Below are 71,502 nucleotides of genomic sequence, written 5' to 3'. Positions count from 1 at the left end.
GGAAAAGTGGAGGACGTGTGTCCCCCACTTGCACGACGTGTCAACCTGATAAGAAATTTAGGCCCACAAGACAGAGAGGGAGCAGTTCTCGCGTTTTCCCGATACAGTGATCGTTGCTATCGTCAGCAATGATGTCACTTTGGCAAGAGAAAATTTTGACTATGAAGCTTCTTAAGAATGGCGACAGCAAAAAATTATTGATTATTTCGAGAGCCTTTGATCAAATACAAGTTTTTGCCCAAATGCTCGGGGGCTACTTTGGAAAAAAGAAAGATTCGAGTATAACAAAATAGAAATGTCGAGAGCCTATGACCAAATGCAAGCATTTGTTCATAGACTCGGGGGCTACTCCCATCGGGAGCGCTGGTCGCGCACCCGATAGATATGAAAAATTCGAGAAAGAATGGACATATAAAGACATGAGGCATTAAAGTGTTGAGCCTACAACCAAGCACTAGTCCTTGGCTGTAGCCTCGGGGGCTACTCCCATCGGGAACGCTGCTCGCGTGCCCGATGAAATTATAAAACAAAGAGAAGAAGAAATAAAGAAAGAGAGCGAAGAAAAAAGGAAGAAGTGAGCATATTTCGAGTTATACAAATAACTCTACATATACTCCCATCGGAAAGGAAAAATAAGTCATCCGTTGACTCAATAAAATGTGCTATTCCAACACCCGAAAAAGCACTCGACAATATATTCTCAGAGCACCAAAGTAGCGAATAAACTCTGAATGCCGCAAAACTTTGCGAAGGTAAGACCCCAGATCCATTCTGAGCGGTGTGGTGCCGTCTCTGACGTCGGTTTGCTACTTTTTTCCGTATCGACAGATACAAAGAAAAATCCTAATGGACGCGTTAGGTACCCGATAAAATATGACTGGGACTCGACAGAATGGTAAGACCTTAAGCGGCACCTGTCGAAGTTTACACCAGTATCCCGGGATCATGTCCAGGGACGTGATCTTGAAGTAGGTTTTTGCGGATTGCCACTAGAGCAGTTAACTAGTACCTGATCCGTCAGATGAACTAGCCCCAACTACCGTTATCCCTGTACAATATATAATTGCATATTCAAAGATATGTGATAAATTCGGTAGATAAACTGAATGATTAAAGTTGGAGATTTTCCTTGATTCTTCGATTCAAGCAAAATCTCGGGGGCTACTGACATAGGCATCCCCAATGGGCCTGCCGAAGATGGTACCCAGGGTTTACTGAAGGCCCATGACTCGAAGAATAAGAAGATTCGAAAGCCCAAGATGCTAGTAAGGAAAGCTAGAGTTGTATTAGGAAGTATAACTTGTAATCTTGCGGGACGGGTTAGAAACCCTCCCAGACTCTGTAACTTGTGTATTACGAATCCCTCGGCTCCGCGTCCTATATAAGGGGGAGTCGAGGGACGAAGAGTGGATCGAATCTATTGTCAACACAACCCTAGTTTCTTAATCATCGAGCACTTTTCGGCTGAAACCTTCGAGATCTACTTGCCCTCTCCATCCAACGAAACCCTAGTCTACAATACGTAGGCATTGACAAGTTAATACCTTGTCAACAAGTAATTTGAGACAAGTCATACCATAATCATGAATCAATCAATAAAATCTTGGGACCATGCACATTAAACTAAGAATGACAACTATGCTCTCATAAGAAGGTGCATATAGCAAGAAAGTGGAGACTCAACATGGAAGTAAAAGAAAGTCTCTCTTTGAGAGGCAGGTGGGATTACTCATGTGCTAAAGCTTTTCATTTTGAAATCATAGAGATATTGAAAAATGTAATTTGAGAAATGCACTCAAGTCAACGGTAGTGAAAAATATTTCATGCAATTGGAATTCTTATAAAACTGCTTGTCTCATGCACAATATACTAATAGTACTCACACCTCGGCCTATCTAGTTCGTGTTCCCAAAGATTATCACCGTACGCATATGTTTCTACCAAGTGTCACAAAGGGATACCTCCTTGCTTCCTGTACAAAGGCTCTAGGAGACAATTCCACTTATGATATCTCAACTTGGGAATAACTCAACCAGAACATCCATACCGGGAAAACAAAGGCAACAGACATGGCATACCTCTTTTTTAATGCTTTAAGCATTCAACAACAATATTATCTCGCATGAGATTGAGGCGTTTTAGTCCAGCTGAAACTTCCATCATGTAAGCATGGCTTTCATTAGCGGCCCAATGTTCTTCTCTAACAATTATGCATAAAGCAACTCATGGAAAATTTACCACATTTACTTCAGCCAAGATGAGTATGCATAGCAACTCACATGATAACCAACAAAAGGATATGATGAAGAAGTCCTGTTGTGGGTATACTTTATGGGTATATCAACGGCATGGCCTAGATCCGGCAAGCCCGGGTGGCCCACAGATGGTGATGTGGCATGTGGCCCATCGGGCGGCCCAGTTGCTGTAGATCCTGAAGGATGAAGTCCAGTCCAGGAGCAGGAAGCCGGATCCCAACCGACCTACGAAGGAGGCCGGGTCCGTGAAGGCCCATGAAGTATCCGGATCTAGCACGTCCTAGAAGGAAGGCGGATCCTTGACGTACACGGCAAGATATTGTACCGTAGTTAGGCAACTTGTATTCCGGCTAGGACTCTCCGTGTAAACCCTAGATCCGAGCGCCTTTATAAGCCGGATCCCGGGAGCCCTAGAGGCACAACCACAACTCATTGTAACAACGCGCAAGCGCCCAGATAATTCCAGACAAGCAGCAGTAGGCCCTGTCCTCGTGCAGGTGTTCCGAAGCTGGGTAACTCGCGTACCACCGTCCCGTGTGCACTCCGCCCTATGGCCCCTACTTCTTCTCCCCCTCGTGAGGATCCCTCCTCCGGGGTACCGTCGAATAGGCAACGATAGTTGGCGCCCACCGTGGGGCCTGCGGCGTCTGGAGGCCGGAACCGGGAGGGTTCCGCCATGGGAAGCTACGACGACACGATCGCGGTGGGGCGTGTTCTTTACGCCGGAAACTTTCCGTTCGTCCCTCCGGACGAGTGCTGGATTCCGGCTAAGACCGACCCCGTCAAGCTCTCCATCGTCCCAATCGGCGGCATCCACATCTTCATCGGCGAAACCGTCGATTCCGACGGGAACGCCCTGGTAAGTAACGCTGACGCGACCGCCGCTGAGTAGGACGCAGTCGCGAAGATCCGATCTGAGAAGCAGGAACTTCCTAAGGAAGATTCCGCCTTAGATCTAGAAAAATCAAAGCCCACCCAATCCGCCCCTGAGCAGGAAATAACGGTGGAAGACCAATGCAGATCCGCCTGGGTCTCCCAGGTGTTAGAAAAGCAAAGGTGTCACTTCGTGCACTTCATAGCCCATACCGCAGGAGCCGCCCCTCAAGAAGTCGGAGCTGGACCCGTGCAGGTCGTGGCCCCGGAAAACGGCGATGCTCCAGATCAGCAGGAGGCTGTCGGAGAAAGCGACGCCCCGGGTGAAGAATCGATCCTGGGTAACCTGAGCCCAACCTCCGACGACGCATCCTCCATGGACACCGAAGAGTTTGATCGCAAGTTGAAGGAACTCGGAGGCGATGAGCAAGCCGAAGTAGATTCCGCCCAGCCAAAGCAGGTTCTTGCAACCTTAGCATCGTTGGATCAGCAGGAATCGGGCAACGAGCACGCCACCTCCGACCCACAGCCATCCTATATCGGATCTCCGTTATCACAGGAACGACCATATAGGGAAGTCCTATCCCCAGAAGAACTGGTCGAGTAGGCAGGCATGGATGCAATCGCACACTCGGCGATCCTCAACAAACCCATAACTCCTGAGGAAGCTGCAGATCTGGAGGCCCTAGAAGCTACGAGACTGGAGATGCTGGCAACAGCTCAGAAATTTGCCAGAACCACAGCAGCAATGCTGGACGAAAGGAAAGAAGCCGCACAATTCGTGGAAGGTTTCCAACAGCGCGAACATGAGGTTGACCAACAACTCGTAAAAGTCAAGGAGCTCCAACATCACTGGAGAGACAAGGTCACCGAGCTTCAGCAGGAGGTCGATCAAATCAGGCGGGAGGCTATACCCCCTCGCAAGATCACTTTCGCAACCCCCACTGAGCAACAGGCACTTGCAACCCCAAAGGACAACATGAAAAAGGCTGCGGAGATCTTGAAAAAGAAGGACGAGGAGATTGACATCGACTATGTTCGCACGCTCGTTGCCTCAGCAATGAAGCAGCAGAGTAAGGCCGATACTTCGCGCAGGTTGGAATCCAATCCGGATCACTGTGTATCTACCGCGCAGAAGGACGCCCGCGTCAATCGCCACCCTGATGATGAATCGCGCACCGGATCCACGGAGCGTAGAAGAAAAACAAGGGAGCACCCAAATCCGATCCCCGTACCATCAAAGACACCTCCGTCAGATCCGAATAAGGGGAAGGATGCAATGTACGCTGGTAGGAACAAGTACCGGAACCCGTCACCTCCGCCTAACGGGTACCCGCGTCCCCCACCTCCTCGCCGCCGCAGTCCAGTCGGAAACACCAGGCCCCATGGGGCCGGTGGAATCAACATCCGCGACAACATGCCGCCGCCAAGGTCCAGGGAGCGTACGCCGGAGCCACGTCGGAACCAGAACAACGATCGTGAGCCGGAGCCCAGAAGGAGCCGGAACAACGATCGTGATCCTGAGCCCAGGGGGAGCCGGAATCCGGAACGTGATCCGGAGCCTCGCCGGAGCCGGAACGACGGAGGAGACTATCACCAAGGTGAAGGTAGCCACCGAAGCCGGAGCGAGCCACGGGAAGACCGCCGGGATTCAGAGGGCGGAAGCAAAAAATCTTACAGGCCCCCTCGCAGATCCCCCTCACCACCACCCAGTGGCGGAGGCGGAGGCGGAGGCGGAGGCCGGAGATCCCGCTCCCGCTCAAAAACCCCGGGCGGCGGCCCACGTGATGCCCGAGAACGCCTCAACGAGTACAGATCTGACTACATCGGCCCGAAGTGCTTTGGCAGGATGATTCGAGAGGAACCAAAGCCAAGGATGAACCTCAAGCTACCCGGAAACCTGAAGAACTATGATGGCACGGAAAGGCCGGATACCTGGATTGAGGATTACTATAATGCAGTAACCTTCGCCGGAGGAACCCCTAATATTGCCTGCCGCATGCTTCAGTTGTACCTTGTAGGTCCAGCCCGGATCTGGCTCAGCGACTTCGAGAAGAACTCCATCTTTTGCTGGTTTGACCTGAAGAACGCCTTCGAGAAACACTTCAGGGGCACCTACAAGAGACCTGCCACAACAAGCGACCTACAGGCATGTATCCAGAAGAAGGGTGAAACATCGAGGAATTTCCTCACCCGATGGTTGGCATGCAGAAACGAGTGCGAGAACGTCGATAACCGCACAGCAATGCACGCCTTCATTGGTGGCTTGCAAAGAGGAGGACTACTGCGGCACAAGCTAACCTGCTTGGTCAACGCAAATAAACTGACTTTGGATGACATGATCACCATCGCCAGTGATCATACTGCCGCCGATGACGACGCAGGCAGAGATCTAGCAGCTACAACAATCCCCATGCACCAGCGAAAGAAGAACCATGACAACGGTAGCAGCAGCGGCACCAAGCGGAAAAACCCCCTGATGACCAAAAGAGTGGCGGATCCGACTTGATCGCCATGGCCTTCCAGCGCGGAGGCCAAGGAGGCGGAAGAGGACGCGGCAGCGGAGGCGGAACTGGAAGGGGCCAGCAGCGTGGCGATGAGGTCACTGCTGCCGGAACCCGCGTCCCCCAAACTTATGAAGAGTACAGAGACATGCCTTGCCTGGCCCATCTGGATCCGATTACAGGGAAGTCCACTCACACAAACCGCAACTGCAAGTGGGTCAATGATCTCAAATCTGACCCGGAAGCAGGATAAAAGCGAGCCCGGAAGCACCGCCCACGCGGAAAAGGAGGCAAGGGCAAGAACAAGGACAAGGATGAAGACAGTTCCAAGGCGATGGACGAGGATGACGCTTCGCCGGATCCCAAAGCCGGATCCGCAGCTAAACCCAACCCCTTCGATAAAAAGAGTGCGGGCGCATACCACACCTTCCTTGGAACTCCAACAGTCCGTGCAAGCAAATCAGCTCTCCGGATCCTGAACGCCACAGTTCCCGCTGTGCCGCAGTATGTCAGGTGGTCGGAAACTCCGTGTACGTTTGATAGGCAGGATCATCCTACTGTCATTCCGAAAGAGTGCTATGCCTTGGTCGTAAGTCCCCGCATCGATGGGTATGACTTCTCCAAGTGCCTCATGGATGGCGGAGCCAGCCTGAACATCATGTACCTGGAAACTCTGGAGCGGATGAACCTTACCAAGGAACAGCTAAAGCACAGCACAACTGAATTTCATGGTGTGGTTCCGGGTAAAAAGGCAAATTCCTTGGGCAGCGTCAGACTCCCCGTGGCCTTCGGCGATGCAAATAATTTCCGCCAAGAGATGATCACGTTTGAGGTCATGCCCTTCAAAAGCTCCTACCACGTCATTTTTGGCAGGCCCACCTACCACAAGTTTCACACAAGAGCGTGCTACATCTACAACAAACTCAAGATTCCGGGTCCCAAAGGTATGATTACCGTATCCGGAGACTACAAGAAGGCTCATGAATGCGAGTTGGGCGAAGCCGCCTTCGCAGAGTCTGTGATATCTGGAGAGGAGCTGCAAGGCTACAGAGCCACGGTGGATCCGACTGAGATGCAGACCACCAAGAAGCAGATCTCCGAACAGAAGACCTCGTTCACGTCCGCGATAGAAACCAAGAAGCACGACCTCATCGTAGGAGACGCCTCCAAACAGGTTTCAGTCGGAGCCAACATGGACCCCAAATAGGAAGACGCGCTCGTCGAGTTCCTCCGCGCTAACATGGATATCTTCACATGGCAACCTTCTGACATGTCCGGAGTACCTAGGGAACTCGCCGAGCACTACCTCAACATAAATCCGGGGGCTAAACCGGTGAAGCAAGCTATGCGACGCTTTGGAGATAAGAAGCGCCGCGCCATAGGAATGGAACTAGCTAAGTTACTAGAGGCAGGTTTTGTAATAGAAGTTATCCATACTGATTGGGTCGCAAATCCCGTCCTTGTACCCAAAAAGAACACTGAAATACTAAGAATGTGCATCGATTACTCCGGCTTGAACAAGCATTGTCCGAAGGATCCGTTCCCCTTGCCGCGCATTGACCAAGTCATTGATTCGACGGCGGGGGCGGAACTTCTGTGTTTTCTTGACGCATATTCCGGGTATCATCAGATCCGGATGAAGGAGTCTGACCAAAAGGCGACTTCGTTCATCACCCCTTTTGGCACTTACTGCTATGTCACCATGCCCTTTGGTTTGAAAAATGCAGGTGCCACCTACCAACGTACGATGCAGCGGTGCCTGAAGGACCAAATTGGCCGGAACGTGCACGCCTACGTCGACGACATCGCGGTCATGACCCGGAAAGGATCCGACTTGATCAGCGACCTCACAGAAACCTTCGAAAATCTCCGTCGGTACAAGATGATGTTGAATCCGCTGAAGTGCGTCTTTGGCGTGCCAGCCGGAAAAATCCTTGGCTTCATAGTCTCTCATAGAGGCATTGAGGTTAACCCGGAAAAAATCAAGGCAATCCTGTGTATAAAACGGTCAACTTGTCTCAAAGATGTGCAACGACTAACTGGTTGCGTCGCAGCAATCAGTAGGTTTGTTAGCCGTCTTGGCGAGAAGGCGCTACCTTTGTACAAGCTGCTGAAGAAAACAGACAAATTCGTCTGGGACGACGCAGCAGACGCAGCACTTCAGGGGTTGAAGGAAATACTTACCTCCCCACCTATCCTGGCGGCTCCAGTAGAGTCAGAGCCAATGCTCCTTTACCTGGCAGCTACCAACAAAGTCATCAGTCTCGTCATCGTGGTGGAGCGAAAGGAAGAAGGTCATGAGTATGACGTCCAAAGACCAGTCTATTACATTAGCGAGGTACTGACGGAGTCAAAGCAAAGATACCCTCACTTTCAGAAGCTAGCTTATGGAGTGTTCCTAGGCAGCCGGAAGCTGAGACACTACTTCCAAGAGCACCCAGTAACAGTCGTGAGCAAGGCTCCGCTGTCGACGATTCTCAACAACGCTGACGCAATAGGACGCAACAGCAAAATGGGGCATCGAGTTATCCGCCTTTGACATCGCTTACAAGCCTAGGACTGCGGTTAAATCCCAAGTCTTGGCAGATTTCGTTGCAGATTGGACAGAAGCTCCGGATGCAAATCTGGAGCCGGAACCAGAAACATGGGTCATGCTCTTCGATGGATCCAAGCAGCACCAAGGCTCAGGAGCCGGAGTCACCCTGAAGTCCCCTACCGGAGAAGAACTGCAGTACGTTCTGCAGATTCACTTCGAAGCTACAAACAATATGGCGGAATACGAGGCTCTACTACACGGTCTGCGCATCGCTAAGGAAATTGGGATCAAGCACATCATATGCTGCGGAGATTCCGACCTGGTGGCACAACAAGTAGCCGGAACCTGGAACGCCAGAAACTCCGTCATGGTGGCTTACAGAGACGAAGTTGACGAAATCGCCAAATGCTTTCTCGGATACGAAGTCAAGTACGTCAGGAGAGACGATAACGCAGCGGCAGACATGCTATCCAAGCTCGGATCCGGCAGGAAACCAATTCCGCCTGGCATTTTCCTGGAGTACCTACGGATACCCTCAGTTAAGGGCGCTAACCCGGAAAACCCAGAGGTGGCAGTATCTCCGGCAAAGGAAGTGATGGCTATCATTCCGGCTTGGACGCAGCCTTTCCTGGACTACCTCATTGATCAGAAGTTGCCAGAGGACGAGGTTCTCGCACGACAGATCATCAGACGACCAAGATCCTACACAATATTCGATGGACAGCTCTACAAACGAAGTGTAACTGGAGTTTTTCTCAAATACGTCTCCAATCAAGACGGCATTGAAATTCTTAGAGAGATCCACGCAGGGGATTGCGGGCATCACGCCGCTCCCAGATCCCTCGTTGCTAAAGCTTTTCGGCTCGGATTTTACTAGCTCACAGCTAAAGAAGATGCGGATAAGTTGGTGAAAACCTGCCGAGGTTGTCAGTACTATGCTACTCAACCAAATGCTCCAGCCCAAGAGCTGAAGACCATCCCTATCACCTGGCCGTTCGCGGTCTGGGGGCTCGATATGGTTGTTAAGTTAAAGAAATCATCTCCTGGCGGTTTTGAGTACCTCCTGGTCGCTATTGATAAATTCAGTAAATGGATCGAGGCAAAGCTAGTGAGAAAAGCCGACGGTGCTACGGCACTCAAATTTGTCTGCAGCCTCGTGACGAGATTCGGCATCCCGCACAACATAATCACAGATAATGGCACCAACTTCGCCCAAGGAGAATTGAAGGATTACTGCCATGACGTTGGGATCCGACTAGACCTGGCATCAGTGGCTCATCCACAGTCCAATGGTAAGGTCGAAAGAGCCAATGGACTCCTCTTATCCGGAATAAAACCACGCCTTGAAGAACCGTTGCGCCGTGCAGCCGGAGCTTGGGCTGAGGAGTTAGACTCCGTCCTGTGGAGTTTACGAACTACCCCCAACAGGTCAACATGATTCACTTCGTTCTTCCTGGTATACGGATCCGAAGCTGTGCTCCCCTCCGACATCATCCATGATTCACCGCGAGTCTCCGCCTATGATGAAGAAACTGCTGACGAGGCCAGACAGCTATCTGTGGACCTGATCGAAGAAGCTCGGAACTTAGCAGACCAACGCTCCACCATTTACCAGCAGAAGCTCCGACGCTATCATAGCCGTCGAGTCCGGAATCGCTCGTTCATGGCCGGAGACCTGGTTCTCCGCCTTCGCCAGGTGAAAGATCACAAGTTGCAATCTCCATGGGAAGGACCCTTCGTCGTTAGCAAAGTGCTTCACAACGGATCGTACTACCTTGTCGATTTCCGAGAGCTAAAGGATAGACCTGCTAATTGGCGCCGGAAACACAAGAGGGAAGATCCGGATGACATCTACGACGAAACAGAACGTCCTTGGAACATTGCACAGCTACGTCCTTTCCACACTTAGCATAGATTTACATACTTTGTAACAGTCATACATGATCAATGAAATAAAGCTTTTGGTTCACTCTTTGAGTCTTTTACCTCCTTTACTTGTTCATTTTAGATCGTGTATTTTTTTTCCGACTAAAACCGCAGAGCTGGATATTTCCGCCTAGGCGTGTATGAAAGTTGTGATTTTCAAAATCGTCCATTGGGACGTAAGCTTAAGTCTTCTGATGGAAATATTTTCTATTGCGAATTCGTGGATTCCTAGTAGCGACTTCCGGCACCTTGGCTGGGGGCTTGTTTCCGCGGTTATTGACGGATTGCCATTGGGCTTCGTCACCGCTGGCGAGCGTTTCCGGCTAAAGGTCTTCCGGCTCGCGGAAGGTCAAGCGAGTAAGCCGGAAAACATAGAAATCGGCACTTGCTTTCCAACAAAACGAAACATGCAAATAATATTAAACGGATAGCAGGATAAGTATTTTCCGCCCATGCATAATTGTTTCATCCCTAGCTACTTAAGAATTTAAGTTATATTACAAACCCTCTCGGGGCCAAAATGATGCATTGTTTTTCCCATCTTCCCGCAGGAACAAGTTTCTTACTTCTCCTTCGCCGGAGAAGTTTCCGCGTCCATATCAGTTGCAGGGGCATCTGTTTCTTCACCCTTGGCCGAAGAGGAGACATCTTCATCATCTTCTTCCTCATCTGTGGCCGGAGATGCTGCGCCACCTTGATCCTTGGAGCTTGTCCAGGTATACTGGCTTTCAGATTGAGCGGGTTTTGCCTCCGCCTCGCGCTCCTTGAGAAGCTCAGCTTCGAGGGGCTCGTCGGCTGGAAGCACCACCTTGTCGTAAAATTCGTTATGGCGAATTCTCCGGGCGATGCGAGTGTCGTAGCCGCTAACTGCATCCAGCAGCGCGCCAACGTCCGCATCCGCAGGCACGCCAGTAGTCACCTTGTCGACGTCCAGATCCGGGTTGTGCCCCAAGCACATGGCCAGGGACATAGCAGCTGCGCCTCGAGCTGAAGACGCTTGCAGATCCACCACCAACTCCGGAAGCATGTCCATCCTGGTGCTAAGATCGCGAACTTCACAGCTTCGGCTTTTCTTGATATTCAGGTTGTGGCAAATCTTCCGGGAGGCGGATATGAGATCCTTGCAGTCATCGCCAGCAAGCTGGATTAGATCGTCCCGGGGGAATTGGCTCCGACGCTCCTCGTCATATCCAAGAGGATCTGGGGACAGCAATAACAAAATTAGCACAACAGGTTAAAGGCTTGGCACATACGCTGCTATATAACGGAATCTTACCAAGGACACTGGAGATAAGCCAGTCCCACGACGCCTCCGCTGTCTCCATATATTTCTGGAGCCCAGCAAGCTCTTTCTGTTGTTTCTTAATGGTGTCGCGGTCAGTGTTTCTCTTCAACTGAAACTCTCCTTCTTTTTGGATGAGCTCCGAGTTCTTCTCCACCAGTTTCTTCTCTGCCTCTGCAAGTTGCGTCTCAAGAGTTTTCTGGGAGGTGCGCAGAGTTTCCAGTTCGGAGGAGGCTGCAGCGAGGGACGAGGAGGCACCTACTCAAAGTTACATAAAGCATCAAGTATGAAAAATGCGGAACATAATCTACAAGCATCAGATAGTCGGAAACTAACCTTGGGCTTCTGATAGCTGTTTCTTCAACTCCGCGTTCTCCGTGCGGAAACGCTGGATCGTCTCCGCCTGGCTGATGGTCACGCGACGCTGAAGCGCAATGTTCTTGTGCAGCTCATAATGCAGAGCCTTTTGTTCCTGCGAACACAGTCAGAGCCGGAGTGAGTTCCGCAAAGTATTACATGGTTTAAGTCTCTCTAAAGCATTGTTGCTGGAAAAATCTCCGCAATAATGCTTGGGGGCTACCACGGCATTTAAATCTTCCTTCAGTTTGAATTTTCTCTAAGTATTCAGACGCTAACCACATTAGTTTCCGCCTAAATACTTGGGGGCTACTGGGGAGTTACCTTTTGCTTGCAAACAAGCTTGTCGAAGAACTGGCCAACATCCTTCTTGAAATCCTGGATCTCCGACGTTTCGACGTCCGGTTTACCCCAGGCATTGTTCAACATAGAGTTGAGCATATCTTGCTCTAATTCCCATTTTTCCGCCTCAGTTAGTTTGTTGAAAAACTTGGTGGCATAGGCTTTTGGGACGGAGCTAAGATCGGCCAGATCTCCAAAGTTCTTTGGAAAAACGACCATATCACCAGCGGTGGCTTCAGCTTTGCCGGAGGAAGTGACTTCTGCCTCCTCACGGCCTTGTCCTTCAGTTTCGTCTTGAATGGGGTCCTTGCCGCCGGAACACTCTCCGCCCGCTCTGTCGCTGCTAACCGGAATTACTTCCGGTGGAGTAGGAGCATCAGGAGCAGGAGATTGATCCGCGGGAGGAGGAGATGGCTGTGGGGTGGCTTGGGGAACGTTGGGCGGAGCTGGCATCGAAGGACCAACAGCAGGGGACTTCTTATGCATATATTTCGTTATATGCTCTTGAACATTGGTCCGCGCGGTGGTTGGGTTCGGATTCCTGCAAGTAAGCGAAGGGAAAATAATAAGTAATACAGTTTACCAAGATAAAAGACGCATCATACTAGGAAACTTACGCTGCGCCCGGAATGATGGGGCGTGAGTTTTTTCCTGCTGTCGACAGCAGCTTAAGGCGCTCGCGCTCCGCCTTCTTGGAGTTGAGCGGAGGCGGCTTGGTCACCTTGGGCTTTTTAGCGGAAGCCTCGCCGCTGGCTCCGGCTTCAGAGCCGGAAGCTTTGGCGCGGGGACGCTTCGAAGGTCGAGGGGCAGCTTTTCTAGGCACTCGCTCCTCTTCCTCCTCAGGGTCCTCCGGATCCTCTTCCTCCGATTCGCCGCTAACATGGACTCGGAGTATGTTGCGCATTTTCTCCTCCGCCATAGTATTGAGCTGCGAGGAAGGTCAGCGAAACAAGTTAAAACATGTTGAAGATATGAGAAGTTAAAAAACGGTGAAGAGGCATATGCTTACCGGAGGACACTTGTCATGCGTATAGATATCCTTGATCAGTTCCGGGATTGGTTGTCCCCGGCCTATCTTCACCAGCGTCTTGAATCTCCTTTTGAGAGAATCAGCCGGAAGATCGTGACGTGTTACCCGGAGAGAATCATATGCCCCAGTATACGCGCACATCAGACGTGCGTTGTAGCGCAGAGGCTGGATTCTCCGGGAGAACCAGCTAAGAGTCAGCTGAGCTCCGGTTAGTCCATCGTGAACCAACCAGGAAATTCTCCGGGCTGCCTTCTCCAGTATCGGAGTCTGGGCAAGCGAAGGGATAAAGCTCCAGCTAGCCAGTTCTTCTGGGGGCTTGTTGTTGAAGGAAGGAAGCCCGTCGTGGACCTCCGGAACTGAAACATTCTTCACGTAAAACCATCCGGCATTCCAGTACCGGACAGACTCGTGGGAGTCGTGAGGCGGATACATGCGGCCGGAGCGGAGCATAAATGTCATACTCCCGCAGTTCAACATAGCTTTGTCTTTTGTCTCTTTCTTCACTCGGAAGAAAAACTGCCATAATGTGACGCTTGGTCGGATCCCCAGATGCCCTTCGCAGAGAGTTGCGAAGTTGTAAAGCAGGAGGTATGAGTTCGGGCAGATGTTGTGGGGTTGAAGCCCATACGTGTCGAGGATGGAGAGGAAGAATTCCGAACAAGGGAGCGACAGGCCGCGCTCAACCCATGCCTTGGTCATGACTCGTTCGTCCGGCTCGGGTTTGGGGACGTCGGAATCGCGCATGAAGCTCCAGTACTCGGAGACCATGCCATCGTTCTGGAGCTCTCTAAGCTCCGCGTCAGTGGTTTCGCAGGGCCACCATTGGCCTCTCATGCCTTCGCGGATCCGGGCCTTGGACGCCTTCTTATTCTCCGACTCCTGGACCTTGGCTGCCATTCTAGCTTGGCCTTGGAGTTCTTCTTCGAGCTCTTGAGCGGTTGGAATCCGGCCTAATAGGGTACTGGAAGAGGCGGAGAACGGTTGAGCAAGCCTAATGTCGGAAATGTATGGTGGTAGGTATGAAATGGGATCCGGACAGATGGGTTCAACAGTGCTGGGTTCCGGGCTACCCGGAGAACTACCAGTAAAGTGAGAATCACGTGGCATGCTTCCGGCTGCACCCATACAAACTAAGCTGAGTAACCGGAAACTACGCTAATCTACTTCTTCGTCTACAAGTCCGATGCACATACCGTTAATGGCGCGGCGGTCCGGCGAGGCTCCGGTGGGATGGAGGTCGCCGAACTTGAAGTAAATCTCGCGCTTTGACCACCAATCGGCGGCGGGAGGAAATTCCCGATCAACCGTGGGGATCTTGGTGTGGGAGGAGGCTTGGAGCGGCGGCGAGAGAAGTTCCCCGCGGAGAAAGTTCGCCGGAGTCGAGATCTGACGGGCGGCGCTGCGCGAGGAGGAAGACGAAGTGGTGAGGAGGTGAAAGGAATGCGAAGTTACCGCGCGCGGGGGTATTTATAGACCTCGCGCGGAGATTCGTGATCCGGATCTAATGGTAGGAACGGAACGGTCACGCCGTCAGATGATCGACACGTGTCTTAGGTCAAAAAACGGTAAAATGACGTGGAGGTAACTTAACTGTGCGCTCCCGAAATTTCCGGCTAAAGATTCGTATCTCCGAAAATTTAGCGCGGGAAAAAAGGAAGTTGTGCGCGGGAGAAGTGGAATCTCCGTTACATTATCGATCCAGAAGAAAGGAAGTTTTCCGAATAGATGATACCGGAAACAAGTAAAAGTTTTGAAGCTCTTCAAGATTCTCTTCGGATCCGAGTTGAATGAAGTCGGACGAATGATGAACCTCGGAGAACTTCGAGGACTACTGTTGTGGGTATACTTTATGGGTATATCAACGGCATGGCCTAGATCCGGCAAGCCCGGGTGGCCCACAGATGGTGATGTGGCATGTGGCCCATCGGGCGGCCCAGTTGCTGTAGATCCTGAAGGATGAAGTCCAGTCCAGGAGCAGGAAGCCGGATCCCAACCGACCTACGAAGGAGGTCGGATCCGTGAAGGCCCATGAAGTATCCGGATCCAGCACATCCTAGAAGGAAGGCGGATCCTTGACGTACACGGCAAGATATTGTACCGTAGTTAGGCAACTTGTATTCCGGCTAGGACTCTCCGTGTAAACCCTAGATCCGAGCGCCTTTATAAGCCGGATCCCGGGAGCCCTAGAGGCACAACCACAACTCATTGTAACAACGCGCAAGCGCCCAGATAATTCCAGACAAGCAGCAGTAGGCCCTGTCCTCGTGCAGGTGTTCCGAAGCTGGGTAACTCGCGTACCACCGTCCTGTGTGCACTCCGCCCTATGGCCCCTACTTCTTCTCCCCCTCGTGAGGATCCCTCCTCCGGGGTACCGTCGAATAGGCAACGACACGTCCCCATGTCAGCATGGTTACCGCACAACAAGCGTTATAAGAATTAAAATCACAATTTACCATGAGCAAAAAGTTACACAAAACATATAGTGATTTGAAATATTAAAGGTAGCACATAAGTAAACACTTGTGGAGTGGCAATGAAATACCACAAAATAGGTAGATATGGTGGACACGCCTGGAACAACTTGGTTTATGGTGGTTGAATGCACGAGTAGAGCACATACTCAGTACACATGAAGGCTAGCAAAAAGATTGTATGCGACCGTGTAAGAGAGCAATAATGGCCATAATCATGCATAGCGACAAAACAAATTGATGAAAGCATAAAGTGATATCACAAGTTAAAAACTAAATGATCATAGAGGCAAAATTGACTATTTGATAGTCACAACATGGTGCAAGCATGCGCCAAGTCGACCCAATTGAAACATTTGCAGGGGAATATTTTCACCACTATAAAATGCTTTCTATAGTAAAAACAATGCATGAAACTTTTAATGGCACAATAAACACTCTCAGCTATTTGAAACGATTCACGATACTCACATAATTGGTAAGCTCGCAAAAACATCTAACATGTCATGCTAAAATAAATGCCACGGTCTATAAAGCTTCCATTTTCATCTAATAACGCACGAAGAATTTTTTCTCTTCTCTTCCAACACCAATCAACTTATTTGAAACCACTCTCATGAATAATAAGCAATAAAACCAGAGAGCTAATCAGGTGGAGCGTGTCTCTCTCCCACACAATGATGCTATGATTACTATTTATTATAGCAAACAAAACAAAACAAACATAAAACAAAAACAAAGACGCTCCAAGAACAACACATAATGCATGAAGCAATAAAAATATAGTATATTGAAAAATGATCGGGTGCTTTTTGTTGATGAAGAGGGGATGCCCAAGGCATTCCCAAGCTTTGACGCTTGTACTTCTTGGATATTTCTTGGGGGGTACAGGGGACATCCCAAGCTTAAGCTTTTATCCGTCGTTCATCTATTTGCATCATTCTTCTCTCCCTACACTTGAAAACTTCCTTCACACAAAACTCATCACAAATCTCATTAACAGCGTTAGTTCAATTATAGAAATATATTCAAGTCCACAAACTTAAATATGACATATGAAAGGCATGTAATATGCATCAGCTACTGTAGCACAACTTCAATAAGGTCCTCTGAACAAAAGAACTCAAAAATATGAGCAAAAAGGTGCAAATGCAAAACAATTGAAGAATCTGTCAAAACAGAACAGTTCATAAAGATGAATTTTACCGAAGGGGTTACGCTGAGAATCTCGGAAAACTCAGAACAAATGAAAGTTAGACAATTACCTGGTGAATACACTCGTAAATTGGCAGCTCAAAATGACGTTCTGGTGATTTATGCTAATTTTTATCGCGACAGTCCAGAAACAGAAACAGGATAGCAGTTTCCCCAAATACTACTTTCTTAACATTAGAGGCAATTCTTGGCACAAAAACGAAATAAAAATGATAAGAAGAGGTCATTGCAGTAGCAATGACTTCCAAGACTCAACAAAACAGTAAAATAACAGAAATAAAACATAAATGGGTTGTCTCCCAAAAGCTCTTTCTTTATAGCCATTAAGATATGCTCAGTAATTTGAGAAGATGCTCACATAACAAATATGAATTGAAGGAAAAGAGAGCATCAAGAAGTAAATATGAGACACATTTAAGTCTAACCCATTTCCTATGAAAAGTAATCTTGTAAGAAAACAAATTATTGAAGCATGAAGCTACTAGTATATGAAGACAAAATAAGTGGTACTTCAAAAATTTCAACATATAGAGAGAAAACTTAATATTATTGAGATGCATATAACCATGTTTACCTTTCTCATAATAACTTTCAGTAGCATTCTTAATGAAATCCACAATATAACCGTCATTTGAAACATTCTTATCATGATCCATATGCATAAAATAATTATTACTCCTCACATAAGCATAGTCATTATTAATAGTAGTGGGAGCAAATTCAACAAAATAGCTATCATTATTATTCTCATCACCATAATCATCAAATATAGGAGGCATATTGAAATCATAATTAATTTCCTCCTCAATAGTAGGTGTACTGAAAATATCATATTCATCATTGCAATCATCATATATATGAGGCATAGTATCATCAAATAAAATTTTATCCTCCGTACTTGGGGGACTAAAAATATCATGTTCATCAATACCAACATCCCCAAGCTTAGACTTTTCCATATCATTAGCAATAATGGTATTCAAAGAATTCATACTAATATCATTGTTATCATCATGATAGAAAAGTTTTACAATTATGTTTATGTTTTCCATTAAGCCGAACTAGTGAAAATAAAACAAGAAACAAAAAGATAAAATTGCAGAATCTAAAGAAAATACCTTCAAGCGCTCACCTCCCCGGCACCGGCGCCAGAAAATAGCTTGATGTCTACAAACACTCCTATTCTTGTAGACAGTGTTGGGCCTCCAAGAGCAGAGGTTTGTAGAACAGCAGCAAGTTTCCCTTAAGTGAATCACCCAAGGTTTATCGAACTCAGGAAGGTAGAGGTCAAAGATATCTCTCTCAAGCAACCATGCAATTAAGATGCAAAAAGTCTCTTATGTCCCCAACACATCCGATACACTTGTCAAATGTATAGGTGCACTAGTTCGGCGAAGAGATAGTAAAACACAGGTGGTATGGATGAATATGAGCGATAATATAAATATGCAACAAGTAAACATATAGTAAAACAGTAAACGAACGGTGCCACAAAAGAGCTTCGTTGGCACTACGAAGTGTGATGTAATATTTGGAAACAAGGCCCAGGATCATACTTTCACCAGTGGCACTCTCAACAATGCAATCATAATTAGATATAAATATAAGCACTTCATCATGCTACTACGAAACACTTTCTTGTTGGACAAAGAACACAAACTCATCGTGCATGGGCTATAAAGGCACACCTCAAGATGCAGCCCCAAGTACCATGAACACCCCACGCTGTCACTTTGAGCATTCATAGGAGGAACTAACATTACACAATTCATAAGGGAGACACACACGGTACATACCGCGATCACACTGACCCCAAAGTTCATATGATAAAACACTAGAGTAGCACAACAACATCTAGATTACAAAGCTCACGATCACATAAAAGATCATATCATGAGAGAGAGAGAGAAACCACATAGCTACCGGTACGTCCCCTCAGCCCCGAGGGTGAACTACTCCCTCCTCATCATAGGAGGCAGCGATGGCGATGAAGATGGCGGTGGAGTCGATGGCGATGGCTCCGGGGGCACTTCCCCGTCCCGGCAGGGTGCCGGAACAGAGACTTCTGTCCCCCGAAACTTGGTTTCGGCGATGACGGCGGCTACGGAGCTCTTCTTCCATGGAAAAGTTACGCCTCGTAACTTTTAGGGTCAGGAGCTTCTTATAGGCGAAGAGGCGACGCGAGGTGGTGCTCGAGAGGGGAATACATGGGCTAGGGGCGGCTAGGGCCCAGGCCGCGCCTGGCACCTGTATAGCCACCCTGTGGCTCTCCCGGCACTCCCCTTCTGGCTCCCGGAGTCTTCTGGTGAATAAGAATGTTGGTGAATTTTCCAGATTTTTCCGAACACTTTCATTTTTAGACTATTTCTGCAATAAACAGACATAATAAACAGAAACTGGCACTGTGGCAATTGTTAATAGGTTAGTCCAAATAATGACATAATATGATACAAAATGCCTATAAAACATGTTGGAATTGGTGTAAAATAAGCATGGAGCATCAAAAAGTATAGATACGTTTGCAACGTATCAAGGGCCTGTTTGGTTTGACTAGGGGTTGACATGGATTTAGAGGTATTGGTCGGTAATTAAAGTGATTCTCTGTCATTCCATGCCAATCTCCCCTAGGTAGGGTGTAATTGAACGAGACCTAAAAATATATCTCCTCCAGGGGTTTTTACCTGTTTTATATCGAAGAAATGGAAATGATTCAGGTGGGGGCCTTTGTGGCTCTCCCGGTGACCGCTCAAACTTTACTTGGCTGATTTTTTCTAAAAGTTTTAGGATGGAGGTAGTATTAACTACTATGGCTGGAAATAGCTAGTGGAACATGAGTGTAGATGTACTTGGTTATTGAAATTTAAAAAAAATCATTTAAAATTTTAAAAATTGAAATAAATTTTCGCATGTACATATTATCTTGATATTTACTCGTGCCAATGCCTGCAGATCCCCGCGTCCCCCTCCTTCCCCAACGCGGGCAGCAGAGGAATCCTAGCCGCCGCCCGCCTCCCTCCTCCACCCATCGTCCCTCCCTCCGCCACCGCCAAAGCGCGCAGCTGGGCAAAGCCTTGTCGGCACCGTCGGTGGCGGGCCCCTCCTAGCTCGTCTCCTTGCACCCTCTCACGTGGATCCGCGGCCGGCGATGGCGGCGGCCGGTCGGCTACGAGGGCTTGGACGTGGTGCTGCTGGGCACCACGGCGCGGCGTCCTCGACTCCTCGACAACGGCGTGGAGGACGACATCGAATCCTCTTCAGGCAGATCGACGAGGGATGGGGCGAAGGTTGGCCGGTGAGAACCGGGTTCCAACTTGGTCCAAGCCAACGATGGTGACATCCTCGGCCGTCATCACCTTGTTGAAGGTATCGTTGCCACGAATCCGCCGTCAGCCTCTTGTTCCGGAGGAAACCCCAGATCTGAATTTTTAGATCGGACGCGGCACCTCCAGAGTCATTTCCCCTCTTGAGGGCATCGCTTTTGGAACACGATATGCCTGTAGGGGGTCATCCGGTGGAGCGGTGTTCCATCTACTACGTCGAAGTTGGTGGGTCTCGGTGGCATGGTGATGCGGGGTATCAACAATGGACGCGGCTGAATGGACTCACTCAGGTTGGTGGCGCTGTCTGGCATCATGGTGGCATCGATGGCAAGTTTGACGAAGTGTATGCAGTTTTTGACTTGAAGATGGCTTGTTGGATCGACGGCGGCGACGACTTCTTCAGCGTGCATCACAAAGGTGTTCGTTGGGAGTCTGTTGTACCGAATGTGCACTCCCGTTGCACCTAGAGGGTGGCCTGGGGTATGCGATAGTTCCCGGTATCTAGCTGATGGGGTTTTTCGTGTTTTCAGGGCACAAGGCCCCGCTGACATGATTTTCTCTCATTTTCCTCATTGTCAGGATTGTAGGTGTTGACGGTTTCGAGTTATCTTGATGTATGTTCTTTGTAAGATTTTTGTGAATAATTTAATAAAGAAGGTCGTAATGTACCTTTTCGATGCAGAAGGTTGGGGTCATCCTTCATTTCAAAAAAAATTACTCGTACCAATTCTCAAGAAAAAATGTGATTTTATGTGACCCACTGTTAAAAAAAGCAGCTGAGATATCGATTTATCAGCCAATTTATCGTGAATCGGGTGGTAACCGGTAAGATTTTATCATATCGGCTAATTTATCGTAGCACCGATATTTCGGTCGATTTTATTTCTGAGAGCCGATATTTTGTCCGATTTTCACTCTGGTGACCGATATTTCGGCCGGTTGTCAGTGAAATTTCACTGAAATTCGGTATGGCAGTCGGATCTTGTAGGATTGTGCATTAGCTCAAATTTTCTATTTTTATTGATTCAAATGCAAAGAATCAAGATAATACTTCTGCTCCATACTCCAATATTAATTTTACATATCATATTATAGAAAATTTAGTGCGAAAAAATAGGATTTACAAAAAATTAGCCGATAAATGGGCGATCGATAAAATCGATTAATCGGCTGATAAGCGATTAATCTCTATTTTGAGTCTGACCGGTCAGTTAAGATTAACGATTTCTTGAACATTGATGTGACCTACATAAAAATAGCAAAATATGCAAATAACACTATAATAATTGGATTTGTACTGTTTAAAGAAATACAAGCTTCAATATTCTTTTTTCATGTGGGCCACGTATGGTCATATTTTTATTTAAAATTGGCACGAGTAAGTATCAAGATATTATGTACATGCAAAGTTTATTTCGAATTTTTCAAAAAAAATTAAATGACATTTTTTGATTTTTTTTAAATAGTTGCGCCTACACCCATATCCACCGAATCCGTGTGGCTACTGCGACCATATATATACACGCTACTACCAGGGAGAGAACACATGTGGAGTAGAGCGAGGTCTGCAATTCCACCTTCAGCTTCTGCTGCTGATATGCTGTCCTATAACTAATCAATCACCAAGCAAGAAGAACGACGACCGTAGTGATCGACAGAAGCAGATCAATCTATCAGCAGCCCCGGTCGGCCAGCCATGATCCATCTCAAGCAGCCCATAGTGCTCTCCGTGCAATGCAACAACGTTGCCTCGCCGCTCTTCGCCACGGCGGCGGCGGCGAGCAGCCAGCATAGGCAAGCCTCTAGCGCTTCACGCCGACACAGATCGCACAGGATCAGTTCCGGGTCGACCGACGAGGCAGCCGGCGTGTCGACGTCAGTGACTGCCAAAGAGAGGCCGCTGACTGTGACGGCCATCATTAGCGCTGAGGCGCCGAACTCCGTGTACGTCTCCCGCGGCTTCGACGACATCCACGACCTCTTCGGCAAGACGCTGCTCCTTGAGCTCGTTAGCTCCGAGCTCGACCCCAGTGAGTCTCGCTCTCTCTAAAGTCTCTCTGGATATCTAATAGTAGCATGTGCGTATTTATTTAGTTTTTGGGATTTGCTGGTTCTCTAAAAACTAAGTTTGTGCTCAGTTAAGTACTAGATTCGTTCTAGTTATCGGATGCAACATGAGTTGTAATTGAGATTTGATGACAATATCATCTAACTAAGAACGAAGTTAGTTATCAGTCGACTAAGAAATAGCCACACCTTTAACTTTTAAATTGCTTTCACATATGACTGAGGGAAGTTTTTCTTTGGCTGCCTAAGGGACGGGAATGGAGAGGGAGAAAGTGAAGGGGTTTGCGCACATGACGCCGAAAGACGGGACGTACGAGGCCAAGATGTCTGTGCCCGCGTCGTTCGGACCGGTGGGAGCGGTGCTGGTGGAGAACGAGCACCACAGGGAGATGTTCATCAAGGACATCAAGCTCTTCACCGGTGGCGACGAGAGCAGCGCCGTCACCTTCGACGCCGGCTCCTGGGTGCACTCCAAGTTCGACGAGCCCGAACCGCGCGTCTTCTTCACCCTTAGAGTAATTATTAAGCTAGGTCCTAGCAAGGACATGCAGTAAACACTCTTCGTGGATGCATGTCCGGAGAAAATTAACCATGGAAGGGCGCATATATTTTGCAGTCGTACCTGCCGTCCCAAACGCCGCCTGGGATCGAGGCGCTGAGGAAGAAGGAGCTGGAGACGCTACGTGGCGACGGGCATGGCGAGCGCAAGATCCACGAGCGCGTCTACGACTACGACACCTACAACGACCTCGGCGACCCCGACAGGAACATCGCCCACAAGCGCCCCGTGCTTGGCACCAAGGAGCGCCCCTACCCTCGCCGGTGTCGCACCGGCCGGCCCATGACCCGTTTCGGTAAGTATGCAGGCGCACACATCGGCCTGCCTACCTTTATTATTCCTAAATTCTAATGGACTGCCGTGGTGGTGTAGACCCGGAGACGGAGAAGAGGAGCTCGCAGGTGTACGTACCCCGTGACGAGCAGTTCTCGGACGTCAAGGGGCGGACGTTCAGCGCGACGACGCTGCGGTCGGGGTTGCACGCCATCCTGCCGGCGCTGGCGCCGCTGCTCAACAACACACAACACTTCTCGCATTTTCCGGCCATCGACGCTCTCTACAGCGACGGCATCCCGCTCCCCGTTGACAGCGGCGCCTCCCTCAACGTCATCAACAACGTCATACCCCGTGTCGTCCAGATGATCGAGGACACAACCGAGCACGTGCTCCGCTTCGAGGTCCCCCAGATGCTTGAGAGTGAGCACCGCCGTCCATGCCTCCACCGGAGCACGTAGTAGTGTACACAGGCAGTTACACTAAGACCACTTGCATGAGAAAACCCAACTCCACACCTAAGACGTTGCAGATTCGTGCGAATTATGTCGACTTAACCCATTTACTTCACACCTAAGACCTAGCTATATTACCCGCAAAAGAAAAAAAAAAAATCAGCTATATCAGACACACCGTCTTATCCATTATACAAAACACACCATTTTAACTAGGTCTCTTTGCAGTCCTTTTGCTTCTCATTTTCCCACCCCTCACACAAATCATGACATTTTAATTATCATGAACATGGGAAAAACAATTTATAGTAATACGAAATTCAAACTTCTAAAGTTTGCAAAAGGCTATGATTCTTTACTCTGTAGTGTGAAGCAAAATTTTCGCCATCATTCAGAACCAAATTCCCGCGAGCATTTAAGCAAATTTCTTTACCATTCATTAGAATTTAGAGAAAAAATGTCAACCAATTCCAATATATTATGAATCAAAATTAGGACCAAGAATTACATCTGGCACATGTAACTACAAAACATATTTTTTTCGAAAATGAAGATACCAAAGACTATGAATTTCATTAACCAAAGAACATGAAATCCATATCAAACATTAGGTTCGGAACCGACTATCCTAAAATTGGGAGCATGGTTAGAACATGACTTCTTCCAGCAATTCGTGAGTAGAACAAGAACAAACCCAAGAACTGTAAGTCAGGAACATGAATAGAACATATTACATGGGTGTATTTCACGTCAAAAAATTGTTGTATGAAGAATAAACATACCATTTGGGGAACAAATTTGAACAGGTGACACGAGGATTTTCGGTCCTCTTCTCTACCAACAGAGTTATTCTGATCTTTTCTTGTGCATCGTCCTAGTAGAGTATTTGTTCTATGGCAATTACAAGGACTAGTAAAATTTGCAATATATTTCAGATTATAAATTGGAAAATGCTGGGTCAGGTTGTAGTCCTATGCATTTACATCTTTTACTAAATAATATATAATATATATGGGCATGGAAAAACTGTGTTGCACTTACATGACATGGCTTTGCAGGGGACAGGTTCTCTTGGTTCAGAGACGAGGAGTTTGCGAGGCAGACACTTGCAGGGCTCAACCCTCTCTGCATCCGTCTCCTAACGGTATTTGTTTTTTGTGGAAATAGAAGCATTTATTGATACTTCGATGTATATAAACACGCAAGAGTTTTAACTCTACCCTCTGTATCTTACATGTGCACTGCCACACACACCCACACACGCGCGTGCCCGCACGCACACACTAAATATGTCAATGTTTAGGTTGCAAATGATGGAAAAAAAACACTCCTAATGTTTCTGGAAGGTTCAAGATGCCAAGATACAGAAGATTTCACTCTTACGAAAAATTACTTTAGAACCTCACGGTTGCTCAAATGAAGATTTTTTTGCTTTCCCGGTGTCATGACCCATAAGGAGAATGTCATCCGCCTATTATAGAGAATTGGTTGTCCGGTGTCCATGAGTGTGTGGCAGCGCCCCACTAATTAGATCATGTAAGTTAGCTCTCCTGATCATAATGCTAGCATGTCGACTAACTATATTAAAGAATATGGGACAATGGATACACTTGGATGAGGCCTTTCTTTGTTTAAAAATATTCCTCTAGATATTTCAACTTATGTGCCGACACTTTTGCAAGTCATAAAATATTGGACCTACTTACAGATAATAAGAGGTGAAAAGCCTTTCATACTGATGAAGGTCTGCGGAAGAAAATGCCACTTAACGTATACCTTCTCAAAACATATTTTAAAAATTACCCCTCCCATGTTTTTCCGGTGGAGCTCATGCACATTCTCATTTATGATTAGGACTCATTTGAAATGTTCCTGCCCTTGCAAAAACGCCGTTTGGGTCGACCGGACCACACCCGGTTAATTATATTTGTTGCTAGTTTAGCAAAGATTTGAGAGTTACATTTAGGTGACAGATGTGTCGGTATCAACAGATGGGCATATCCTAATTACATTTTGCAAGCAAGGTAACTGCCCCGAAATTGAGACTATACAGGCTGACAAGAATGGAACAAATCCATCAAATCGTCTTCCATAATATCCCAGAACACCTCATAAAACTCTTCTAGAAAACCAACTGGTCCAGGAGAAATGTTCCATTTTAGATATAGCCTCCTTAACCCTCTTTTTTCATAAGAAAGCAAAAAAAAAAAAAAGAATGTAGTTTTCTTTCGAAGTAGCGAGACGGATATCATCCCGAAAATATTCGTAGGGGCAAAAAAACCTTGGTGGTTTATTATGTGGTCCTCCAACTGAGGTTCACTTAGTATTGAGCCATCATCTCTATACATGGAAAATATGTTGTTTCTGAAGTTTTACATTTGCAATCTTATGAAAATCACATGTGTTGTACTGTTAAAAAAATCACATGTGTTGAACTGCCAGGTCGAATCGACTAATTAATCATTTACAGGTTTTGATCAAGTTAGTTATCCTTCTCTCATTTCTTATTGGTTCATTAATTACTAACGAGAGAGCATGGTGCAGGAATTCCCCATCGTGAGCAAGCTCGACCCGGAGGTGTACGGCCCTCCAGAGTCGGCGCTAACCAAGGAGCTCCTCGAGAAAATGATGAACGGTCTGATGACGGTGGAGGAGGCGCTGGAAAACAAGAGGCTGTTCATGCTGGACTACCACGACGTGTTCCTGCCATACGTGCACAAGGTGCGCGAGCTGCCGGACACGACGTTGTATGGGTCTCGCACCGTCTTCTTCCTCACCGACGAGGGCACACTGATGCCTCTGGCCATCGAGCTGGCACGGCCACAGTCTCCAACGAAGCCGCAGTGGAAGCGCGCCTTCACGAGTGGGTTCGACGCCACAGAATCATGGCTGTGGAAGCTTGCCAAGTCGCACGTGCTCACCCACGACACCGGCTACCACCAGCTCGTCAGCCACTGGCTGCGCACGCACGCCTGCGTCGAGCCGTACATCATCGCCACCAACCGGCAGCTCAGCCGGATGCACCCCGTGTACCGCCTCCTGCACCCACACTTCCGCTACACGATGGAGATCAACGCGCTGGCCAGGGAGGCTTTGATCAACGCCGACGGCATCATCGAGGATGCGTTCTGGCCAGGGAGGTACTCCATCGAGCTCAGCTCCGTCGCCTACGACGCGACCTGGCAGTTCAACACGGAGGCGCTGCCAGAGGACCTCGTCAGCCGGGGACTTGCAGTGCGCAGGGAAGACGGTGAGCTTGAGCTCACCATCAAGGACTACCCCTACGCCAGCGACGGGCTCCTGATTTGGAACTCTATCAAGCAGTGGGCGTCGGACTACGTAAATGTCTACTATAACTCCGACGAGGAAGTCACCGGTGACGAGGAGCTTCAGGCCTGGTGGGAGGAAGTGCGTACCAAGGGGCACGCAGACAAAAAAGACGAACCGTGGTGGCCGGTGTGCAACTCCAAGAGCAACCTCGTTGAGATCCTAAGTGTCATCATGTGGGTCACATCCGGCCACCACGCCGCCGTCAACTTTGGGCAATATCATTACGCCGGGTACTTCCCCAACCGTCCAACTGTGGTGCGAAAGAACATTCCTGTGGAGGAGAACCGGGACGACGAGATGAAGAAATTCATGGCTAGGCCGGAGGAGGTGCTGCTACAGAGTCTTCCCTCGCAAATACAGGCCATCACGGTGATGGCAACGCTAGACATTCTGTCCTCACACTCGCCCGACGAGGAATACATGGGAGAGTACGCTGAGCCCGCGTGGCTGGCCGAGCCCATGGTGAAGGCGGCATTCGAGAAGTTCAACGGCAGGCTCAAGGAGGTGGAGGGAACCATCGACGAGCGAAACAACAACCCCGATAACAAGAACAGGTGTGGCGCTGGCATTGTTCCATATGAGCTTCTCAAACCATTCTCAGAGCCAGGGGTCACTGGGAGGGGCATCCCAAACAGTATCTCCATCTGATCCCGGCTTCAGGATGAGGAGATAACATTTTCGTTATGCATGTAAGATTTGGAATAAGATGTACACCGAGATGATATGAAAGCACCAAATAAGTTAATAAACAATTCCAACATGTTACTCTATTAAGACAAGGAGAATTTTAGACATTGCATGCCATGTCACACCATTTTGCTGAAGTTTCACAAGGAAAAATACTTGCAACCATACAAGGCCCTTTATTGCAACAGAGGTATTTCAATAGATAGTTGCACAAGACGGCATGTAAACTTTTAGTGACACCCCTTTTCTATGTATATAGGCCACTTGTGAACACATAATGAAAAATCGCAATTCTACAAAAAAAAAAGTGTATATATAGAACGTATACAAGCACCGGCATGTAAGTTTTGACAATTAAATACGATCACTTTTCATCTGTAAAAAGTCGTGAAATGCATACCAAGTTAGAAGTTTTAGATTGAAACACGACGATTTGTGATCTTATGAGTTTTGCATCGTTCGCAAATGCGCATAACTTATTGGGAAAATTTGCAAGAGTAAGTTTCTACCCCACATCTACATACATGATTTTTTTCGTAGTTTTTGGAAGTAATAATTAGCTTTTGGCATACCAAAATCCCCCGTTTTTCTTCGTTACTGTTGAGAACCTGGCCCAAAGAGATCTCTCACACCAAAGCTGAATATATACAGCCAATAATTTGCAAACAAAAAACGGAACCCAAAAGATGTGCGACAGATCATTCTTGCTAGAGAGCAGACAACTTTTATCAGGAACATGTGCAGTTGCTTTGTTTTTTCCCGATCTCTTGTTCAAGAGAATAGAACAGTAGAATGTGTGATTTCGAAGCGCTGCTACAGGGTAGGGATTATACAGGGGGCAGTAGCCACACATGTGTTCGCTTGCGCTATCACTCACCGCAACCGCGGTGTCAGCAAGGAAACACACAGGGAGGACTCTGCCTGATATTATGAGCTAGGGTGCAGCCCAAATTATCCGCGAGTATCCGTTTGTATCGTCTGGCGGACACAAAAATAATCGTGATACGCACATTATCTGTTTGCGTCTGGAGGTATCCAGCGGTCCGACCCATTTTGGAGATCCTAGAACTGCTTCTTCTTTTTCTTCTTTGAAGAATCCTCAAATTTCTACATCGATTGTGATGAATCTTTGAAAGAGCATGGAGAAGAAACGCGAAAACAAGTTGATCATGACATGTTTTCTCGAATCGAACAAGTTCAAACATATTTAACATACAAACTAGAGAACAAACGTGAAACAAAAAAAAACGAATTCTTAGCTTTCTTGTTAGAAGGCCCCGCCGCGTCGTCCTCATGGACGCGCCTTCTGCTTGTCACCTCCTCCTCCGAAGGGGTACTGCCGGTCGACGCGTCCGACGATCTTGACTTCCAGTCCGATGACTGGTCATTGGGGTCTTCCTCGTCGTCGGTGAATGGATGATGAGGCTCCGCATGTGCCCTCGCCCGGGCCCTTGCCTCCTTCCTGGTTGCCGCCGCATCGTCCGTCGCCTCCAGCGCCTCTAGCTGTGCCCACTTGGCGTCCGAGTCCTCCTCCTAGCATCTCACCTCCTCCTGGCCTCCCTCCTCCTCGCCCTCCGTCAGCGGGGAGCTAGGGTTGCTGGGCGTCGAAGCCCCATCCCACCAATGCCGCCATCCCGCTGGCTTCCCCTCGCTGTCCATGCCCGATGGCAACGAAAGGCTGTTCATGGTGGCTAGCCGTTGTTGGAGAAGAAGAAGAATGGCAGACGGTTAGACGTGAATTACAGCAGGTGCAGGGGTTATATTCACTGGGGATTAATGTCGGCGCGTATAACGAAGAGGCGCGCGGTTGCTCTTCGGCGGCGGTTCGGCGCTCCATTCCGGCGGTTGGCGGGTCGATCGGCGCTCCGGCGGTTGACCTCGCCGTCAATTGTTGTGCTTTAGTTCACGCCGATGAAGCTAGGGTGGGCGAAGCGAGCGGACCCTCGGCGCGACCACGCAGTGCCCGCGAAGACGCAAACGTGCCGCATATTTTGCGCCGCGTTTGCGTCTCCGCGGACGCCCCGGACACGATGCATAGCCCCGCTGGAGCAGGGTGCAGCCGCATTTCCGGTCCACGCGGACGCAACAGTCGCGCAACGTTCGTTTGCGTCGCCCAGTTGGAGATGCCCTACCATGTAAGTTGCCGCATTAGAGCATCTCCAGCCGTCTCCCCGACGAGGCCCCCGGCAGCTATTTTTCCATCCGGACGGCGTTATTCGGCCCAGCCGCGCCCCAGGCTCCTCGTTTTCCCCCAGATTTACCTTTCATCCATCCAGAGAGCCCAGGCCATCCCCGGCTTCCGAGGCCCGGTCGGGGACTCCAGACGAAATAAAAGTGCGCGAAACGTCGAGCGGGCCCGTGTTGTCGGTGATAGAACTGGTAGTTCCCTCCATTAATTTCGTTTTCCCTCCAAAATGCGCCGCATAGAACCATTTTTCCCGCCGAATTTTGGAGGAGCTACCGCCATTCTCCCCCACAGTTGCAGCTCATCCTCTTCCCTTCCACCACCATGCCGCGGAAGAAGTTCGCCGCCGATGGCGCGCCGAAGGCGAGGAAGCCGCGGGCGCCAAAACAGAGACCGCCGGGCTGGACAAATGCGGAGTGGGTGGAGGATGTGGAGCGGCGGCGGAACAAAACTCTCGGCAGGGCGGAGAGGGAGAAGAAGTGTAACGCAAAGAGGGTGGCGGCGGCGGAGGAACAGGCGAGGCTGATCTCCATTAACTTCGGCCATTCGCGCCTCGGCCAATTCCCCGAGCCATGGCCGACCCAAGATATGATCGGCTCTCCTTCCACCTTCTCGCCGGCGTCGCCGGCCACGGCCATGTTCCAGGACACCTACGCCGCCGGCATGGCGGGGTTTACACCGTCACCGCCGGCGTACAATGGTGCGATGTACGAGGGCATCTCGCCTGCCCTGCGACGTGGGCCGCTCTCCTTCTCCAACCTAGGGTTGCCGCTGCCGAATGAGCCTTTGATGCACGAGATGATCAAGTCGGGCTCCATGTCCGCCGCGTCGAGCCCGGGATTATTCACACAAGAGGAGGCAAGGGCAACAGAAGCCGTCGCGTCGCGGGGTGATGTCTACGGGTGCTTCTATTCTTGTAGACAGTGTTGGGCCTCTAAGAGCAGAGGTTTGTAGAACAGCAGCAAGTTTCCCTTAAGTGGATCACCCAAGGTTTATCGAACTCAGGGAGGAAGAGGTCAAAGATATCCCTCTCATGCAACCCTGCAACCACAAAGTAAGAAGTCTCTTGTGTCCCCAACACACCTAATAGGTGCACTAGTTCGGCGAAGAGATAGTGAAATACATGTGGTATAAATAAGTAGTAGCAACGGCACCAGAAAAGTGCTTTGCCCAGGACAGTAAACAAGCAGTAGTAACGCAGCAGTAGTAACGCAGTAAAATAGTAAACAAGCAGCGATAGCAGTATTTAGGAACAAGGCCTAGGGATTACACTTTCACTAGTGGACACTCTCAACTTTGATCACATAACAGAATAGATAAATTCATACTCTACACTCTCTTGTTGGATGATGAACACCATTGCGTAGGATTACACGAACCCTCAATGCCGGAGTTAACAAGCTCCACAATTCAATGTTCATATTTAAATAACCTTAGAGTGCATGACAGATCAACACAACTAAACCAAGTACTAACGTAGCATGCACACTGTCACCTTCACGCTACGAAAGGAGGCATAGATCACATCAATACCATCATAGCAATAGTTAACTTCATAATCTACAAGAGATCACAATCATAGCCTACGCCAAGTACTAACACGGATGCACACATTGTCACCATTACACCGTGCAGGAGGAATAAAACTACTTTAATAACATCACTAGAGTAGCACATAGATAAATTGTGATACAAAACACATTGCAATCATAAAGAGATATAAATAAGCACTTCACTATATCATCCATAACAGTGAATAAGTATTCTGTGAAATATAGCCTAAGAGACCCACACGGTGCACACACTGTCACCTTTACACACGTGGGACAAGGAGTCTCCGGAGATCACATAAGTAAAATTCACTTGACTAGCATAACGACATCTAGATTACAAGCATCATCATATGAATCTCAATCATGTAAGGCAGCTCATGAGATTATTGTATTGAAGTACATAGGAGAGAGATGAACCACATAGCTACCGGTACAGCCCCGAGCCTCGATGGAGAACTACTCCCTCCTCATGGGAGACAGCAGCGTTGATGGAGATGGCGGTGGTGTCGATGGAGGAGCCTTCCGGGGGCACTTCCCCGTCCCGGCGGCGTGCCGGAACAGAGACTCCTGTCCCCCAGATCTTGGCTTCGCGATGGCGGCGGCTCTGGAAGGTTTCTCGTACCGTGGCTTTTTCGTATCGAGGTTTTAGGTCGAGGGGGCTTAAATAGGCGAAGAGGCGACGTCAGAAGGTCAACGGGGCGACGACACCACGCCGGCCTATCATCTGGGGCCCTGTGGCCCCCCTCTGGCGGCTCTCGGGAGTTCTGGATGCTTCCGGGGATTCTAAGATGCTGGGCGTTGATTTCGTCCGATTCCGAGAATATTTCCTTACTAGGATTTCTGAAACCAAAAACAGCAGAAAACAGCAACTGGCCCTTCGGCATCTCGTCAATAGGTTAGTTCCGGAAAACGCATAAATATGACATAAAGTATGCATAAAATATGTAGATATCATCAATAATGTGGCATGGAACATAAGAAATTATCGATACGTCGGAGACGTATCACGGGGCAGTGTGAACCTCGACCAGGATGATCAGAACGAAGGTACGCAAGACATCGACGGAGAAGATGAACAGATCTATCTCGACCAGGACGTCGACGAAGAGGAAGCGCCTGAACCCACGGAGGCGCCGTCGAAGGGCAAGAAGAAAAGGAAGAAGAACTCGCCGCTAGCCGAGCCATGGATCAAATGGACAGGCAAAGAAGAGGAGTGCCTCGTCGAAGCTTGGAAGACCGTTTCCATGAACGGCATCACCGGCGCGAATTGGACCTTCGAGACGTACTGGCAGCACGTCAAGGTGGCGTTCGACGAGCGCAAACTCGTCGATCCATACTTCAACAAGACGGCGATGATACACGGCGACAAGGCAATGGGCACCCATTGGGGGATCATTCAGGCGGCGTGCAGCAAGTGGCACGACATATAGGAGGAGATCGAAACTCGCTCGGTGAGCGGCGAGGACTTTGAAGCCAAGGTATGCTCACTCGTCGTGGCTCCTCCGTCGACTCTACATCGCCCGAGGTTTAATCTTGAATCACCGGTCTGTTTTTGCAGATGCGGCGGGCGCTCGACATGTACGCGGATGACAACGACGGTTAGATGTTCAAATACCTCAACGTGTTCACCCGCATCGAGGAGTGCGAGAAGTAGAAGGAGGTGCGCAAGAATCCTGCCAAGGGTGAGCAGTACAACCGTGACGTTCCAGCCCCTGCTCGACGGGCCGCCCCGAGCTCGGCCAGAAGAAGTTGAAAGAGCAGAAGAAGGCCGACCATCCAGCCGATAGGTTGCAGGCGTCCTTCGACAAGTGATGGGCGGACGCGAGGGCGCACGCCGCCAGGAGGGACGACAAGCACGACGTGCGGTGGAAGGAGATGCTCCCCAACCAGGGCGTCCGGATTGCCTTGCTCAAGAAAACTTCCACAGCGAAGAAGAGGAACACCGACCTGGCATTCCTGATCGGCGGTAACGACGCCAACATGGACGAGGAGACGAGGGATTAGTACGACGCCCATCGCCAAGAAATCCTCCGGCCCCCATCTGCTGCTTCGTCCTCCGCTTCAACGTCAACTCCCGCCGCTGCGACAACTGAAGACGCCGATGCTTCGCCGCCCGATGCAGCGCCAAACGAGGCTCAAGACGGGACCGCCGATGAGCCTGTAATTGTCTAGTTCGTGACGAGGCGTGCGATAGAGGAGGACGATGAGTAGGAGCGCGTGTATGAGCTCTTTTATCATGCTCATACCACAAGTGTAGCAGGCTCCTTAGAGCATCTCCAGCAGAGGCACTAAAGTTCGCGGCGCGCCATCTGCATTTAGCGCGCGAAGGACTATTTGATCGCCGGAATGTGGCTGATCCGATCGCCGGACTTTGACGATTCTTTTGTAGCGGGAAGACGATTTTTTGAAACTATCACCGCTGATGGGCGAATGTCGGGGGTGCGACTGGGAAAATGTTGCCCCCCACTCCCTTTTTACATCCAATCCAGTGTTTGTTATATCCAGATTTTCGCCCGGGGGCTCAAACGGCTGGAGATGCTCTTAGCTTCCTAGGGACAATATTCCAAGCTTACTTTCTGTCACGATCGCTCGACGAGACTTATGTGTCCCCAAAGATTGCCACCGCCGCTTTCTGTGACACCCGAGTTGTAAGAAAGACCAACAAACTGCCCTTTAGAGCATCTTCACCGACGCCCCCCAAATAGTCATCGGCAGGGGCACCGGCACTGCCGTATGGGAGGCACCGGCAGTGCATCCTCTATTTGGGGGTGCTGTTTCTACACCAGCGCCCCCAAACCGGTGGCTCCGATAGGAGTTTTTTTAGACAAAGTAAATATTTTATTGTAGTTTCATTTTCAATCATTTAGAATCGACGAATGAATAATGTTTTAGGGCAAATCCAAGTAAAACATTATTCAAACCTCGACCCCGGATGACATGTGTAACCTGCTTCATCTCTAGCCTACTACTTACTGGCCACCCGGCTTTACGGAGGTGGACGATCGCCCGCTGCTGCTCCGTCGTTGATCCCCCGATGCTCTCTCCGCCACAAACATCAAGTAGGCGGCTCTATCCACGGCCAAACGCCGGCGCCCGTAGACTTCATCCTGACGCTGCTGCTCCTCCCGCATCGACCGCTGCAGCGTAAGCTGCTCCCATCCCTGCTGCTGGCACACCTCCCACCGGCGTCGCTGCGCCTCCTCCAGGTGTCGCCGCTCTTCCGCCTCCTGGTCCCGCCGCTTGTCCGCGGCAAAGGCATCTACGCTCGCCGCTAGCGCCGCCTCCTCCCACATCTCGTACTCTGGGAGCTGCAGGTCCTCCTCCACGACTTCTACGGCCACCGCTAGCGCCACCTCCTCCCACGAATTGGACATTGTGGTATTTTTTATGGTTTAGATTTTTGCACCAATGAGACGGTGGAGAAGGGATAATATAGACCGGCTGCGAGGCGGGAAACCTCCTGCGCGGCGTCATGGCGGGAGAGTTTCCCGCGCGGCACTCTGGCATCACTGACAGGCGGCTCCCACGCCCAGAATTTTCCGCCTCACGAGGCACCGGCGCGCCCGATTCATGCCCTTCGCCAAAGGGCCGGCACGGGGTTGCCAGCGCTTCTAGGGCTCGAAAAAGCACCGGCGCTATTTGGGGGTGCGCCAGTGTGAGACCATTTTCGCTGCCGGCCCCCAAAACGCTATCGGGGCCACTATGGGGCGTGCCGGTGGAGATGCTCCTATCATCGCTTAGTAACTTGTAGAGCGCACGACTTTGCCGCATCATTATAAGATGCATCCAGATTTAATTTGATTGCCCCATTTTTTTATAGTGGGTAACTCTGGTAAATGAACCGCCTCCCGGGTCGCTCCCGCTCGAGCGATTCCGGAGCCCCCCCCCCCCCCCCCCGAAACCGTAACCTCGCTTCTCCCAACTCCGGCCCAGCCAGGCTGCTGCTACCGTCAGCGGTGCCCATCCTGCAAAATGGTCGAGGGCAGCAGCGGCACATCCTGCAGGTATGGCATCGAGCGGGCCAGGTGGTCTATGGAGGAGACGGCGAGGCGTTGGACGCCAGCGAAGCGGTGAGGCGCTCGACGCCGGTGAGGCTGGTTGGGCGCGTTATGTTGGCGGCGGTGCAAGCCAGATCTGAGCCCTTAGAGGGCCTGGTCGTGTGCACGGCTATGCCTATGGAGGTGTGGTGGACAGCCTCGGCCGATCGGGAACCCTCTAACTGGATCCTAGCCGAGCGTCTTGTGCTCTGCAATCTGCCAGCAACATGTCAGTTAATCTTCTTCTCTGCGGCCAGGGCGGCAGCCTCGGGCACAGCACCGATGACTTAGCGAGGCAAAGATGGTGCTTTTCCATCGTTTTCTGAACCTCCTTCGTTGATGTTGCCCAGCGGAGGGCGGCGTGGGGCCCTGCTCGTCCGTTTCAAAGAATAAAGGTAGCGGTCCTAGGGTTCCTCTTCCGCAAAGATGGTGACCATCCTAATGTCGGTCCTTCTTCGGCTGGCCGGAGTGAGTTCCGGAAGGCTCCGCCAGCGAATGTAACAGTGCAACTTATGCCTTGAGTTTGCTGGATTGGATGGTATTTGGTTGTGCGCACCCATGCTTTTATTCCGGCCGTTTGGTTTTAAAAGAAGCGGTGTGAAGCTCTGTTCCGTGTTGCCATCTGTTGACATACTGATCCATGATGAAATCACAAGCGGAGAATATCACAAAAGCTGGCTTGAAAGACTAGTAAATGGAGGTTCAAGTCTATGTGTTGTTGAGGAACTTGCTTGGTGTTCTGGACTTCACAGCCGTATAGAGGCAGCAACACAAGTAAAGTTTAGAGTCTTTGCTTTCAGGGTGATCAGCGCTTGTGTACTAGCGTTTGTGTACTATTACTTTCTTGGAGGTGTCGCTTTTGGAGAGCCTGGGTTGAAGAGTTGTCTTGGTGGTGGTGGTACTGTAGGGCTTGAATACTGTAGCGGGGCCTCTTGTTTTTTTAGTTTTTCTAACCGTGTGCATCTGTACTACCATTAGAATATCACGTTATTGCAGAGGCCGAATCTAATTGATATCTGTCGATATTAATATATTCCTTTTTGGATAAAAGATTTAATTTGATTTGAGCAGTGGCAGAAGTTGCGTCCGCCCATGACGCTTCACCATAGAACCGTGGCTTGGTTACAGGATGCTCCGGATGCTTGCAAGGTTGTGTGCCTCCAGGAGATCGAAACAACGGAACACATACTTGTACACTTTGTGTATGCTAGGCAAGTTTGTTGGTACAGCTGTTCCAGCAAGCTGAGGTTGACAATGGTCAGCCACATATGCTTGAGGAATGGTGGTTGCAGGAGCGAGCTAGGTTTCAGAAAAGGCAGAGGAAAAACTTCGACTCGCCAGTGATCTTGTTCTTTGGGAAAGCGTAGAAGCACGAGTGTCAACTTTTCCACCCTACGCCCCCGCGTGGTCGCCTCCCCGAGTGAGGCGACCGGGCGGCCCCCTCCTCCTCCATCCAGAACCCACCGCCACCTCCTCCCCTTGTGCCACCGCTGCCTGCGTGGTGCTGCTACGTCACAGGCGGTGGCGGACCTTCTCCTTTACCCGGCGCCAGTGGCTCGAAAAAAAGGGTGCGGCTGGGCGGCGATGCAGCTCGACCGGCGGTGCTCCGGCGCAACTCTAGATGGCGGCATGGGGAAGGTGCGGCCAGTTGGTGGCACAGGCGGCTGGTGCTGTTGCTTGTCCGGCCAAGCCCTACATGCCCATATCTTGGCCCGTTGGGCTCGATCTGGGTCAGGGCGGGCTCAGATGTGCCGCCTCCGGCTGGATTGAGGAGCAGCTCGCGTTGGGGATGGTGGTGACGACGCCACGTCGGCTGCAGCGCGGAGGCAAAGCTTCATGGACCTGCTTTGGGCCCGGCTAGACCTATGGCACCAAGCGAGGGTAGCACCGTAGCAGTGGCGGTGACCTACGTGCTGCAGCGTGACGGTTGGGCCATGCCCCAGCTGTTGCGTCCGGTCGGCACCCGTTGTTGGAGGTGGAGGAAGCCCTCCGGGTGGCCATGCTACTACCGCCCTTTGGTGCCAACGGTCTGGTGTGCTTTCGTTACTGTGTCCGGTGTGTTCGGTCGGCTACCGTCTACGGCAGTGGAGGTTGTTCCCTCCCGCATGGCTTCGATATTGTTGTCCCTTGACTAGAGTTGTCTTCCTTCGATTTGGCTGGCCTCACAATGTTTGCCATGGTGAGACGATGATGATGGTGACCGCAAGATCGTGGTGGCGCATGTTGGTGGGCGACAAGTTTGGTGGAGTGCTACAGATTATCGAGGGTTGTGGTTTTTTGGGGGTCGGAAGAAATCCTTGGCGGTTTGGCCGACACTGACGCGGTGATGCTTGTGGGCGCCGTCTTCCTTCCTGAAGGGCATCGGGTGTACCCCTTTCCTACTTCCCTCCGTGTACTGAGAGAAATCCTAGAGCTAGTCTGGGCAGCAACATCGTCATCATCGTATTTCTTCTTGAAGGTGTTGCTTGGTACGCGATGATTCGGCGGCATTGGAGCATGGTGGAATTCTCCCCGGGGCGCAGCGGTTGCAGGTCATCGTCGCTTTTGTCGATCCGGCATTGTCGGCTTTAGTTTCTTTCTGTTTTCTCTTGTTTTTCTCTTGGGCTTGTTTGTGTTGTTTGCCCCAGCGAAATCTTACGGTTGTACCAGGTGGTTGCTATATTAATATAGCGGGACGAAAGCCTATTTCGAAGAAGTGATCTTGTTCCGCTGTGAGCCAATGGATGCAGAGGAATGTTGTAGTATATGGGAACCTTGGCGTCTCGAATCTTGGAAGATATGAAGCTTTGGGTATAGGCAGGACTCAGGAGATGGAGCTGGAGGTTTTTTTTTTAGTAGTTTTCCTTTTCTAGTTGGAGTGGGAGTGTGGGCAGCACGGCTGTGTGCAGTTTGTGTAGCCTCATGTAACTTACAATTATATCTTCTATACAAAAAAAAAATAGAACCATGGCTTGCTCCTTTTGCAAAATTTGAAACCAAAGCAAGAACATATGTAGTCGATCTCTTTAACTCGCACTTGAACTCGCTCGCCGGCCTTTCACCTCCCACCACAAGTACCCAGAAGCGATCGCTATTGTTTCCTGGATGCCTTGCTCCCGGGAGCGCGAGAACGTGTGCTCGGCCTGGGTACCTATCTGATGCGATGTGTTTTTTACCCGAAATGATCTGATGGAATGTGTGGCGCATGAGAAGGTAGAAAGAAAAATGGTGTAGCCTAAAGACTTTTTTTGGGATAAATGTAGCGTAGAGACCTGTGATTCTACAAATCTTCTGCAGATCTCGATCTCACATCGTAAATTTGGGATGTGCCAAATGGGTAGTCACATGCGTAGGGAAGTGACAAGCGTTGTGTCACCTTCTCCCTCGTAGCCTCCAAGCCTGATGCGTACCTCGTGCGTGACCACCTGGATGTGTGGTGGAAGGCGCTCCCCGATTGAAATGTAGCCCTCCTTGATGAACAGATTTTATGTGGTTTTCTGAAGTCCTAGCTAGTCGACCAACTAGGAAACCCCACATACACTGACATGGCCGGATATTTTTTTTTTTTTTTTGAAACGGGACATGGCCGGATATTATTCACAGGCTCTTAGAGTTGTGTTCGCAAAACAGATAGAGCTAGGCACAAAACCAATCACCATGTCGCAAACTTCGTACCCACAGACCCCATGACGGTGTACTACATTCGCACGTGAAACACGACGCCCTGAAGCATCCACAGATTGGTTTTATAACTAGCACTATATACTCAACGAAATACGCAACCCGGACGCAGAGCACCTAGGAGTGCCGAGAGTGAGAGAGAAAGAGACCAGCACCGGCCTCTCAATTTTCATCATTAAGTTTCTGTTGTGCTGGTATAGTTGTATGCTCTTCTGCTGATAAATCACCAAAGCAGGGAAGTACGTAGTGGTCGAAGCTCAATCTAGCTATAGCATCCCGGCCGGCCCAGCCATGATCCGTCTGAAGCAGCCTCTGCTGCTCTCGGCGCAGAGCGGCAATGTTGCCTCGCCTCTTTTCGCCGCTGCGGCGGCAGCTAGCAGCCAGCAGATCAGGCGAGCCTCCAGCAAAGCCGGCGGCCGGGTCAGGACACGCAGGATTAGCTGCGCGTCAACCGATGAGGCCATGGGCGTCTCGACGTCCGTGACAACCAAGGAGAGGAACCTTACAGTGACGGCCATTGTGACCGCCCAGAAGCCAACCTCCATGTATGTCTCCCGCGGCCTCGACGACCTCCAGGACCTCTTCGGCAAGACGCTGCTCCTGGAGCTCGTCAGCTGCGAGCTCGACCCCAGTGAGTTCTCTCTGAACTGTCTCTGGTCTCAGAACTGTGCATCTGCATGGGCGCACAGGTCTTGATTTGTTTCCACATGGCTAAGGCAAGCTTGTTTTCTTTCCTTTGGGGTGTGAAGGCACGGGAAGGGAGAGGGAGAAAGTGAAGGGGTTCGCTCACATGACACTCAAGGAAGGGACGTACGAGGCCAAGATGTCGGTGCCGGAGTCATTCGGGCCAGTGGGCGCGGTGATGGTGGAGAACGAGCACCACAGGGAGATGTTCATCAAGAACATCAAGCTCATCACCGGCGGCGACGAGAGCACCGCCATCACCTTCGACGTCGCCTCCTGGGTGCACTCCAAGTTCGACAACCCCGAACCACGGGTGTTCTTCACCATCAAGGTAATTAAGCAAGGCACACATGCAGCTACAATAGCACTCTCCAAGGATGCATGGACACCGTCCGGAGGAATTAACCATGTGTTGGCACATATATGTTGCAGTCATACCTGCCATCACAGACGCCGCCAGGGATCGAAGCGCTCAGGAAGAAGGAGCTAGAGACGTTGCGAGGCGACGGGCAAGGCGAGCGAAAGTTTCACGAGCGCATCTACGACTACGACACCTACAACGACCTTGGCGACCCTGACAAGAACATCGACCATAGACGCCCCGTGATTGGTGGCAAGGAGCACCCCTACCCTCGCCGATGCCGCACCGGTCGCCCCAAGAGCATCATCGGTGCGCACATCATAGTCCGTCATATCAATTGATTGAATCAATCAAGAATGAATTGCAGTAATAGAATTAAAGTTTAAAATGCAGACTCGGAGACGGAGACGAGAAGCTCACCGGTGTATGTGCCACGTGACGAGCAGTTCTCAGACATTAAAGGGCAGACATTCAGCGCGACGACACTACGGTCGGGGTTGCATGCCATCCTGCCGGCACTGTCGCCACTGCTCAACAACTCACGTTGCTTCCCGCACTTCCCAGCCATCGACGCCCTGTACAGCGATGGCATCCCACTCCCCGTCGATGCCAGCACCTCCTTCAACATCATCAACGATGTCATTCCCCGAGTCGTCCAGATGATCGAAGACACCACCGACCACGTCCTCCGCTTCGAGGTTCCCCACATGGTCGAGAGTGAGCACTACCACCCTCGCCGCCGCCTACTCGAGCCCGTGCACAAACAATGACTGATCACCACATATGTGACGTCGCTTTGCAGGGGACAGGTTCTCATGGTTCAGAGACGAGGAATTCGCGAGGCAGACGCTCGCAGGGCTCAACCCTATCTGCATCCGCCTCCTCACGGTAACTAATTAGCTAGCATCAATTAACTATGGGTTTGAAAACACCCTCTAAGATGCATGAAAGGCAGTAGAAAAAATGTAATAAAAACATGTGATGCAGTAAAAAAAATCATTCAAAGGTAATCCTCCTACGCTTTTAATCAGTTTGATTAACGAGAGACCATCGTGCAGGAATTCCCCATAGTGAGCAAGCTCGACCCTGAGGTGTATGGCCCTCCGGAGTCGGCGCTAACCAAGGAGCTCCTAGAGATGATGATGAACGGTCTCATGACAGTGGAGGAGGCGCTGGAGAAGAAGCGGTTGTTCATGCTGGACTACCACGACGTGTTCCTGCCGTACGTGCACAAGGTGCGCGAGCTGCCGGACAGGACGCTGTACGGGTCCCGCACCATCTTCTTCCTCGGCAAAGAGGGGACGCTGATGCCACTAGCCATCGAGTTGACGCGGCCGCAGTCGCCGACCAAACCGCAGTGGAAGCGCGCCTTTACGCACGGGCCTGACGCCACTGAGTCGTGGCTGTGGAAGCTGGCCAAGGCGCACGTGCTCACCCACGACACTGGCTATCACCAGCTCGTCAGCCACTGGCTGCGCACGCACGCCAGCGTCGAGCCATACATCATCGCCACCAACCGGCAGCTCAGCCGGATGCACCCGGTGCACCGTCTCTTGCACCCGCACTTCCGCTACACCATGGAGATCAACGCGCTGGCCAGGGAGGCTCTAATCAACGCCGACGGCATCATAGAGGAGGCCTTCTGGCCAGGTAGGTACTCCATCGAGCTCTGCTCTGTCGCCTATGACGCAACCTGGCAGTTCAACACGGAGGCTCTGCCGGAGGACCTCATCAGCCGGGGACTTGCCGTACGCCACGAGGATGGTGAGCTTGAACTCACCATCAAGGACTACCCATACGGCAACGACGGGCTCCTGATCTGGAACTGTATCAAGCAGTGGGCATCCGACTACATAACTTTCTACTACAAGTCTGATGAGGATGTCACCGGCGACCAGGAGCTTCAGGCTTGGTGGGAGGAGGTGCGCACCAAGGGGCACGCGGACAAGAAGGATGAGCCGTGGTGGCCGGTGTGCGACTCAAAGGACAACCTCACCCAGATTCTGAGCATCATCATGTGGGTCACGTCTGGCCACCATGCCGCCGTCAACTTTGGGCAGTACCATTTCGGCGGGTACTTCCCCAACCGCCCTACTGTGGTGCGGAAGAACATCCCGGTGGAGGAGAACCGGGACGACGAGATGAAGAAATTCATGGCCAGGCCGGAAGAGGTTCTGCTGCAAAGCCTCCCCTCACAAATGCAGGCCATCAAGGTGATGGCAACTCTGGACATTCTCTCCTCACACTCGCCTGATGAGGAGTACATGGGAGAGTACGCCGAGCCAGCGTGGTTGGCCGAGCCCAGTGTGAAGGCGGCATTCGAGAAGTTCAGCGGCAGGCTCAAAGAGGTGGAGGGTGCCATCGACGAGCGCAACAACAACCCAGAGAACAAGAACAGGTGCGGCGCTGGCATCGTGCCATACGAGCTGCTCAAACCATTCTCAGAGCCAGGGGTCACTGGGAGGGGCATACCTAACAGCATCTCCATCTGATCTCGGCTCCAGGATTAAGGGATAGGATTGTATTTCTGTGTGTAGGATTGGGAATAAGATGTACACAATGTACGCACCCATATTGCTCCCGACGTGACACGGGCCGGGTGAGGGTATCTACTACTAGTGTGTTTCCGCTACTAGAATGCCATGAATTAATACGTAATTAAGGTTATTTGAACTGTCAGCTAATGGAATTGGTTGCGAAGAACAAAAGACTAGATGGTTAGTTTTATCGGCTGTAACATTACTGCTCACTTAAGAAAGAGTGGGCATCGTCGTGTATTTATGTACAGACAATATCATATCGTATCACTTGGAGCATATATTCATCTAAAAAAAATCACAAGACATGTGAACCGAGCAGCATTGTAAGGTCAGGACCAGGCCAGAGCAGTGCTGTGTTGGGAGGCAGTGCCAATTGGCTAACGGGCAGCTTGTCCACACAATTTCAAGACAGGAAAACGAGCATATAGACAGGACTACAGAAGTGGGGAATGGGCATACGTGGATCCGCCAGTTGGAATCAGTATACTTACAAAAAGGGCGCTCCAAGCAACATCACATGCTTGCACCAACTTTCTAACAGCACACAAGATACTACTAGCCATGCTTGCACCAACTTTCCACCAGAGTGAGCAAGAGAGCGAGTTTATTTTGGTTACTTACTCCACATGGTCAAGCACCGCAGGGTTGTCTTCTGTGGTCAGTGCGTCTCAACTCAGCAGCTTTGGGTGTCACCAACTGGCATTGCGGAAAAATTGAGAAGAGCCGCAACGCTTCAGATACTCCAAGTTACGTTGAGAACACAAAGTAGCATGATATGTGATGCCATTCGAGGAGAAGAGCAGATCTTCGTCAGCGGGCAATGAAGCTCTCAGTTGCAGCCTGACTGACTGATCAGACAATCAAATTAAGACTAAAGACATGAAGAGTATAACAAGAACGAAGCAGCACTTTCAAGTGAGATACCAGTGGACGATGGCTCAAAATATGGCCGGGTTGTTATAAAAGAGGGGTCCTGAGCATCAGCCTCCAATTGACGTGCTGCATTGGTCTTTTGAAGGCCTGTTGACTGGACAAGCTTTACTAATTTGTCTGTTATAACTCTAATTGGTGGGCGTAAATCTGGTGATTCCTGAATTGAAGAAATAACATAAATAGTATTCAAAACATGGATGTGTGATCACCTAATATATTATTATGTAACAAAAAAAATCGAACCATGCAGGAGAACTGCATGTGAAATATATAGAAGAAAAAAAGGCCAAAAGAAAGGACAGAGTACATGACCAAAAATTACAAAGGGCACGGACACGAGTACCCCTGAATAACCAAACAGAGAAAAGCAAGAAAAAAGACTGAACTAAAAACAGACTGAAATAGATGTAGCCTGCACCTGGTGGCACAAGGCTCGGCAAAGCTCCCCAGCTCCTACCCATAAGGGCCTGGCATCCATCACCTTGCTCGTCCCCTGGATGCTCTGGAAGCACCGCAATGACTGCGTGTTTAATGGAGCCCGACCCTCCATCAGCACCGTCGTCAACAACATCAAGGAGGAAGCCGCTCTTTGGGCAAGGGCAGGAGCCCAGGGGCTACGCGTGATCCTACCCCAGACCTGGGATGTACACTAGCCCTCCCCTGTTTTGTTTTCCTTTCACCCCTTAGGGGGCTTGTAACCGCAAACCTTCTCTCTTTTCAATGAAATGAAACGCAAAGGCTTTTTGCGTTTTCTCGAAAAAAAAGATGTAGCCTGCAGCCCATGACTCCGACCCAAACGACCGTCAGGAACAGATGTGAGTGAATTTAAGTCACTTCAGTCGCCCATAACCTAGCAGCAGTATTGATGATAAGATATTTTCAAAGGTCTTAAACTCATAACTAAACATGTACAAACCCATGTCTCTCAATGAATTCAGTCTATTCGTCTCCATATTTTGCTGTCAATCTACGTATTATGTAACAATTGAGCTGTCAGTTCTCCGCTGAATGTAAATATCTTTTTTCTTTTTGTGCCGTTTGGTTCAAGTTCGGAAACTTTGTAAACTTTTAAGGCTGTGTGCAACGATTCGATGCAGAAACCAGGAGCCAATAAACTATTCCTTTAATTAAAAGAAAACGTACTGCTCGCAGAAATTTTTCCTGAAAATCCAGTTGGAGAATGCAGTGAACATTAGGATATTGCTGTGGCTCTGAACATTTTGAGCATTTCACATAGCAGCATGGGCAGTGTTTCAGTTGTTACCCAATAGCTATCAGCAAGGTTAAGAAACTACAACCTCCGTTCGGAAATAAGTGACTCAACTTTGTCTAGATACGGATGTGTCCGTATCAAGACAAAGCTGAGTCACTTATTTCTGAACACAGGGAGTACAAAACAATGTGTACCAGAAAAGAGAATAGAGAACTACCTTGATGCAAAGCAAGATGATGTTGCCTAATGCAGAAATAGCTATAGGTGGCATGTGGCCACATATTCTTGGATCAGTTATTCCCTCCAGAGAATCAAGGTTATGGAGATGAGGGGAGGCCCAATCAACTAGAAACTGCTCATTCTGCCTTCTTGAACTGAAGAAAACAGATTCCTTTAGTAAACCAGACTGCTAGTATGGCACAAGTGTGTGTGATCACATACCTGTCAAAAGCTTTTTGTCCAGTCAAAAGCACAAGCAATATCACACCAAAACTGTAAATATCAGCTTTTATGATTTCTGTTCCTGAACCATTAGCCTCAGGGGCAGCATAGCCTTTAGCACCACTGAGAGCTTCTGAATCCTGCTTTCCAAGTGGGGTATTGTCAATAAACAATGAATCTAGTTTATTTTATAAAGTGCAGTATATCATTCAAATTGGATAGCATCAGATTTTTCCACCTTATTGTTTATATTTGGAGGGAGCATGGGTAGTTTAACGATTTTCAATTGTTTGGAGGGGTGCTCTCTGATTTAAGCAAATACTGTCGCAAAACATCAGAATTACCACATTGTACATATGTGAGTGCCCGATAATCTAGCTTCACACTGAATGAGAAAAAATCTAATCTGGAAAAGAGCAGTTCTAATTATTCATTTCTAATGCATCTATCCCTGTCTCAAATTCGAATCCCAGATAGTTCAAGTGTCCTTGAATTGATAAAGTAAATGTTAACTGCATCACCATTCTTTCTTACAAACTAATCATAGAGTAGCAATACTATCCTTGGAACACTCACCATTCTTGTGGCGCTGACAAAATGGCTGAACTTTCCTAACCCACAGTGACTTAAGTAGGGCATGAGCTGAGCATCAAGCAAAATATTTGTAGCTTTAATATTTCCATGGGTAACTGGAGGAGAGCACATAAAATGCAAGTATCTGCAGGGATAAAAACATAGTTATAAAATATCTGGGAAATCCAGTTCCAGTATAGAAGTCTAAAGAAGTTGGCAGCACTCAACTAAACAATAAGAACAAAGCTATTAAGGTTACAAGATGGGTGTAATCCATTATTCTGCAGAACTTCGTATAAAACTGATTAGAGGATTGGTGTGAATCCAGTCCAGACAAACTCCACTTACTCCAAAGCATAGGCAACTCCAAGAGCAATCTTCATCCGAGCTTTCCATGACAAAGCCCTCGATCTTGTGGCTGATGAAAACAGAAGATCATCAAGGGAGCCATTTTCTGCATACTCATATAGAAGAGCACAATGTCCAAACTCCACACAATATCCCACGAGCGAAGATATATTGGGGTGCTTTAATCTGGACATATTCCATAGAATGTCCATGAGCTCATCTTGTTCTGATAATGACAAATCTATCATGTTGATCTTCTTTATAGCCAGGAGCTGTGCATACAACGAGAAACGCATGAAATATAAATTGGAGATAAAAATAATGGCTCGCATAAATTTGATACCTTCTCTATTATTTTAGAAAAGATGCCTTAGCTATTTAGGAAAATGTCAATTTAATTTTAACACTGAAAATATTCACATTTTTTGAAAGTGGCATGTGAGAACAAGAATGTCCTTCCCTGCACATTGAACTGTAAATCTTATTGAGACATCGAGAATAAGTATTGCTACGGACCTCAATACGACAAGACGTTATGCCATACCGACAAGGAAAGTATTCAATCTAGTATAGTCAATAAACCAGATAAAGAACAAGTCAACTGTCAGGGTTCTAAAATAGAAGTATAGAAATTAGATTTGAGAACCTATTCCAGAATAACACATTAGCAATATAGAAAGGTATAATGACCCACTTGTTATGATAACAGTATCATACCTGACCATCAGGAAAATCACCTCTGTAAACTCGGCCAGTAATACCTTCACCGATAAGACATTCTTCATTGAAGTTCCTGGTAGCCACCAAAATGTCGACTGCCAGAAATTGCTTTGCAGGTACAAGGGTTTTGGATGTCTTGGCCAGACTTTTCCTTTTGGAAACTCTTCCAGGGTTAATGCTATTATTATTACTAGAGGAAGTATCACGACCCATCATAAGAGAACTCCAAGAGTACAGGACCTCATTTGTTTTAGGGACTGCAAAATGGTGTAGTATAAATTTCAATGATGTGAATTAATACAAGTATCTCCCAATAAAACATTATAATGCAACATGCAAGGATTAAAGCAAAAGTAAGCAGATGAATTTGATGTATCCCTTCGTCAATGAGCGTTGATATTAAAGGGTTTAGTGTTTCTGATGACTCACAGTGAGTAATAACAAGAGCCAAAATAGATATAAAAAATATGTATGTCCAATTGACCATCAACTAGCATAAATTGGTATGAAGTTGTAGTAAATTGCCCATTGCTACCTCCTTCCAAATTGGCTGGTAAAGACTTGGTATTGTCAGCAGTGCTCTTCGGGTCACATGTACAACCTTTCCAGCTTTTCAGAATCAACCCAACAATGAAGAGTATAAATATTGTACAAGTGATGGTAGCTATTGCAGCTGCTGTCACTCGAGAGTGTGACTTCGTATGGTGGCTAGAACTATGCAGAGAAGTGTAGCCAACAGAAGGCTGTGGAGGTTTTGCTCTGTGCTTTAAATTCTGCTTGACTGCTGGTGAAGGTGGAGATGGAGGTGGAGGTGGAGGTGGATGTGGAGATGGAGGTCGAGGCTGATGCGGGGATGGAGGTGAATGTGTTGTCCTAGTAAATGAGGACGGTGATCGTTTGAAACCTGGTTGAAAATGGTTTCCGTCAATCCTGGAATATTAACCAGAAGGTTAATCACATGATGTACTAGATATGAAGTCAACACGTGTAGATATGCACACAAGATCCTCTGGAGGAACAGAAAGGGGCAATGTAGAACATAATTCAGTACCTCAGATCAGGAATGAACTCAAAAGTTCCAGGCACATAACCACTGAAGTGATTATTCTCAATGTTGCTGCAAGCAATAGATGAACATTAGCATTGACAGATAATATGGAAAATCAAATATGCCTGCAGTCCAGTCAAATTTTCTTACAGTGCTACCAGTGGAAGGTCTGCTAACAAAATCACAGATCCCGTGAAGTAGTTATGCTGTAAATAACTGTAAAAGCAGGCAAAGAAACTTATAATTAACAACTTCCTGCAGCTATGTGCACTGTGCATGACATAGAAGGCACATAGTTATTACAGATAGTGAAGGTTGTTCAACGAACTAAATGATCTTGGTAAGTCACCGCCGAAAGAGTTGGATGATAAGTCCCTGAAAGCAGCAAGGGGACAAATATGAGGTGAAGTTACAGACAGATCAGAATATTAAAAGATCTGCGACTAACAGAAACTGGTTAGAACAATACTGGGCCAGAGCAGGATTAAAAGCAAAAGAAATACTTTGGTATCAAAATGTGTGCATGTTTGTGGGAGGTGGGGGTTGTATTGCAATTAAAAAAATGTGTTGTTTGTTAACATAGAAATGAGCTGAAAGATTGTTTTAGAACAAATCAGTGAACAAAATAACTGCAAGAAGTTCACACCAACTTGAAGTGCACAAAACCATTACATGTGACAATCCCATACTACATCTGATGATTCATCGAGTAATACTCCCTCCGTACTATGAAGGAGGTCTAAGATTTGCCAAAATTTGGATGTATCCTTTTGACAAATCTTAGACAACCTTCATGGGACAGGGGGGAGTATAATAAATGCAGATGTTTCAGGGCAAAGATATGTGCACATCGTGCTGCGAACAGCGTGTTGCAGGTCAGAGTGCGATAAAATAACTCATTTCTTTCACAATAGAGATATATGTTTGAAAAGTAATCAAGATATGGGAACCTTACATTGTTACTAAGCTTTTCATGTTAACGAATACATCACCAATTATTCCAGAGAGATTATTATAGCTGAGATTCCTGCAATCGAGATTACAGATCAATCATTGATTCAGCAACCAGATTTTGAGTAGAGGCTAGGGAATGCTCCAGTTGCGAAAAAATCAACTCACATATATTTAAGGGAGTGCAAATATGGCAATGATGGTGGTACAGTTCCCTCAAACTTGTTGGCTGCCAAATTCCTGCAAGAGACCAGACCGTACCAGTCATATCACTCATATTTCATACTTAAATATACTTAGCCAAACTTAAAGAGTATAAGCAGAAGAGGCAAGAAGAATGTACAAGTATTCCACATTTGGGGGCAAAGTGGGCGGGATTTCACCAGCGATGTTGTTGAAGCTCACATCACTATCATCATGATACATCAAAGCACCATAAACAGAAATTTGTGTCAAAAATTGCAGAATGACGACCAGTAAGCAGATACCACAAATTTTGTAACAATAAGCTTACAGCTCTTTCAAAGAGTGGAGTTTGAGCAGTTCTGGGCCAAGCCACCCACCGACCCCAAGGCCACTAATGTTTCTGCAAGGAAGTAACAAAACAGGAAAAATAGAATAAATGCTTCTATAAATTTGCAGGCAAAACAGACAGGCAAGTTAAGAATTAAATGTGAATTACATAGCCACGACACACGAGTCCTTGCAAAAGACCCCCCGCCACGACCCAAGTTCCCCGTCTCCGCCACAGGGGTCACCGCCCATGAATGTCCACCCAGAAAGCTGCCATGGCGATCCCAGTGTGCGATATAATTCCCACATCCCGATCGCTGTACAGTAACAAAAGAACAGTATAACAAAAGAAATAGTGAACCTGTTAGAACCGACAGCTTAAAAATTTGTCGGCAGGAAGAGACATACACAGACAACAGGATGGCATCAGACAGAGCCATCGCACAAAGGGAAGTAATTCAGAAACACAAAATCATGCACACTCTTATATATTATATGGCACTACAGAGGCACATTAATCGTTGTGGCAAGGGTCACATGTGACAATCAAGCAGCCATATCCAGTGACCACAGATCTAAATGTAAGTGCGAGCGCGTACAGACACAAGCGCGCTCGAGGCAGGCAGAGTTGCACGCACGCACACCAATCCAATCCATGAGCGCAGGCAAGCTCCCTCACTGCGATACAAACAAGCCCAGCGTGTGCGTGGTACTGAACAGAGAGAAATCGACCAGAACCACACGCGCCCTCACAAAATCCACGAAGAGGAAGTGCGCGCGTAATATGCACGCACAGAGCAGAGGAACCACGGAGTGAGAGCTCGATCACCACATGCCGTGCCCGTGGGTGAGCAAACGTACCATCGGAGGGGTCGGTGAAAGACGCGGCGGAGGAGAGCGCGGCCCAGAGCACCACCGCGGCGAGAAGATGACGCGCCGCGGCCATTCCGACCCCCACGCGCGCCCCAAATCCGCGCCGGTTCCGGCGAAGCCCCTCCCGAATCGAGCAAACCGAGCACGAACCAGAGGATCCTACCGCGCCGCGGAGCAAAGGATGCTCTAGAAGCTTCAGGAGATCCGGGAGCCGGGACGCCGCTGGAGCGAATTTCTTCCCCCAAATCCGCGCGGATTCCCGCCGGGTCGCGGCCGGATCGAGGAGTGCGGGCGCGAATCGGAGACGCCGGAGATCGGGGCGACTCGAATCGCCGGAGGTGGACTGCGAAACTGCTGGGATTAGGCTGCTTGGGTAGCGAGGGTTTAGGGTTTTGGAATGGTCCGGAAGGTTCTGTGTGTTTGGGAGGAAAGAGGAAAAAAGAGGAGCCGGGGAGCGAGGAAGAAGAGAGAGGCTGTCACGCGAGCGGCCAGATTGGGATGGCTTTGAGGCGGTGGAGGGGATTGGGCGGGAAGGGATTTGGGGAGGAATAAGAGCATCACCAGCCAGCAGCAGAGCAGAGCTCCTATTTCTCGGAACCGAATAAAGTGAGTTTAGTCTCCCGAAAAATAAATTGCTAGCGGATTTAGCGATGACGCAGAACAGAAACCGAAAACGTGAACCGAACTCGCTGAAATCACCGGGGCGCTTAATATCGCCGGCGGAGGGTTTTTGGTCGCCGACTCTTCCTAGGCGACGACCGCCGCCACCTCGATGGTCGCCGCCTCGGAGGTGCTCCCGCAGGCTAGAGGCGGCCCGGCGGCGTCGTCGTCGTCATCGCCGCGCGGGGGCAGCGCCGGCAACGGGGGGCGCCTCCGCTTCTCCTTCCGCAGCCTCCTCCGCGCGCGCTTGCACGTACGTCATCATCTGCGGCCACTTCCAGCCGGCCCGCTTCCACGCGCCGTCGGAGCGCCTCTGCCTGGCACGCTCCGGCGACGCCCGTACACCCGGCGGACTCCGAGTTGACCTTCCGCCGCCGGATCGGCCACCTCCCCTACCCACACGCCTTGCACGCGCCATTCCGGACGGAGGGGTGCTGGCCGAAGTGGCGGAGCAGCGTTGGAGAGGCCGGAATCTCTCGTCGGAGCGGAGGCAGGCGGCGGCGGCAGGAGAGGAGCGGTGGAGTGGGGTAGGGTTTACGAACTGAACTCCCTCCGTGAACCCTTTTAATAGGGGCCGTGCGGGGAGTTTCTCGGGCCCCTGAACTCCATATTCGGGTCGGCCCATGTATTCGGTCTCTGTTATGCGCGTGTTTCGACCCGAACCCGTAAATCCGCCGGAAAAGTTCAGTTCCGGCGGGATTTACGGGCTCTGTTAGAGATGCTCTAAGAGCATCTCCAGTCGCGTCCCCAAACGGCGTCGGATTGAGCGTTTGGTGGACGTGTTTTCTTCGTGCCGCGTTTGGGGGACGTCGCTTGCCAGCCACGTCCCCCAAACGCCCTCCCCAAAACTTAAAAATTAATTTTAATAGATAGAAGAAAACTCTTTAATAATATTCAAATCGGTGCAACATAAACAAATTACATATAAAAGCTTCGAAAAAACAAAAATTACATATAATTTTTTGTAAACTATTTCTTATTCTTCTTTGATGGCCCCACCTCGTCGTCCTCATCACGGTGGCGCTTCCTGCTCGTCACCTCTTCCGAAGAGGCGGTGTCGGTCGACGCGTCGGAGGAACTTGTGTCCTCCTCGTCGTCGCTGGTGCTCGCCGGCTGCGCCTTGGCCTTGGCCTTCGCTTTCGCGTCCGCCTCCGCATTCACACGGGCCGCCACCACCGTCGCCTCCTCAGACCCTTCCTCCTCCGCCTCCTCCTCCACGGCCTGCCATTCCTCTGAGCTGTCCAGTGGCGGCGAGGAATCATCGGCGCTGCTGGGCGTCCGGACTTTGTCCCACCAATGGCGCCATCCTGGAGGCTTGCCCTCGCTGGAGGTGTCAGATGGAAGCCCAAAGATGTATCTCATCCTGAGGAGAAGCTTGGATGAATGGCGGCCGGTTGACGATCCGAAAGCGCCTACGTACGGGTCTTATTGAGCGCGGATGAACGGCGGCGCAGAAGTCGAAGAGAGCGGCGCTTGCTCTTCCGAGGAGTTTGCGCTCCATTTCAGCGGTTGTCGCGTCGGTCGACGCGGTTGCTAATGTGACGGTTCCCCATCCCGGCAACTGCATCGTCACTACGTAGGCGGTAGTTGAGCGTCCGAGCCGCTGACGCGTCGGGCCCGTGCCTCCTCGCCTCTCATTTCGTTGTGTCCGGCGTGCCCCGAGCGTCCCCTGTGTAGCGGGGACGGGCTCGGGGCGCCGGACACCGTATTGGGCCGCGCCGGGCAAAAAGGGCCTTTGGGGGGCGCGGTTGGGAACAATTTTTTGTCCCGCACGCCCCAAATACCTTTGGGGGACGGTTTGGGGGGCACGACTGGAGATGCTCTAACTTAGGTCGCGCTATCCCGGCGTCGTTCGCGCTATAATAATCGCCGATATAGAGCGCGCGGAGATAAATTAGCTCCTCCAGCATGCGTCCTATCCGCACCGGCGTTGCAAAAAAATTGGTGTATCCGGTGTTTTGCCCTATCTGAGGCGCTGTATCTGAGGCGTCGGCTGCAGCGCGCGGCATTGTTTCGCAAATGCGCGAAGCTCCAATGGCTGGATATTTCACCCGCGCATGCGCCCTCTCTCTCCCCACCCGTGTCACCGTCGCTCGATATCGTCAGCTGAAAGTGCATGGAGCCCCCATGTGTGATTTTGGTAATTAATGACAATCCCTATGGACTAATGTTTGCATTGAGTTATATTTGTAGGAGTTGTCCATAGGCAATTCTTGAACCATATGTTGGCTTCAAGGTTGCAATAAGAAGAAATTGATGAAGGATATCAAGTGTCAAGTATGTCTTGAAGATGAAGATGAAGTGAGCCCTCAAGTTACTTCAAGACATCAACATGATGAAGAATGAAGAAATGATGTGCAAGTTCAAGATGAGCCATCTCGAAGAGATTCTTTGCTTGAGTCTTGCCATCCATATGGTGATCATGGATATGTGAAGATGCGCCGAAGAAGAAGCTCTCCCATGGTGGATTATGGGGGAGCAATCCACATGGTGGTCATGTTTATGTGAAGATGCGCCGAAGAAGAAGCTCTCCCATGGTGGTTTATGGGGGAGCAATCTACAAGACTTCGTCAAGCAAGCACAAGCAAGAAAGGTGTTCCATCTTGTTGAGGTCAAGATCGTCGTCATCAAGCTCAAGTGGTATGCGCAAGTATAAGGTTTGCTCTTGATAGGGTTTCTTTCTCACCGGTCTCATAGTGTAGTTGGAGACCGGTTTATAGTTTAGTTGCCGTACTATCAAGAGGGCTCTCGAGTGAGTAACTCGATCGTATCGTTTGGAGAGAGCTCAAACCTTTGCATCCTTGCATCATCTTTCTTGGTTATTATTTGGATCTTATCCATGTGATGATTTAGAGCTTGTGCTTATTCTCATGACAAGCTCTAGTTCATCAAGAATGGTTTTTGCACGGGCAACTTGTTGCATTTTCAAGATTGGAGGTTTTACCGGTATGTCTTTTTTAGATAGGTCAAACCTTTCATAATTTGTTTATATCCTCCCTTGTTGGACTATGATGGTTTCCTGCATGATCTTGTAGAGCTTGTTCCTAGCTTTAAAACAAGCCCAAGATCATCAAAATCAGAGTCCGGATGCTAAAGTTATGCCCGTTTCAGTTTGATGTTTCTGCCAGTTTTCAGGGGGGCGGATATTCCGGCCCAAGTTTGGGGCGGATAATCCGGCCCCCCGGAAAAATCCGGTTTTTGGACAAATCCGGGCAAATATCCGGCCAAATGTCCGGCCCCCATTCTGAGAGCAGTTTTCTCATGTCCTTAGCCGTTTTTCGGGGCCCGGATATTTTGCAAATATCCGGCCCGGAAAATCCGGCCTGAGCTGACCCAAACGGTCATATTTCGATGGGAGGGGGTATTTAAGCCCCCCTTCTTCCTCCTTGGGCAGCTACCTCTTCCCCTTTGTGCTCTCCACCATTGTTGACCTTGAGAGCTTCCCTTTCCCTCTACTCCTCCTATGCTTCTTGAATCTTTTTGAGGGAAAAGGAAGAGGAGATCTAGATCTACATTCCTACCAATCAAATCCCTCTCTTTGTGAGGGGAATCCACTAGATCTAGATCTTGGAGAAATTTGGTGTTCCTCCTCTTATTTGTTCTTCCTCTCTTATTCCCCCAATAGCTTTTGTAGCTTTGTTGGAATTTGAGAGAGAAGGACTTGAGCATCTTTGTGGTGTTCTTGCCATTGCATTTGGTGCATCGGTTTGAGTTCTTCACGGTGATTCGTGAAGGTGAAAGCAAGAAGGTTGTTACTCTTGGGTTCTTGGAACCCTAGACGGATTCTAGGCCTTTGTGGCATCTTAGTGGTGTTCTTGGGGACTCCAATTAAGTTGTGGAGAATCTTCAAGGGCAAGGCCTTTGTGGCATCTTTGTGGTGTTCTTGGGGACTCCAATTAAGTTGTGGAGAATCTTCAAGGGCAAGGCCTTTGTGGCATCTTTGTGGTGTTCTTGGGGACTCCAATTAAGTTGTAGAGAATCTTCAAGGGCAAGGCCTTTGTGGCAATTTGTTGGGAGCCTCCAATTAAGTTGTGGAGATAGCCCCAAGCTTTGTGCGGGTTCGGTGACCTTCCTAAGGTCCCATAGTGGATCGAGGACATCCCTTTTGGTGGGAATTCTCGAGGAGAATACGGTGGCCCTCGTGCATTTGGAGTGACTTGTCCTCCACACCGCTCCAACGGAGAGTAGCACTCGCAAGAGTGTGAACTTCGGGCTACATCGTTGTCTCCGCGTCACTTCGGTTATTCCTATACCCGAGCTCTTTACTTATGCACTTTACTTTGTGATAGCCATCGTGCTTGAAGTTATATATATATCGTGCTATCACATAAGTTGCTTGTCTTGCTTAGCATAAGTTGTTGGTACACATAGGTGAACCATTGCTTAGAATAAGTCGTTGGTGCACATAGGTGAACCATAGTTTATAGGCTTTGGGCTTGACAAAGTAAACGCTAGTTTTATTCCGCATTTGTTAAGCCCATCTCGTAAAAGTTTTAAATCGCCTATTCACCCCCCTCTAGGCGACATCCGTGTCCTTTCAATTGGTATCAGAGCAAGGTCTCTCATTCTTAGGCTTCACCGCCTTGAGAGTAAAGATGTCGGCTAGAGGATTAGTGCACGATAACACTCTTATATTAGATGGCACAAATTATGATGTTTGGAAAATTTGCATGCTTAGTCATTTTCGGGACATTGACCCTCATATGGAGAAAATTGTAGATATAGGTTTTTCTCCTCCTATGGATTCACAAAATCTATCGTTAGAGGATGAGAAAAATTTATATCTCAATTCTCAAGCTTCTTATGTTCTTATGAATGCTTTGAGAGATGTAGGTCTTTTTCCATACTTGCCTTTTTGGAGCGCTCATGAATTATGGACAAAGATTCAAGATAAATATGATGTGTCCAATATTATTAAGGATGGTTGTATTGCTTCCACTTCCGGCCGTGATGAGGTCTCATCTTCTTCCACTTCACCAATGTGTGGCAAGACACAAGGTAATGATATGGTGAGTGGTGATGAAAATTGCGATGTTGATATTGAGCTTAATATTGATGATTCTTCATCTCTATCTCATTGCAATGCTTCATCTATGGACATAAACACATATAGCACTATAAATCATCTACATGCTTGTGTTAATAGTCCTTGCATATCATGTGTAAGTTTATTGAATAAATCTCAAGATGATATGCTTTCTTTGTCTCGTGACCATGATAAAAATGCTTCTATTTCCTCTAGTTGTTATGTGACTAACAATGTAGAGGAAACCAACAATTCTATTGGTCAAGACAAGATCTTGAAAAGAGCCTCAAGTAACTCCTCATCTTTATCTCACGGCCCTCATATATGCCTTATGGCCAAGGGTTCCACGGTACCTCCTACCATGGAACCTAATATTTCTCGTGGTGATAAGGATGAGGATGAATATGAAGAAGAGGATTGCGTTGTCTCTCTACGCGATAAGGGTAAGAGTGTATTCAAGGTTCTTTACAAAGATAAAATTGCTAGCTCTCACTTCTTTGAAATCTTGACTACCGCTATTGAGAGCCAAAAACTTATTTGGATGCATGAGAACACCATTGATAAAAAGGGTGCTCTTGAACAAGAGTATGCCGATGATGTAGCATCATTAAAGAATGAACTTGAAGAAGAACAAACCATTAAGGAAGCTCTTGAGGAGACCTTTGCTCTAGAATTGTCTAGAGAAAAGGAAAACCATGATAGAGCTCTTGAGATGGCAAATGAACTAAAGCTAAAAAATGATAAGCTTGTGTTTGTTAATGCTAAACTCCTTGAGGATTTTGAGCAACTCAAAAAGGGCTCAAGGGTCATTGAGAGTGCGCTCACCAAACTCACTGAGTCGCATGAGCAACTTAAAGCTTATTATCTAAAAGAGCATGCCAACTTGCCTTCTCCTATTGCTATTGATAATGATGCTTGTGCTACTAAATCTACTTCTTGTGAAGCATTTATCTTGAAGGAGAATGTTGAGCTAAGGGTTCAACTTGAGTTGCTAACTAGAAATTATGGGAAATTGGAAGAAAATCATGGAAAGCTTTCTAGCTCCCATGAGGATCTTCTAGCTTCTCATGATAGGCTAAAGTTAGCTCATGAGGCTATCATATCAAAGGCAACACCTTGTGAGCCTCATGTGGATACTAGCACTACTACCCAAAATGCTATATTGCCATGTGCTAGTCCTAGTAATTCATCCACTCATAATATTGCTAAATCTTGTGATGAATTATCCTCCTTGCCTTGTTGCTCTAACAATGAAGGTTGTACCTCCTCTAGTACTTGTGTTGTTACTAACCATGTAGAGGAAATCAAAGAGCTCAAGGCCCAAGTCACTTCTTTGAAGACCGACTTGGTAAAGAGTCATGAAGGGAAATGCAATCTTGACACGATGTTAAGTGTGCAACAATCCCCCAATGACAAGAGTGGACTTGGATTCAAATCCAACAACAAGAACAAGTCCAACAACAACAACAACAAGGGCCAAGTACAAGTCAAAGACCCGGCCAAGATTGTTTGCTTCAAGTGCAAAATTGAAGGGCACCATGTTAGATCTTGCCCTTTGAAGAAGAAGCAAAAAGGGAAGCGGCCTCAAGCTCAAACTCATATTCAACCTCAAGTTGAAGAAATGTCACTTCCCAAGAAGAATCAAGCCAATGCTCCCATTGTGGAGAAATCTAGTGAGAAGAAGGAGAAGAAAAGAACTTGCTATATATGCCGCGAGAAGGGCCACATCTCCTCCTTTTGCACTATTGGTACCTCATCCAACTCTATCACCGTTGATGATGTTTATTCTCTTCGTAAGGATGAGGATGGCAATGTGTTTGCCAAATTTGTTGGTGCTCAAAGTGGTGTCAAGAAAAGAACCATTTGGGTTGCCAAGCCTATTGTGACTAACCTCTTAGGACCCAACTTAGTTGGGGACCAACAATCCAAAACTTGATCAATAGGTGCTTGTTGGAGGGCATTGGAGACTTGGCTACATCATGAAGAATTAAGGGATCTTCATCATTTATATTATCTCAAGCCAAGTCTTTTGGTTATCTTACTTCTATCATACACCCAATGTTCCTCCTTGCGGTAACATGTGCTCAACTCATTTATATTGAAAGTTACTCGCCCCTTTGCATGTGTTAGTTTTGTTCCTAACATGTGTTTGTATATGTTGTGCATCCTACTTGTTTTTCTTGAGAAATCAAGTCTATGTATGTTAGGTTGCACACCATGTATTTGTGCTTGTGTTGGAGCCTCTTTGCATCTTGTTGTATCTTATATGGCTCTTATGAGAGATTAATGGACTATAACATTTTGGGGGAGTGATATGCCTTTAGGAATTTCACAATCCTAACAATGTGTGTACATGAGGAATATCACTTAGAATTGATATTGCAAGATTATCTAGTCTCTATGTGGTATGTCATCTTCATGAGAAATTCAAATTCTAATGTCCATTAATATCTCTAGTTGGATCTTATTTGCCTCTTGTGAAAATAAATTCCTTATCACATTATGGGGGAGTAATAAGCTTTGTGCATATTACAAGCCTAGGAAATGTGAACATTTGAGGTTGTGTCACATAGAATTGATATTGTAAATTGTCTCTCATATGTGACATGTTTTCTCAAACAAGTTCCAATTTGCTTAAATGGCTTCATTGCTAATATCTTTGTGGATCTTATTTGTGAAAGTTTTTCTTGGCATGGTTTTTCACAATGTGTCCCTTAATACATTTTTGGAAAACCATGTGCTTCAAGTCATACTATTAATTGCTTTGCATGTTGGTATGAATGCTATTAATTGCTTTGCATGTTGGTATGAATACTATTAATTGCTTTGCATGTTGGTATGAATACTATTAATTGCTTTGCATGTTGGTATGACTAATTGAAGCTATCAAGAAACTCTCTTTGCATGATGGTTAACTCTTATCTTTTACCATATGCTTTATTTGGTGTAAAAAGATCTTACATATACTTACAAACTACCACCGGAAAATATTTCCTAATACCTCTTGTCCTGGGACAATTGGCAATCTATTATTGGGTAGAAATTTATTGATCATATTTACATTGGCTCTTGTGTTTAAATTGTCTTATTTATTGCCATGAATGTGTTGTGCTTTGACTCCCATGTGTCTTCCTTGCATCTTATGGATCTAATTTGTCTATTCAAACTTTCTTAGCATTTTAGTAGATTTAGGTAGCGTGATGATCCTAGTTTTGTGCATTTAGTATTCATATGAAAAATCCTAGATAATGCACTAATCTTGGGGGAGCTCTCATATATTTGTTAGAATGCTTAACATCTCTTGATCTTTATCAAAAAATTGGTTTTGGGAGTCATAAATTTTCTTTTTGGTACTTTGTGCCATCATAAAAAGTGTCGAGGGTTTGGTTTATTTGTTGGAACCTTGCTCTCTTGGGAGTTGGTTATCTCATTCCTTTGTGCTTAGGTTTAATTATCTTCTTATAATGAGATAAGTCTTTGGAGTCAATCTTGTGTTGATTTGATTCTTTGATATAATTTGGACAACCATTGTCTCTTGGTTTATTTGGTGTTTTGTCCAAATTGTATCTTCCTTTGGTTCTTGAAAGTATTGTGCATGCATATTTAATATATGTATATCTTATGGCATGTGTCACTTTCTTTGATCCAATATATAGGGTAAACTCCATCAAATCCTAATTTGACTAAGATGTGCATGAAATTCAATTTCATATCTATATGCACATAGAATTGTGGAGTTTGTCCTATATGTTGTAGTGTGTCTAACTACTTCGGACCCAATTAGTTTGGGGACCATTTTGTACTTACCTTTGTGTTAGGTACAATGGATATGCATTGAATGCTTGTCTCACTCTTGGAAAGAAGTGGTGACTCAATGGTAACGTGAGGCAAGCTAGGATGATCAACGAACACATATCTACTACATCCACACCAATGCTATCTTGGTAACAAGTATCTTCTCATGCATACTTTTCTTGTATCCAACCTTATGGTTGCATCTTGGCATGAATCTCTTGATTTGCAAATGTTGTGCTTCTTGCAAAAGTCTTAATGAAACCTCTTTATTGTGAATTGAGTAATTTGAGATGAGTGCATTTGTTGGGAAGTATTTTAAATCATGCTCATGATTCATCCATCCCAACTATGCCTATCTAGCAATTTTGTTGCATATCAATTCCTCAAGGCTCTCACATGTGCAATATAGATGAAAGTGCAAATGTAGTTACTTCTTTTGGTATCCCCGTTTGTGATACTTGTTACCTTTCTCAAATGCATCCCAACTATCTTCTATCCCTTGTTGATATTTGTGATGTATTTTAGTTGTTTGTGGTTGAAGTTCATGAATGTACAATAAGATAAAATTGAGCCTTTGGCCATGCTATTAAGCAAAAATTCTTATTGGTATATTGCATGACTTCGTCTTGGATATCATACTATTTTTCTTGCGTATCTATTTTATGTGTGCATGTTTCTTTGTGGATAAATATCTTTGTGATATTGCCCACTTAGAGAAACTTATACACATAAGAGATGATACATCTCCTTTTGATATCTTATTTATTTATTGCGTGTTGATTGGTCATGATAAGCAATATAATTCATTGAAGACTATGATGATGATTTTTGCTCATCCTTGTAATAGTCTTATAATATGCTTTATCATGCCTTTCACATATCCTCTTGGTTGAGCCTTTTTATTATGGTGCCTCTTACTTGTTGCTCAACTATTTGTTTGTTGCAAGTGTTAAGCTTATTTCTCTATCTATGATCTATTCCAAATGTTTGTGTTTTAAATGGTAATGAGGGAGTGAGGATTCCATGTTATGCATATTGTATTCAAATACAACATTTTAATTTATGCATGTACCTTGGGGAGCTTCCTCATTTCATTTAGAGCACTATCTTTTGGTGATCATTAGAGTTTGATTCACTTGGTATATTTTGTTTTTGAATGATATTATGGGAGTGATGATTCCATGTTTGTGCACTTTATACTCCAATGCAAATTGTCTTGTTTTGTGCACAAACCTTGGGGAGCTTCCTCATATTATTTAGAGCAATCTTCTTGATCTTATCATAATATCTATCTTTCTTTTGGTATCTTCTTTGTGGTTCATTTGGTTGCTTGCTTCATTTGTTGAAGCTTCTTGACTTTGTTATCTTTTTGCAATCTTTGATCCTATCTATGGTGTGATTCCTTCCGAATATTCGTAATTGGATATGTGCATTTGATTCCACTCAAATTATGAGAAATGCACACGCTATGGAGGAACTCTCACTATATTGGCCTTCTAAATTTTTCACCCATTTCGGCAATTGGTGCCAATGGGGGAGAAGTTTGGAGGGTTTAAGGGAATTTGGTTATGTCTTTGCTTTGTGCTTAAGCATGTGCCTTTATTGCATTGCATCTTGTTGCTTTGCATAGTTGAATATTTAGAGGAAACTCCACTAGGCTTTGAATGCCAATATATGCAATGAAAGTCAAGATCATTCACACATGCATATATTATGGGGGAGTTTGCTCTATAGATTCAACTTATTTGTTACTTAAATTCCTTATATAAACCCTCTCAAAGAGATTGTCATCAATTACCAAAATGGGGGAGATTGAAAGTGCATGGAGCCCCCATGTGTGGTTTTGGTAATTAATGACAATCCCTATGGACTAATGTTTGCATTGAGTTATATTTGTAGGAGTTGTCCATAGGCAATTCTTGAACCATATGTTGGCTTCAAGGTTGCAATAAGAAGAAATTGATGAAGGATATCAAGTGTCAAGTATGTCTTGAAGATGAAGATGAAGTGAGCCCTCAAGTTACTTCAAGACATCAACATGATGAAGAATGAAGAAATGATGTGCAAGTTCAAGATGAGCCATCTCGAAGAGATTCTTTGCTTGAGTCTTGCCATCCATATGGTGATCATGGATATGTGAAGATGCGCCTAAGAAGAAGCTCTCCCATGGTGGATTATGGGGGAGCAATCCACATGGTGATCATGTTTATGTGAAGATGCGCCGAAGAAGAAGCTCTCCCATGGTGGTTTATGGGGGAGCAATCTACAAGACTTCGTCAAGCAAGCACAAGCAAGAAAGGTGTTCCATCTTGTTGAGGTCAAGATCGTCGTCATCAAGCTCAAGTGGTATGCGCAAGTATAAGGTTTGCTCTTGATAGGGTTTCTTTCTCACCGGTCTCATAGTGTAGTTGGAGACCGGTTTATAGTTTAGTTGCCGTACTATCAAGAGGGCTGTAATATCCCAGGTAATGGGGTTACAAAAATAGAGGAAACAGATGTGTGCATTGCATTCATGCATAGAAAATCCGGGGAATTTTCGCGCTTTTGTTTAAAACTTCCAAAGTGATCGAGTTTTCTTTTACATCGGTGGAATTGAGTTAGTCATCAATGTGGGTGCGACAAATTTCGACATAACCTTTCTAAATTCATGTGTTCTGGGGGGGAACAATTTGAACTCGAATTCAAATATGAAGGATAGAAATTCAAATAAGAATTTGAATTGGAACATAAACAAGTAATATGTAAAAGTAAACACATTTAATAATTCCAAATGAATAAATAATTTAAACTTTAATATAAATAACATTGTCCAATTATTTACAATTTTTCAAATAAATAGAAATAGAGAAAGATTACAAAAAGAAAATAAAAGAAGTCCTAAATCTCAATCTTCCAATCTTCTTGTTCTTCTTTCCCTGCAAAAGACACAACAAAGGCAAGAAAATAGTTTGTTAATGTTAAAATGTTGCCATCATCAATGATGAGGCATTTTAATGTGTTGGAGCTTAACTATTAGACATTAGAAACTTGTTCTAATACCCAATTGGTGGCTAGAGGGATCAATCTGAATCTAAAGGCAACATTGGATCAAGAGAACCATCTTTGGATCATAAAAGGGACAACCGGATCATCTCGGATCATAATCAGCAAGTAGGCAATATGGGTAAATGGCAGCATTGGATCAATAATAGAGAAAGGACAAGACAAATCATATTTGATCCATTTATCTATGTTAACAAGTCAATAGATCAGTCCCTCTAAACCTAGACAAGCTCCTAATCGGAAAAGTCACTATGGAATTTAAACTAGTTTACTATTGGTATTGATTACCAACAGAAACTTAAATCACTAATCCATCTCATTATTCTAGTAATCATGCATCATCTTAATTATGTCAATTGGCAAACAACTAAAGTCCACTGGTATTACACACTTGACCTGGTATTATACACTTGACAGTATCAAAAATAAAGGCCCAACTAGGATAAGAGCAAACTGACGTTGCTTGCACTAGGAAGAGGAGAAAACCAAATTGTCAATCTGCACAAGAGATGGGGCCACACCCCAGCAGCTCACACATATGCATTGCTGTGTGCTGTCGATGCCACAATCAGTAGTTCAGAAGTACAAAAGCAAAACAACAGCAGCTAGCCAAACCATAGTCTGCACATACGAGCAAACCATTCCTGCAGCTTCTCTGTACGCCAACACATATCAATTAGCCATCTCTAGTTCACCAAGAATAATCACTTAGCTCAGCAGCTGGAAATGGGAGGAGCTCGAAGAGGAAAGCATGTCACCATGTTGGATATATCAAAAATCAGAAGGACAAGCTACCAAGGGCATCAACACTTAGATCCAACCACCCTGCAACTGGATCCAGTCCAGGAGGATTAGAAGGAATTATTTCTCTCAGACGTGCATAGAAGTGCTATGCATGATCATCATCGAGAAATTAGGGAGGCACATGTAAGTATCTGTTCTTATTACCATTTTGTGCCTCAGCCTTTGCATCATTGGCAAGGCTACAAGATCAAGCCAGATCTGCTCTTATCAGTTTATAACTAACACATAAGGGACAGCAAGATCCACCAATAAAAACTAACCTTGCATAAATAAATCATTCTAGTTGCTAATTGCAACTAGATCATATTCAAGAAACAAGCAAGGCACCACTTTGTGCACTCCAGCACTACTGTCCAAAATCATCTATATTCATAATAGATCATCACTTAATCATTTACTCCAATAGCAAGATCATTTTTAGCATGCTTATAAGCTCACAGCAACCATCAAGTAAATCATCAATCAACAATACCTACATCTTGTTGCATAAGCTTAATCATGAGTTAAATGGAGCATCAAATTATCACAGCAAGACATTATGCCTGGATGAATGAATCATCCAAACAGGGGCATGAAATCTGCAAAGCCACAATAGAGCAACTAGATCCATACAGGTAAGCTTCAGAGAATTACTTAGGGTCCAGGAATTATTTCCAGTCCAACCAAGTAGTACCAAAATGGCAGCACAGCAATATAAGTATAAATATAAGCTCATAAGCAAGCCACCAAACCAAGCATTAATCTACAAGCAAATATAAATGCCTCTCACATTTCCAAATTCAGTAATAAGGTACACAGGAGTGTAGCTGAATTACTTCAGCTGACTGAATTGCACAAGTTCAGTTTCGTCAGTCATAGAATGAGCAAATCATCCAAAGTGAGATACCACACATAGCACAAAGCAATGATCAATTAAATCAGAGCTTGGTCAGCTCAAACCACACCTCACAGAAAGCCAGAACACTTGCATCAACTACCAGAACATGGTTCATTCAGCGCTAGAATATTAAGCAATACCGTCACAGGCTTACAGCACATGCTCACATCAATATCGGCCATAGACAGAGAGGAGAAGGGGTTAACTCACATTGCAGTAGTAGCAGGATAAGAGGCGTTGTCGCAGCCGTCGACGAGCCGGGGTTGCGTCGGCGACACCATCCAACCGGCGTCGGGGACGAAGTTGTCACCACACCACCAGACCACCACCATCACGAGCAGTACATCACCGACACCGTCTCACGATCCATACCAACCACAACACCGCACCACCATTACATACCCACCGCAGTATAAAATAACTATAAGAGGTTAACAGTGTCAGAGAGGAGGAGGCGGCAGGGGTTTGCTAGAGGTAAAGGAAGGCGACCACGAGGTGGCGCTAGAGCAGCACCAGCACGCAGGGCGCCGGAGTTGCAGCTACTGCTGCCATCCCGCCAGCGCCTGGGAGCGTCGTTATCGGAGACAAGTGAGGGGAGCAGAGGGCATCCAGACAATAGGGGGGCTGAGGAGGAATACTTCGCCAGAATCTCGCTGGCAGACGGCAGCGCTAGGAGCGGCCGGCGATGGCCGGACCTACAGGAGGCGGAGTTAGGGTTCCGGGGTCGGGGGCGACCGCTAGAGACCACGAGGTTCAAATCGACAGAGAGGAGTGGTAGAGCTCGTCGGGGGGAGCAAGAACCCCAACTCGCCGGAGCCTGAGAGGGTCGGAAGCGGCCAGGATACGGCAAGCGACGACGCCGCAGAGACATGGAGGTCACGAGAGAGAGGGGGTCGTGCGCGTGTGTGTAGAAGAGGTGAGCGAGAGAGACAGGGGTCGGGTCGGGATCTTTCCCGTGCTCGACCAGGTCGTATAGCTCATACCAGGTTTGGGCCAACCATCATTGGCCAGGCCAATGGGCCAGCCCATCTAACCATTTGGACATTTTATCTAACTAATAATCCTCTAAATAAATCAAGTCATGAGGAAATTCAAATATAAATAATTTTTTCATAAAATTAAGAATTTCTAAATATAAGTGAAAACATAAACAAATACCACAAAAGCCAAAGAAAAATAATATGATCTTTTCACTAAATTTTAGAAAATAAATTCTTAGATCTTCAACTGTTAAGACAAAAATATTAAAGATATAATCTTTTTATTTCTATTTTTCACCTCAAGAAAATAGTAAATATTTATTTGTATTAAAATTTTCATATAATATAACGGTTGTTTCTTCATGGTTATGCTTAACCATATAAAACCCTAATTGATCATTACTTCAACATATAATTCCAAAAACTAGAAAAGAATTAAAAGATATATCCTCGTTTCAACCACTATTTAAAACCCTAAACCCTAACATGATATTAATAGTGATTGTCTTATCCTAAAACCCTAATGCATTAGGAACCCTAGCTCCATTAATTCATATGAATCCTAATTTACTTCTAAACCTAAAACCTAGGTTAGAACATGTAATCATGCTACTTTGATTTCATTCATAACTCCATAGTAGCAACTAAACAATTACCATGTCTTCATAAAATAATAGAGACACATCTCTAATATATTGGTATTACATGTGTTCATGCCTAGATGATCAAATAGGACCAACCCTAGTTCCTATCTTCTAAGAGACCAACCTTAATCATTCCTATTTAGCATCACACCATTGTGATGAATCCTAATAGCAATCATACCTGATGTTTTGCATTACATACCATATTACACTAAACCCTACTAGTGTAAGATACTTATGAACCATCCCATTTAAGAACCAACCATTCTCTACTTAAGGATCCAATAGAAAACCTAGACAATCTCAATCTTAATTGAGATGCTTCTTATAATTTAAGAAGTGTGTTCTTCAAAAGTTATTCTTTTGAAGAAAATAGAGAGTATTCATCAACCATACCTAATAGGACCTATAAACCCTAACTATCTATCACTTGTAAGATATAACCAACCTTGGTAGCACCCATGTGTAATTAATTGCTTAAGATGCTTAGGCTTAGCTCAACCCTTACAAGTTTTAGCTATTGATGAATCCAACTATGTTGTGATCCATCTAACCCTTACTCCAGAAACCAATTAGAATCATAGTAAACCATAGAACCCCACAACCCTAATTATCATACTTGTTCCTTATTAAAGAACATGTTCTTCAAAAGTTATTCTTTTGAAGTATATGATAATTAATCATTAACCATGCCATATAGTGCTAAAACCAACCACTATTCATTACATGTTAGGATTATACCAAATGATATTGTTATGTGCTATTAGTATTATTATTATGATTTATTACCACACCTGTTTATGATAACAAGCAACAAATCCTTAATAAGAACCTTGTTTGTGAATCACTCTAAAAGTGCAACACACCCTGAACCAATTATTACAACTCACTGATCTTAAATCATCGGGGTTAGGTCACGCTTAGAGCGATTGCATCTCATACTTATGCATTATTGCATCCTTGCCAATCTTTTAAACATCGTCCTTACCGGACGATGATGCTATTTCAGAATTTGGAGTTATTGCGTATCGAAGACCTTGTCTGCATAATCTTGCAGCCAAGAAAGGCAAGCTCATCACTTGCTCATGTCATTTGAGTATTTCTATCAAATTACTTGCAAAGTATTATGGTTATCACTATTGCATAAAAACCAAAACCACTACTTTCATAACTATGAATATGATTACGTGGTGGGCAATGGAACCATGGATTGTGTTGATATGGTGGAGGTTCCATTGCAAGGGTTTATATCCATCTAGGATTAAACAACAAATGTCGCCAGTGATTCTTGTGCCGTAATACCCGTGTTAACCATAAGATCTGGAGTGGGACGGAGTAGTCAAAAGTGTTTCCACCTCTCGTACATCAACGGATGCGCTTACCGTAGACACTTGACCCAGGTTGGGCAAGCGGTGGGGTGGGGATCCCATTCTAATTCCCCACGGTAAGTGGTCTATGATGGGTTGCAGCTACCGGCGAAGGAGTTTGGTTAACGAGTCCCAAACTGTTGTCGTGGTCGGGGTCCATCCTTAATTGGTATAAGAGGACCGACGAGGACCCAGGGTCGGGGTATGCAACAAAGGGTGGGTGTGCGAGGTAGCGGAGGAACATGATTGGCTAGACCTTATACCGGGCCTCACACCAAAGGAAGTGTGGACGGGAACATATGCCCGGTTGGCACCAAGGTTAAGATCTCTTATGGGTAAAGCAACACACCTCTGCAGAGTGTAAAGAACCGTGACCTGTCACTCCCTGTTCCGGGATATGGAACTGCGAACGCGGCCGGAAAGGAGCTCCATGAAGTTCTAGTAAACCGGTGAAGGCTGACGGACATAGTTCTTCTGAATAAAAGCAACCCTTTGAAGAAATGGTTATGAGACTTTCTGGTCTAATGCCGTAGCTAGTGCATTAAACACCTCTTTCCTATAATGAACTTGTTGAGTACGCTCGTACTCATCCCACTCTTAAATCCCCTGCTTAGGTATGGAGGCATCGAAGGAGGATCTACAGTGCAACTCGAAGGCCGAGGAGTCAACAACTACTTCAAGAGACAAGACCCTGTCAGTGGAGTCAGATATCACATCCAACAAGGAGAAAACATAGTTTAGCCATAGAAGGGAACTAGCTTCCTAAACCTAGCTCCTATTTAGCTAGAATCTATTCATAGCCCTATAGCTAGTCAAATACTCTACAAATAGAGTTCGTGATAGGATTAGACTACGAGTCGTTCTTCTGGAGTTTATTTGCAGTTTTACCTCATTGTAAAGTAGGAGGTTGTGATGATCTTATGTAACAGAGTCAATGTTGAAATTCTATAGACATGCCTTGGACCCGCATATGTTTCTGTTGTACCACTCTGAGCGATATAATACTAGTGGAACGGTGTTTCATTGGTGTTATATCAGACTTGCATACTACACCATGCAGTGGTATGCCGGGTCACCACAGTTGGTATCAGAGCAAATGCTTTGACCCTAGGATTAAAACCCTTTAAAGGAGACCTATAGGATTGGTAGTGTCTATAGGAAGTTGTTTTAGGTAAACCACATACTTCTTATGACTTGAGATGGATATTCACTTGAGAATAATCCTGACACACTTGAGTCAACATTTCCTACCTATCCTTCCTAAGTGAAGTTAGTTAGCTAATCCAAAACATGTAGTACACAATCAAGTTCCTAAACAATAGATGGGTAGATCACAGTTGGTATACAATACATGGTAGTCCAAAGAGAGGATACAACCATAAGGAAGATATCCTATTGGAAGATGTGTACCAACTCAAGTTATGATTAAGTAAGAATTATTCAGACATGTAATAGGAGTAAATCAAGTGATGAAGATAATTAAGAAATCCTAATAGAAGTTGTAGACCAAGTTAAGTAATGAGTAATTAAAAATTATCTAGACATGTGAAACAATTGATAGTAAGTAATAACTATGAGTCATATTAGGTAGTATAGACCATGATGAGTCAATCATGGGAAATAAGGAAGAGTGATAGGAATAATATATGTCTACTTACATGGTAGAGTTGCTAATCATATATGATTCACCTGAGAATCATTATGCGATAAACATCTAAAGTATTGAGGAAAAGAACAATAAGAAGCCAAGTGCTAAACAAATAGTGCAAGAGCTGTGTTCCAAAAAAATGTGGGAAGTGTGCCAAGCACATCAGGACCATAGTCTTAGGGTAGAAACACTTGGAAGTATAGGAGCTATATTTCCATAGTTATGTGTTTAGAGTAGCAATGTTAGAACCTAGACATATCATGTGAGATAGTCCTCAATAAAATGAAACTTAAGTAGTACTTCCAAACAAAACTAGGTTAACCTTAACTATCCTAGACCATTTTGTTTCAAGTTTATCTCATTGCAGATGTGCAATTGAGGTAAATGTTGAGACAAATAGTAGAGTCCCCTATATTCGTGCTAAGTATCACGATATAAACCTATTTTATGTGGTGTTATATACTACACATCTCAGTCTGATGTTTAGAAATGTCTTACTCAACTAGTATATTCAGGCTTATGATGGTGTGTATTATAAACACAAAGCTGAATCTTCTTGGATCTTATTGGATTTTCACTGTTTGACTAGATCCATACATGAAGTTTGACTTTGATATGCAAGTGCATGTTGCAATATCAAGCCTTTACTTGATGCTATAGATCTAGAGGGTAATGGTATTCGTGTGAGGAAGTGACGAACTCTGAAGATCTTAAAGACAAGATGAAGGTTCATCGGAAAAAGGAAGCAAAATTGTGGGAAGTAACCACAATACTCTGAAGATAGTACCAATCAGAAACTCATGCTTTTCCTCAACAGAGGAGTACTTTAGTACATAAGAAGCATGAAGGTGAGAAATATGATGATTATGGAGAAGTAGAAGTAGAACCATAATCATTATGGAAGAGGGAATGCATGGGAAATCACTTAGGATACTATATTCATAGTGTCAGCTAGTGGTTTTTCTGCAAAATAAACCCTGAATGAAGGAAGATGATTTATGAAACCATAGCAGATATAAGAAGACCATAGTTGGTATCAGAAGATCACAATTGATATAGGATCAATACTGCGAGATAAAGTAGAAGATGTCTCGTCCAATTGATCAGAACTTATACTAAAACCCATTTTTAGATAACGAATAGCCACAATTGGTATCAAGTAGTCCGTAATTGGATTATTTGTATCAAGAAGTTGTGAACAAATAAAATTTTGTTAGCCCAAAAACAATGACCTATAATCATTTAATCGAAGGATTCGCATTGGATGTCCACAATTGAGTGGATACACCACAGATATTCTTCGCGAGACCTTAGAAGAATATAAACCATAAGCTACACCTAGACCAATATTCTAACCATAAGTTCTATGGTTGGAAGAAAAAGGAGTTGAAGACCATAAGAAAACTCTAAGGGGTAGAGTAAAGGTTGAGTTGGGTATACAATAACTCAATACTTTAAGCTTGATAGAAGCAGAATGTCTGAACTGAGAGGAAGTTTGATCTTATTTTCATAAGAATATTGAACTCTACTTTCAGAAGGATGTCAGACCAGAAGCCGAGGTTCATACCTCGAGGAAGTAAGAAGTGGACTATAACCTGAGCAAGTGAGTAGTATTTACTCAGAAGTACGAAAGCTCAAGTCAGTTAAGCATAAAGAATTTGGACGAAGAAGATACCATACATCAATTACAGTTCAAGAAGGCCAAAGACCGAAGGAGATTGACCATACCAGAACCACATACTAATAGAATGATTCCTTTCATGGAACCTAAATAACCAAAATAGTTATAGGTATCAACTATAAACCATGATTGGATAGGCTAAATGAGTCTAACCTTCTTAGAAAAAGAAACCGTCAAAATCACTTCCAGGGTAAGTACCTTACTAAGTACCATTATTGCACTTCTGGTAGTAAGGGAAAACAAAGACCTATTTACCAAATAGGAGTATGTTAACTAATTAGTCTTCAGTTAAGACTAGCAGCACCAGAAAAAGTCCCATCATTGAATCTTCAATGAGAAAGGAAACAAGATAATGATATTGGAAGAAATCAAAGAATAAAAGTAAGAACCATGGTTCAGAGACAAACCCTAGTGGATTCCAGGAAGAATCTGGACAAGGGATATATTCAATTATATCTAGTGAGATCACCATGGAGTTCGAGAAAAGTTTTAGTCTATACAAGTCAGATCCACACTTCGGAAACGTGAGAGAGATCAAACTTCGAGGACGAAGTTTAGTTTAAGGGGTAGAGACTGTAATATCCCAGGTAATGGGGTTACAAAAATAGAGGAAACAGATGTGTGCATTGCATTCATGCATAGAAAATCCGGGGAATTTTCGCGCTTTTGTTTAAAACTTCCAAAGTGATCGAGTTTTCTTTTACATCGGTGGAATTGAGTTAGTCATCAATGTGGGTGCGACAAATTTCGACATAACCTTTCTAAATTCATGTGTTCTGGGGGGGAACAATTTGAACTCAAATTCAAATATGAAGGATAGAAATTCAAATAAGAATTTGAATTGGAACATAAACAAGTAATAT

The 71,502-nt window shown here is 46.7% G+C and overlaps 3 protein-coding genes across 7 annotated transcripts; 2 read left to right on the top strand and 1 right to left on the bottom strand.

Annotated features, from left to right (window-relative positions):
* Positions 1-21,642: 21,642 nt before the first annotated feature.
* LOC127307569 (lipoxygenase 2.3, chloroplastic) lies at positions 21,643-27,589 on the top strand. The gene is made up of 6 exons (XM_051338293.2): positions 21,643-22,141; positions 22,428-22,693; positions 22,795-23,032; positions 23,110-23,433; positions 24,524-24,609; positions 26,010-27,589. The coding sequence occupies exons 1-6, from the start codon at positions 21,808-21,810 to the stop codon at positions 27,441-27,443; spliced, it is 2,682 nt and encodes an 893-aa protein (XP_051194253.1). The 5' UTR covers positions 21,643-21,807; the 3' UTR covers positions 27,444-27,589.
* Positions 27,590-38,871: 11,282 nt separating this feature from the next.
* LOC127307568 (lipoxygenase 2.3, chloroplastic) lies at positions 38,872-42,641 on the top strand. Its single transcript, XM_051338292.2, has 6 exons — positions 38,872-39,548; positions 39,667-39,932; positions 40,034-40,271; positions 40,356-40,679; positions 40,765-40,850; positions 41,021-42,641. Exons 1-6 carry the CDS (start codon positions 39,209-39,211, stop codon positions 42,452-42,454), a joined length of 2,688 nt encoding a protein of 895 aa, XP_051194252.1. The 5' UTR covers positions 38,872-39,208; the 3' UTR covers positions 42,455-42,641.
* A 210-nt stretch (positions 42,642-42,851) lies between these two features.
* On the bottom strand, positions 42,852-50,637 carry LOC127307571 (protein STRUBBELIG-RECEPTOR FAMILY 8-like). Of its 5 annotated transcripts, none has more exons than XM_051338294.1 (18): positions 50,104-50,636; positions 49,412-49,559; positions 49,244-49,315; positions 49,073-49,138; positions 48,898-48,969; positions 48,734-48,805; positions 48,082-48,153; positions 47,929-47,994; positions 47,782-47,847; positions 47,266-47,660; positions 46,728-46,987; positions 46,527-46,574; positions 46,011-46,282; positions 45,666-45,807; positions 45,090-45,229; positions 44,866-45,022; positions 43,427-43,592; positions 42,852-43,346 (listed from the first exon to the last, which is right to left on the bottom strand). In XM_051338294.1, the coding sequence occupies exons 1-18, from the start codon at positions 50,186-50,188 to the stop codon at positions 43,192-43,194; spliced, it is 2,454 nt and encodes an 817-aa protein (XP_051194254.1). In that variant the 5' UTR covers positions 50,189-50,636; the 3' UTR covers positions 42,852-43,191. The 5 variants fall into 5 exon arrangements, with proteins under 5 accessions (XP_051194254.1, XP_051194256.1, XP_051194255.1 ...); XM_051338296.2 differs by having other exon boundaries at positions 42,852-43,350; positions 50,104-50,635; XM_051338295.1 differs by lacking the exon at positions 46,527-46,574 and having other exon boundaries at positions 50,104-50,635.
* Positions 50,638-71,502: the final 20,865 nt, after the last annotated feature.

This window comes from Lolium perenne, chromosome 6 (genome assembly GCF_019359855.2).
Source record: "Lolium perenne isolate Kyuss_39 chromosome 6, Kyuss_2.0, whole genome shotgun sequence".
Classification (NCBI taxonomy): Eukaryota; Viridiplantae; Streptophyta; class Magnoliopsida; order Poales; family Poaceae; genus Lolium; species Lolium perenne.
The sequence above is the reverse complement of the archived record's forward strand: the minus strand, read 5'-3'. Positions and strand labels throughout refer to the sequence as shown.

Excerpts from the sequence above, each read along its gene's own strand:
- LOC127307571 (XM_051338294.1), bottom strand. The coding sequence starts at position 50,188 with ATGGCCGCGGCGCGTCATCTTCTCGCCGCGGTGGTGCTCTGGGCCGCG. Across the intron at positions 46,575-46,727 it reads GTGATTTTCCTGATGGTCAG|ATTGAATACTTTCCTTGTCG; the intron begins GTATGATACTGT and ends TGACTATACTAG. Across the intron at positions 43,347-43,426 it reads TTTTGAGCCATCGTCCACTG|TCAGGCTGCAACTGAGAGCT; the intron begins GTATCTCACTTG and ends CTGATCAGTCAG.
- LOC127307569 (XM_051338293.2), top strand. The coding sequence starts at position 21,808 with ATGATCCATCTCAAGCAGCCCATAGTGCTCTCCGTGCAATGCAACAAC. Across the intron at positions 23,033-23,109 it reads CCGGCCCATGACCCGTTTCG|ACCCGGAGACGGAGAAGAGG; the intron begins GTAAGTATGCAG and ends GTGGTGGTGTAG. Across the intron at positions 23,434-24,523 it reads GGTCCCCCAGATGCTTGAGA|GGGACAGGTTCTCTTGGTTC; the intron begins GTGAGCACCGCC and ends ATGGCTTTGCAG.
- LOC127307568 (XM_051338292.2), top strand. The coding sequence starts at position 39,209 with ATGATCCGTCTGAAGCAGCCTCTGCTGCTCTCGGCGCAGAGCGGCAAT. Across the intron at positions 40,680-40,764 it reads GGTTCCCCACATGGTCGAGA|GGGACAGGTTCTCATGGTTC; the intron begins GTGAGCACTACC and ends GTCGCTTTGCAG. Across the intron at positions 40,851-41,020 it reads TCTGCATCCGCCTCCTCACG|GAATTCCCCATAGTGAGCAA; the intron begins GTAACTAATTAG and ends ACCATCGTGCAG.